At 36.5% G+C, this 72,089-nt stretch overlaps 1 pseudogene; it reads right to left on the bottom strand.

The window, feature by feature from the left end:
• Positions 1-19,961: 19,961 nt before the first annotated feature.
• LOC100447229 (calcium-independent phospholipase A2-gamma-like) lies at positions 19,962-38,367 on the bottom strand (annotated as a pseudogene).
• Positions 38,368-72,089: the final 33,722 nt, after the last annotated feature.

Here is a 72,089-nt window from a genome sequence, read left to right as displayed (position 1 = left end):
TCACGAGCATTCCTATACACCAACAATAGGCAAGCAGAGAGCCAAATCATGAATGAACTTCCATTCACTATTGCTATAAAGAGAATAAAATACCTAGGAATACAGCTAACAAGGAAAGTGAAGGAACTCTTCAAGGAGAACTGTGACCACTGTTCAAGGAAGTCAGAGAGGACAAAACCAAATGGAAAAACATTCCATGCTTATGGACAGGAAGAGTCAATATCATGAAAATGGCCATACTGCCCAAAGTAATTTATAGATTCAATGCTACTCTCATTAAACTAACATTGACATTCTTAACAGAATTAGAAAAAAAACTAGTTTAAAATTCATATGGAACAAAAAAAAGAGTCTGTATAGATGAGACAATCCTAAGCAAAATGAACAAAGCTGGAGGCATCATGCTACCAAACTTCAAACTAGACTACAAGGCTATACTGTAACGAAAACAGCATGGTACTGGTACGAAAATAGACACATAAATCAATGGAACAGAATAGAGATCTCAAAAATTAGACTGCATATCTACAACCATCTGATCTTCGACAAACCTGACAAAAACAATCAATGGGGAAAGGATAGCCTATTTAATAAATTGTGCTGGGAGAACTGGCTAGTCATAGGCAGGAAATTGAAACTGGAGCTCTTCTTTGTACCTTATACAAAAATAACTCAAGATGGATTAAAAACTTAAAACCCCATAAAAACCCTAGAAGAAAATCTAGACGATACCATTCAGGACATAGGCATGGACAAAGATTTCATAACGAAAACGTCAAAAGCCATTGCAACAAAAGCAAAAATTGACAAATGCAATCTCATTAAACTAAAGAGCTTCTGCACAGCAAAAGAAACTATCATCAGAGTGAACAGACAACCTGCAGAATGGGAGAAAATTTTTGCAGTTTTTCCATATGACAAAGGCCTAATATCCAGAGTCTACAAGGTACTTAAACAAATTTACAAGAAAAAAAAAACCCATTAAAAAGTGGACAAAGGACATGAACAGACACTTCTCAAAATAAGACATATATGCAGCCAACAAACATATTTTTGAAACCTCAATTAGAGAAATGCAAATAAAAACCACAATGAGATATCATCTCATGTTCGTCAGAATGGCAATTATTAAAAAATCCAGAAACAGATGCTGGCAAAGCTGTGGAGAAATAGGAACACTTACACTGTTGGTGGGAGTGTAAATTAGTTCAACAATTTGCAAGACAGTGTGGGGATTCCTAAAAGATCTAGCGCCAGAAATACAATTTGACCCAGCAATCCAATTACTGAGTGTATACCAAAAGGAACATAAATAATTCTATTTTAAAGATAACATGAATGTGTATGTTCATTGCAACACTATTCACAATAGCAAAAACATGATATCAACCCAAATGCCCATCAATGACAGACCAGATAAAGAAAATGTGGTACATATACACCATGGGATACTAGGCAGCCATAAAAAGGAACAAGATCATGTCCTTTGCAGGGACATGGATGGAGCTAGAAGCCGTTATTCTCAACAATCAAATGCAGGAACAGAAAATCAAACACTGCATGTTCTCACTTATAAGTGGGATCTGAACGATGAGAGAACATGGACACAGCGAGGGGAGCAACACACGCTGGGGCCTGTTGGGAGGTGGTGAGGGGAGGGAGAGCATCATGAAAAATAGCTAATGCATGCTGGGCTTAATACCTAGGTGATGGGTTGATTGGTGCAGCAAGCCAACATGGCACACATTTACCTGTATAACAAACCTGTACATTCTGCATATGTATTCCAGAACTTAAAATAAAATAAAGTAAAATTATATTTTACAAAATCATTTGAGGAGAATACTCTATTAACCACTATTTTATTTTATTTCTTCATCTTTCATTCTTTATTGGCCTTTAAAAGTAAGATGAATGTTGTAAAGTATCAAGAATTTGTTGGTGGCTACAGGGGTGTTTGTTTGATCACTCCCCCAGCTCCAGGCAGCTCAGTACAGAGAGAAAGAGACTATTTGAGAGAAAGTAAGGGAAGAGAACAAGAGTCTCAGCCTGGTAATCCAGAAAATGCTTTAGGATCTTATTAAAGACCACAAAGAAGGTTTCTCAATGAGACAGAAAGCCACAGCATTACTGGATTTGCAGTACCTCCTAATGTACTTTATGGATGCAATAAAGAAAATCTTAAATTTAAATTACAATACACTGTAACTGATTACATGGAAAATGTTTCCAAGAAGGATGGGTACAAACAAACCAAGATGGTACAATAAGTACCTAACACTTTAAATCTCAGACACACTAATTAACATCCAAAAGTGTCAAGACCATCAGAAAAACATAACTTCACCAAATGAACTAAATGTGGCACCAAGGACCAATGTCTGGAGAGACAGAGATATGTGGCCTTTCAAACAGAAAATTCAAAATAGTTGTCTTGAGGAAACTTAGTGAAATTAAAAATGACAAAGAGAAGTAATTCAGAATCTTATCAGAGAAAATTAACAAAGAGATTGAATTAATAAAAAAGAATCATGCAGAACACTGGAGCTGAAAAATGCAACTGACATATTGAAGAATGCATCAGAGTCACAGAACAGCACAATTGATCAAGCAGAAGAATTAGTGAGCTTGAGGCAGGCTACTTGGAAACACACAAGTGGAGACAAAAGAAAAAAATAATAAAAAGAATAATGCATGAATACAAGATCTGGAAAATAATCTCAAAAGGAAAAATCTAAGAGTTACTGGCCTTAAACAGGATGTAGAGTTAGAGATGGAGCAGAAAAATTTTGAAAGAGTTAATTCTAGAGAGTTTCCCAAACTTAGAGAAAGATACCAATATTCAAGTACAAAAAGATTATAGGACACCAAGGAGATTGAACTCAAAGATGATTACCTCTAGACATTTAATAATCACACTCCCAAAGATAAAGGATCATAAAAGCAGCAAGATAAAAGAAACAAATATACAATGGAGCTCCAATACTTCCATCAGCAGAATTTTCAGTGTAAATCTTACAGGCCAGGAGAGAGTGGCATCACATATTTGAAGTGTTGAGGAAAAAATCCTTTACCATAGATTATTATATCTGGCAAAATTATTCTTCAAACATGAAGGAGAAATAAAGACCTTCCTAGACAAACAAAAACTGAGTGGTTTTATCAACACCTGACCTGTCCTAAAAGACATGCTAAAGTTACAGTTTCAATCAGAAAGAAAAGAACGTTAATGTGCAAGAAGAAATCATCTTAAAGTGCAAAGCTCACTGGTAATAGTAAGCACAAAGAAAAACACATAATATTATAACACTGTATTAGTGGTTTTTCAAATCAAAAAACATGCAACAGATACACAAAAAGTGAAAAGCAAGAAATTAAAACATACCACCAGAGAAAATTACCTTCATCAAAGAGAAGACATGCAGAAAGGAAAGAAGAAAAATAAGACCACAAAACAACCAGAAAACAAATAACTGAAGTAAATCATTATTCATCAATAATAACATTCAACATAAATGGACTAAATTACTCAATCAAAAAAGAAGACCCAATGATCTGTTGCCTAAAAGAAACATATTTAACCTCCAAAGACACACAGACTGAAAATGAAGGGATGGAAAATGATATTCCATGAAAATGAAAACCAGAAAAGAGCAGGAGTAGTTATTCTTATATTAGACAAAACAGATTTCAAGAGAAAACCACAAAAATAAGGTCATTATATAGTGATAAATTGGTCAACTCAGCAAGAGGCTATAACAATTTTAATATTTATACACCCAACAGTGGAGCACTCAGATATATAAAGCAAAGATTTCTACAACTAAAGAGAGAGAGAGAGACTCCAAGACAATAATATCTGGAGACTTCAAGTTCTCACTCTTAGCATTGGAGAGAACATTAATACAAAAATTAACAAGAAAGCATCAGACAGAATCTGCACTATAATGCCAATGGACCTAACGTATGTTTACAGAACATTTCAATCAACAGAGACAGAATATATTATTCTCCTCAGCATGTGGATTATTCTCAAGGATAAACCATATGTTAGGCTACAAAAGCAGTCTTGGAAAAAATTTTTTAAAAAATGAAATGATGTCAAGTATATTCACTGACCACCATGAAATAAAAGAAAAAATCAATAATAAGAGGATTTTTGGAAACTATACAAACACACAAATATAAACAATATATTGCTAATTGACCAGTTGGTCAATGAAAAAATTCAGAAATAAATGGAAAAATTTCTTGAAACAAATGATAATAGAAAGACAATATACCAAAATGTATGTAAGTATGGCTCTTCAGGGTTTTTTGGTGGTTCTATGCAAATTTTAGGATTTTTTTTCTATTTTTATGATGAATGCCATTGGAATTTTCACAGAAATTGTGTTCAGTCTATATTGTTCTGGGTAGTAGGGATATTTTAACAATATTATTTTTCCCACCTATTAACACAGGATATCTTTCCTTTCATTTGTATTTTGTTCAATTTCTTTCATTAATGTTTTATCATTTTCAGTATACAAATCTGTCAACTCTTCAGTGAAATTTATTACTAGATTTTTTTATCTTACCATAAAGGGAATTTTTAAATTTTTTTAGATAAATGATTATCTGTATATACAAATGCTACTAATTTTCATATATTGTTTTTAGGCCTACAACTTTACTAAATGTATTTGTTATTTCTAACAGCTTTTTTTGTTTAATCTTTGGGGTTTCTATAATTAAGATGATGTCATCTACCATCTGACCCAGAAATTCCTGTTTTCAGTATATACCCAATTGAAAAAATATCACCATCTTGTAAACAAACTTGCATCCCCATAGTAATTGGTGCATTATTAACAATAACTGAGATATGGAAACAACCTAGGTGGTCATGAATGCATGAACAAATAAACAAACTTTGAGACTGATTTATCCATCTATCTATCTACACACACACACACACACACACACACACACACACACACACACACACACACACACACACGTATATTCAGATGTAATAAGGGAAATCCTGCCATTTGCCACAACATGGATGGACCTATAGTACATTGTTCTAGGTAAAATAATCCAGATGCAGGAAGAAAAATATTACATAATCTCATTTATACAGTATGTGAAATATTTTTTAAAAGCTCAAATACACAAAAATAGAGAATGAAACAGCGGTTACCATGGACTCTAGGGGAGAGGAAATGGAAAGATGTAGGTCAAATAATACAAAGTGGTAGATATGTATAATGAACAAGTCTAGAAATTTAATGTGCAACATAAGGACTAAAGTTAATACAATTGTATTAGAGATTTTTGTTGAACAAGTAGATATTATCTGTTCTTGTCACAAAAAATTACTATGTGAGATAATACATATGTTCATCTGATTCACTATAGTCACCATTGTACTATCTATGTGTATCTATGTATCATTATGTATCCCATAACATCCTTGTGAACCTTAAATACACACAATAAAATGTATTGTTTAATGGGTAACTATGTGAGATAATGTTAATTTGCTAGATGATAGTAACCGTTTCACTATGTATAAGAAAACAACATGTTTTACGATTTAAATATATAAAATAAAAATATTACTAACTTATTCAGGTCTTTGTATCCTCCTCTACCCGCTTTGTTTTGTGTTTCCATGGAATGTAAGCTATATGAGATCAGGGACCCTGTTAACTAATGGTGAAGTGGAAGAGGTTTGCACACAATAGGAAATCGATAGTTTTTTTTTTTTTAATTCTCATTGACTTCATTTTCAGTAATAAACTTACAAAATATTTTTTGTTTCAACATTTGTTCTACACTGAAAAGGAAACAAATAGACATTGCCTGCAGATTCACAATATTATCTAAAATGTACATCCATATATTTTTCTTTATGGAGTAAAGAACAAAACAAAACTGTTTTGTTATCAAAAAAAATCCAAAGCAAAAATCTATAATAGAAAGGAAAGTGGTTACTATTCTTTTCCTAATGTGTCTTTTTTCTTTTGTCCCATTACTTTTGAAGAAAATGCCATATGCTGTAAAGTTTAATGAAATGGCAAAATGACTTGAATACAAATTGTTCTGCATTACTTAGAAAATACATCATTTAGTGATGCAGCTTTCCTGAAAGATGTTTTGGAAAGTATTTTTGTATATTTACTAGAAATACTAATTTAAATTGGACTATATTTCTCCACAGGGTGCAAATATGATTTTCAGCTAGAACGGTTATCAGAGTATATTGTTTCAGGCTATTTTTCAAGAAGAGAGAATAGAGGACAATTCTCCAATGGGATTGAAAAAGTTGCATAATTATGTCATAAAACATTAACTTAACAGTAGGAAGTAGCACTTATGAACCACTATAAGTTCTGTTCTCTTGGGTTTAATTTTTTACAACTGTAATAAATCTAATAGATACATAATTTCTTTATTGAGACAGAAATTGTATTTGTTTTCAAAACCTAGCAATCTTCTATGAGCACAGACAAGCATTCACACAGGCCACACATGCACAACATGTGTGAAATATCTGGTATATTTTTAAAATTAAAATGCCCTACTAGCACTAGCATTTTCTTCTTAGGAATTGATTTAGGAATTAAATCATTAAATTAATGACTCCTTTGAGTTTTAGAATGTCAGGATGTATTATAAATTGTGAGAAAAATATTAAAGGTGAAAACACTATCATCATAGTCAATCCTACCAGCTTATTGCATAGGTTTATAAAATGACAAATGGTGGTAAATTCTTCTGTATCAATGAGATAATTGTCTGCTTATGTGAGTACCTTCAAAGTGGAATAAATCACAATTGTGTTTTCTCTATATATTTTCATTTTACGTAGCAGCTCTGAATAATAGTTCATACTTCTTTGTTCTCAGAAATCTCAGTATTAAAATCCCTTAAATCTTCAAGGTAAATTTCTCTACATGTCTGAATACCATGGATTTCAAATGTCAACTTATCACCGGAAGAGACACTTATATTCTTAAATGGCTTTATACTTTAGTAAAGTCCTTCTATCTGTGACAGTTATCATATTGTATTTTTAAATATTTAATTTTTTACTTTATTTTTCACAAAGCTTCATGCCTCCTTTAAAAAAATTGACTTCACATCACTAACACTTCCAGTGTCTCAAAGATTGATTATTTTAGGAAATTCATAATTTTATACTTTTAGCCCTTTTCTTTTTTCTAAATTTTCAGATTTCATGCACTTGAAATCCATTATCATGTTTTTCTTTAGTCTTCTCTATTTCATAAAAAAATAAGCTTAGTTTTCTTCTCTGTTCTCATGAGTCTTATTTTCCAAAATTTGAAATATTTTCAGAAACAATTTCATAATATCTTCAGGTTGTCTAAACCTATAACATCCTTTAAAAAATGTTGAAAGCATATACACTATTTTTATTATGGAATATTTTTAGCAGTTTAACTACTGATCTTACTAAATGGATACAAATCTATAGTTATTTAATGATGGAAATATATTCAATCATTGAAAAAGGAGTTTTTCATTGTCCATTCCATATTTTTTTTTCATTTGAATTCAAAGTTTATTGCAAGGTTTTTCACCAACCAACAAACATGTGAATATATTTGACACACACAGGCAGTAACAAGAGAGAGAAAACTAATGATAACGAATAGCTTAGAACGTGGGCAATCTGGATTTCCCTCCAAACATCAACCATTCCATATTTTTAATTAAACTTTATTATGCCAGTTATCTATTCTAGAAATTATTTAAGCAGCCCCAATGATATCAGTAGACCTCTACTGGACTCTATGCTTTATTTGCAGATCTTAAGAAATTTGAACTTGCCTCACATGCATTCTACATTTTATCTAGCTTGTCATCATTAAAGAGGTTACTGGAGGACATGCAGTACAATCATACTCTGGATCAGTGTTGGACTAGTAAAATATTTTTATTATGAACATAAATGCATGATCATGAGTTTTATAAATAAACATAGTTATTTACAGGTATTTGAGAGATGGGATTCACATATTACCAGAAGAGTTGCTTAAACACACATTGGTTAATTATATCCCAGAAAAAAAAATTTCAACAAGATGTATTAATCAACAAAGTCATTGTCTTAGTCCTGGAAATGCTGCCATTATGGGTCTCTAGGGTTAGCTGTCAAGTTTTATTAGGTCATAGAGTTGGCAGCATCACAGTTCTGGGTCCATCTCTAGTCAGCTAATTGGTTATATAAGCAGTATTCGCTGGCTTGCATGTAGTAATGGTTGCCTTTATTAGAATAAATAAAAGACAAAATCACAGTAAAAGTAAGTCCTGTTCAAGATGTGTTCCCCAGAGATTAGCCAGCCGTCTCAAAATGCCTCCCTGATGTCACAAAAAAAGTCTATAAAAGAGCACAGATAATTCCCTTATCTAGTGGTTCAAAACCTAAAAAATGAACAGCACTAACAGAGTTTCATTAATAGGGAAAGGTAGCTTTATTAATATGAAAAGATGGCATAGCAAAGCTGTGAAGCAACCTTAGAGTTCAAATCCCAGCTCTGTTTACTGCTGCTTTGTGAAATTTTTTAACCTCTCTTTCTTCACTTTTTCTCTTCTGTAAAATTGACATGAAAACACTGGCTGTTTCACAGTGTTACTATGAAGATTAGAGTTAATACTTATTGCAAATCTCTTAAAGCACCATTTTCTCAATAGTATAAACTATAACGAATTGTTAAATGAAAATGTTTGCAAGGCTTGTAATTGTACTTTTGGGCAGGATTATCCTGATAACAGAAGCTCCAGAATTAAAAGTCACAATAGTCACATAGAAATCAAAGATGAAAGGAATTTTAAAATTCTTTGGTAGAGCAGCTTGCAAACTAAATTTTTATGGGCAATGATATTCAATTGCTCCTTTTTTAGCAGTCAAATCCTGTTTTCAAATAAAAGATTTTGCAGAACACCAATTTATAAAATAGCTAAGAGCAGAGTTCACCATGCTGTGCAACAGATTGCCGGAATGAATAACTTCTTTTTTTTTATTATACTTTAAGTTTTAGGGTACATGTGCACAACGTGCAGGTTAGTTACATATGTATACATGTGCCATGTTGGTGTGCTGCACCCATTAACTCATCATTTAACATTAGTTATATCTCTTAATGCTATCCCTTCACCCTCCCCCCATCCCACAACAGGCCCTGGTGTGTGATGTTCCCCTTCCTGTGTCCATGTGTTCTCATTGTTCAATTCCCACCTATGAGTGATAACATGCGGTGTTTGGTTTTTTGTCCTTACGATAGTTTGCTGAGAATGATGGTTTCCAGCTTCATCCATGTCCCTACAAAGGACATGAACTCATCATTTTTTATAGCTGCATAGTATACCATGGTGTATATTTGCCACATTTTCTTAATCCATTCTATCATTGTTGGACATTTGGGTTGGTTCCAAGTCTTTGCTATTGTGAATAGTGCCGCAATAAACATACTTGTGCATGTGTCTTTATAGCAGCATGATTTATAATCCTTTGGGTATATACCCACTGATGGGATTGCTGGGTTTCTAGTTCTAGATCCCTGAAGAATCACCACACTGACTTCCACAATGGTTGAACTAGTTTACATTCCCACCAACAATGTAAAAGTGTTCCTATTTCTCCACATCCTCTCCAGCACCTGTTGTTTCCTGACTTTTTAATAATCGCCATTCTAACTGGTGTGAGTTGGTATCTCATTGTGGTTTTGATTTGCATTTCTCTGATGGCCAGTGATGATGAGCATTTTTTCATGTGCCTGTTGGCTCTGGTGAGTGGCTGGAAAGGGGTGTTGGGAGCAAACAGAGTGGCTCCCTGTGTTCTATTTTCCCATTGGAGAAAAAAACGTTTTGTATCTACTAGGAGCGATTCGAGAGAGTGATTGAAAGAGGGGATGAGAAGGCATTCATCAGTGATGGGGTCACTGCTGCAGGGAGTCCAGGGGTGAATGGTCATGCAGGGAGTATTTTTGCCATTACAAAACCTGGACTGTTTGTTAAGTAGGAAGGAGGTGATGATTTTGGGGGGCCCTGAGAAGCAGATAAGTAGTGTGAATGGAGCTGTTTGGGTGACTTGGAAGTTACTATGATCAGTTGGGGCTTGAAGCTGTAGGGTGTAATTACACTGATGGGGTAGCAGGTGCCCCAGGGGCAGGCCTGATAACAGTTTGCGTTGGATGCATAAAGGGGCTTGGAAAGTTAAGATAGTATTCATAGTTACAGGGCCGTGTATGGGCTTTTCATTGCTTGTGTAATAGGTGAGGTTGGAAATGTAAGAACATAAAAGTTGGATTGCATGTCCTGTTAGGGTATTCTTGTTCCTATTAGAGATGGGGAAGTTGGCTAATTATTGCATATTTAGAAGTTGGAAACAGTCTTTTCCTTCATAATGAGGGTGGTAGGTTAAGTTGGTAAAGACCCAGTTTTTTGTGGTAATGAGGGTGGCAACGTAAGCAGAAGTTGATAGAGAGATACAAAGCCAACAGTCATTTGCCAGGGAATGATTGAACTGGCTTAACAGAGAGTGGATTAAGTTGAGAGTCTTGTAGAGGTAAAGAGTAAATAGGAAGGTAAAGAGGGTGCTCTGGAAGATGAGATCATTTTATCCAGTCTGAGTTAAAGGTAGGAGTAAACTGCTGTCAGAAGGAAGGAAGATAGAGAGAAGATTGATGTGATTAGGATTTTCATCCCAGCAGGAGCTACAGTATATAGCCCTATCGCAAAGAGTATGGTTAATATGCTGCTTAATAATATGATGAAATAGTAAGAGGATTCCATTAAAGGGGCAAAGAGAGATGTTAAATATAAAGATTGTGTAGGTTTTCACTTATCTTTTTTAAGGAGGAAAGGGTTTTTCCTCAGGATCAGCAGTGGGAGCCTTTTTAGTCTGGGCTGTTTCCTTTCAAAGTAGGAGATGCAAGTCCTCCAATGGTTCACAGGTGTATCGAGGCTGGTCTGGCTGATCTTGTGACTCCTGAGCTGACAGTCCTGCAGGTTCCTCAGGGGGTGTCCAAAATTTAACTCAGGTGTGGTGAATCCAAGATTCCACTCTTGCCACCTTAACTGCAGTCAGGGTAGACAGGATTATCGAGTATGGTCCTTCCCACAAAGAGTTCATAGATAGGGAGGTAGAAAGGAGAGATTTGACCTACACTAGATCTCCTGGTTGAAACAAATCTGTTTCCTTTTCTCTGTGACATCCTTCAGGTAGGTTTTTAAGGTTTTGTTGATTTTTTGCCAAAGAAGTTATATCTTTGAACAAGTTGGTCGTTTCCTGATCAAGTAGGAGGTCATTTGTGAAAAAAGGTCATCCATACAGCATTTCATATGGACTGAGCCCCATTTTGTGAGGAGAATTTCGGATTCTCAACAAGGCCACAGGCAAAAGAGTAGGCCATGGGAGATGAGGTTCTTGTGTTAGTTTCCTTAAGTGCCTCTTGAGTGTTTCATTTGCCTTCTCAACCTTCCCTGAGGATTGTGGCCTCCAGGCACAGTGAAGGTGATAATTGTATCCCTAGCACCCTGGAAATTCCCTGAGTTATCGTGGCTTTAAAAGCCGGACCATTGTCACTCTGTAAGCTTTGGGGAAGCCCAAATCTAGGAATTATTTTGTGAATTAGGACTTTAATCAATTCCTGAGCCTTCTGTGTCTTGCAGGGGAAAGCTTGCATCCAATTTGTGAAGGTATCAACACAGACCAACAAGTATTGAAATCCTTTTGGCTTAGGCATATGGGTGAAGTCTAACTGCCAGTCCTCTCTGGGATAGTGAACTATTCTTTGTTCCCCCAAAGGGGCCTTATGATAGACTAAGGGATTATTCCTTTGGCACACCTGACAGGCTTTGACTACCTGTCAGATGGTCCAGAAGAGATTTGGCCCTGTAAATAGGGATTTGGCCATTTGATGAGTGTTTTCAATACCCGTATGAAAGGTTTGGTGGAGAGTTTTAAGTATTTTCCACTGGCTGGCTTCAGGTATAAGTACCTTTCCTTCTTCTGTCATTAATCACCCCAAGGGGAGAAAACTATGCCCCCGTGAAAGTCCCCATTCTGTTTCAGTTGGGGAATACTGGGGCTTAATCTCTTGGAGGGGTTTGTTCCATACCAAGGGTCCTACCATAGGTACTTCTAATGGGAGGTTCCACCTGGCAGAAATTTTGGCCTCAGCATCTGCCCGACGGTTTCCTTCTGCTTTTTCTCATTCACCTTTTTGATGGCTTTGGCAGTGTAAGACTGCCACTTCCTTGGGTTTTTGCACTGTGTGCAATAACTCCATAATTTCCTTGTGGTATTTAATGGGGATTTCCCAAGAGGTTAATAACTCCCTTTCTTTCCATATTGCAGCATGATCATGTAGGATTAGATAACCATACTTGCTATCTGTATACACATTTATTCTTTTTCCCTTTCCCAGTTCTAAGGCTAGGGTAAGTGCCACTAGTTCTGCTAACTGGGCACTGGTCCCTGGGGGAAGAGGCTTACTTTCAAGTACAGTTACATCATAACTATGGCATAACCTGCCCTTTGTATCCTATTCTCCACAAATTAACTTCCATCAGTATATAGGTTAAGGTCAGGATTAGCTAAGGGGACTTCTAAGAGATCATCTCAGGCGGCATAAGTCTGGACTATAATTTGTTGGCAGTCATGCTCGATTAGTTCCCCATCCTCTGAGAGAAAAGTGGCAGGGTTGAGGGTCACAGACGTACATATTTGAAGCACTGGTCCCTCAAGGAGTAGCGCCTGGTATCTAAGTAGGCAGTTGTCTGATAGCCATAAACTTCCTTTGGCATCTAGTATGCCATTTGCATCATGAGTAGTCCAGACAGTGAGATCCTTTCCTTGTATTATTGTGATAGCCTCTGACACTAAAGCAGCCACTGCCGCAACTACCCTTAAACAGTGAGGCCAGTCTTTTGCTACTACATCAATTTCCTTACTTAGGTATGCCACTGGTTATGGGGTTGTCCCACGAGTCTGAGTAAGGACCCCAAGAGCTATTCCTGCTCTCTCTGTGATGTATAAAGACAAATTTTGTCCTGTGGTAAGGCTTAAAGCTGGAGTTTGTACTAGGGCATGCTTTAAGGTTTTGAAGGCTATTTCAGCCCCTGATTCCCATTCTACTAGATGAGTATTTGCCCTCTGGGTCTCCTTGATTAGAGTATAGAGTGATGTGGCCATCTCACTGCATCTGGAGATCCATAGTCGTCAAAAGTCAGTGATTCCAAGGAACTCCCACAACTGTTTTAATGCCTTAGGGAGAGGATAAGCCAGTATAGGCTGTATACATTCTTTGCTGAGGGCCTTGGTACCTCTGGCTAAGATTAGGCCTAGATATTTGACCTGCTGTAGGCAAAGCTGGGCCTTCAACCTAGACACCTTGTACCCTTGATTAGCTAGAAAGTTCAAGATATCTAGAGTAGCCTGCTGGCATGAGGCTTCCGAACTTGTAGCCAAAAGTAAATCATCCACATATTGAAGGACAAGAGTGCCTGGACTTGAGAAGTGGCCTAGATCTTGGGCCGGTGCCTGACTAAACAGATGAGGGCTATCCCTAAACCCCTGGGGCAAGACCATCCAAGTAAGTTGGGATGTGTGGTCTGTGGGATCCTCAAAGGGAAAGGAGAAACTGGGAGTCAGAGTGCAGGGGAATACAGAAGGCATCCTTGAAGTCCAGAACAGTGAACCATTCTGCTTCCTCTGGTATTTGAGAGGGCATGATATAGGGGTTTGGTACAATTGGATATAGAGGATTTACTGCCTCATTGATGAGCCTGAGATCTTGCACTAGTTGCTATTGACCATTCGGTTTTTGTACTCCTAGAATTGGGGTGTTGCAGGGACTGCTGCATTTCCTTACTAAGACTTGAGCTTTTAAATGTTTAACAATATCTTGTAATCCTTTATGAGCTTCAGGCCTTAAGGGATACTGCCTTTGATAAGGAAAAGTGGTGGGGTCTTTTAGCCTGATTTGGACTGCGTGGGCATTTTTTGCCCTTCCAAATTGTCCTTCCAATGCCTTCAGGGTTGATTCCCTCCTCAAGTAGAGGACAACAAATGAGTAACTTGTTCCCCATATTCATGGAAATAATAGCTCCAGCTTTGGCTAATATATCCCTCCCTAATAAGGGTGTGAGACTTTTAGGCATAACAAGAAAAGCATGTGAAAAGAGCAAAGTCTCCAGTTACAACTGAGGAGGTGGGAGAAATACTTGGGTACAGGCTGTCCCAGGATTCCTTGGATGGTAACGGACCTTGAGGACAGCTGTCCAGGACAGGAGATTAACACTGAGAAAGCCACGCTGGTGTCCAGAAGGAAGTTAATTTCCTGGCCATCATTGGTTAAACGTACCTGGTGCTCAGTGAGGGTGATAACATGAGCTGGCACTTGTCCTGGGGACCCTCAGTCCTGTTGTTGGATCATCTGGTAGGGGGCTTCTGGACTAGAGAACCTTTGTCCTCTGGGGCGGTGCACCTTCCAGTGATTGCCTTGGCATAGTGGACATGGGCGAGTGGGCAGCTTGTTTCCCGTTAGACAATCCTTTTTAAAGTGTCCTTGCAAACCACACTGATAACAAGCCCTACCGGGTGACTGACCTCCATTTTCTGTCCTCTCTGAACCACCAAGGTTTGTTTCTCTGAGGGCCGTGATAAGGCTACGGTCTTTCTCTGATCTTGCTTTTCCTTTTTGGCCTGTCCCCCTTGGTCTCTATTATACAACACCGAGGTTGGCAGGTTTAATGCCTCCATATTTTGTTCAGGGCCAAGGGCTCACTTTTGGAGCTTTCTCCTGATATCTGTGGCTGATTGGGTAATAAACTTATCTTTTAGGATCAATTGACCCTTGAGGGAGTCAGGTGACAGGGGAGTATATTTCCTTAAGGCCTCCCATAGCCACTCGAAGAAGGCAGAAGGATTTTCTTCCTTTCCCTGAGATATGGTGGACATCATTGAATAATTCATGGACTTTTTCCTAATTCTCCTTAGTCCTTCTATAACACAGGTCAACATATGTTTACGACTCCAGTCTCCGTGATCTGAGCCGAGGTCCCAGTGGGGATCCATACTGGGGATGTCTTGCTGACTGGTAGGGAATTTGTCCCTTTCTTTGGCTGTCATTCTATCCTTTACTTGACTAAGATACCAGATATCTCCAAACTCTCGGGCTGCAGCTAAAGCCACGTTCTTTTCATTAAAGGCCAAGGTTTGATATAACAATAGGATGACATCTCTCCAAGTGAGATAGAAAGTTTGCCCTAGACCCTGTAGGACATCTATGTACCTATCAGGATCATCTGAAAACTTCCCCAAGTCTGCCTTGATCTCCTTTAAATCATAGAGGGAGAAGGGGACATGTACCTGGGTTAGGCCAAATTCCCCTCCCCCTACTGCTTGAAGGGGGCATAACCGATAGCCCAGGGGTTTTTGTGGTCCTTTGGAGATTTCTTTGCTTGTTTCCTTCTGGGCAGGGGAGATTAGAGGAGGCTTATCATTAATAGGAAGAGGAGCTGTAGGAAGGTGAGGATACAGAGGTAAGCTGAGAGGTCCTCCTGTGGGATATAAATTGTGAGCTTTGCATAGTTGTGTATTCTCCTTCAATGAAAGGAAAGCTTGGACATAAGGTATTTCACTCCATTTGCCTTCCCTCTTACAGAAAAAGTCAAGTTGCAGGATAGTATTGTAATTTATACTTCTCTCAGGTGGCCATTTTTCCCCATCAGAGAGAGAATATTGGGGCCAAGCCATAGTGCAGAAAAAAATGAACTGCCTCTTTTTCAGGGTTTGCAGGTCAAATTGGTCCCAATGGCTTAAGATGCATTTCAAGGGTGAGGCTGTTGGTGCCTGAGTGTTTCCCATCTGAAAGACAAAACCACCTGCAGTTTTGGTTTGTTTGCTTCCCCCCACCCAAGAACCCGCAATGGTCCCTGGACCCTGCTGATCAGAATAGATGTGCTTACCGAAGCAGCAGCAGAAACACCTCTTGCCCAAGAACCCGCAATGGTCCCTGGACCCTGCAGACTGGAATAGTTGCGCTCACCAACACAGCAGCAGAAGCACTAGTTTCCATCCTAGACCACAAGGAGGACTGAGGAAGGTCAGATTTAGTGGCCCTTACTGACGCATTCTCGAAAACCTGCAACCTTGCCTGTCCTCCTAGACCACAAAGAGGACTGAGAAAAATCAGACTTAGTGGCCCTTACTGATGCATTCTCAAAAACCTGTTAGAGTCCTAAGCATTCTCCTGTTAGTATTGGGACTTTACCCGTGTCCTATAAAGATGTTATGCCCCAAAAATGAAATGGAGGGCCATACCCTGAGGGAGGGGAGGGATCTCCAGAGTTGGAAGAGTAATGCCTTTTGTCCTCACTTGAATAGGAAGGATATCATTTCTGAGGCTTCCCATATCCTAGCTTCAGGAATAGCTTTTGTTAAGCCTGCTAGTCTGAGGAGGGGTCCTAAAATTCCAGATAGTCCCCCCACCCCAGTGGGGCTTTGGGCAAAAGTTATGTCTTTCTGATTGGTGAGCCCAGTTGCCAAAAGAAGGGAACGGAGTCCTGAGGTTTATACTAGAAATCATTCTTATAGGAGAAACTAGAAAAGTACCAGAGACAGGGAGTGGTTTTTAGAAGTGGGAGTAGCCTTGGAGAAGAGGTGAGAGGAAGTTTGTCTGACAGGCATTAGGACCCAGGAGGCAAGGGTCACGATAGATAGGATAGATGGGCGAGTCTCGCTTCGGTGACATGGCTTTGAGAGCTCCGCTCATGGCCACAGGGTCAACCAACTTGTTGTTCGGATCCCAGAGCTGAATGGCTTTCCTCTCTGTCGACCCTCAGCTCAGCCCAGAAGTACAGGAAAAGCATAAGCTAGTTCCAGGCAAACCAACGCTCCCAACTCTGAAGAGTTGGGGGTTGTTAGAGAGCCCTTTCCCAGAAAGCCTCACACCCATGTCTTTAGTCCGGCGGCCACGCTAGTTGCTTTTAACTGGCTGACAGGTGCCCGGTATTTAGCCCCCGAATTCTAAGGAAAAATAGGACAGAATAGCAAGCAAAAGGGGTCTGATGGAACTCACCGCTTGGCAATAGGCAATAGTCCCATCTGGGACTTCAAAATGTGTCCAGAATTGGTTCCTTCCGGTGAGTTCTTGGTCTTGCTGACTTCAAGAATGAAGCCCCAGACTCTAGCAGTGAGTGTTACAGTTCTTAAAGATGGTGTGTCCGGAGTTTGTTCCTTCAGATGTTCAGATGTGTCCAGAGCTTCTTCCTTCCAGTGGGTTTGTGGTCTTGCTGACTGAAGGAGTAAAGCTGCAGACATTCGCAGTGTGTGCTACAGCTCTTAAAGGTGGCACGTCCAGAGTTGTTTATTCCTCCCAGTGGGTCTGTGGTCTCACTGACTTCAGGAGTGAAGCTGCAGACCTTCGCAGTGAGTGTTACAGCTCTTAAAGGTGGTGAGGACCCAAAGAGTGAGCAGCAGCAAGGTTTATTGTGAAGAGCGAAAGGACAAAGCATCCACAGCATGGAAGGGGACACAAATGGGTTGCCGCTGCTGGCTCGGGTGGCCAGCTTTTATTCCCTTATTTGGCTCCAGCCGTGTCCTGCTGATTGGTCAGTTTTACAGAGTGCTGATTAGTCCATTTTACAGAGTGCTGATTGGTCAATTTTACAGAGTGCTGATTAGTCCATTTTACAGAGTGCTGATTGGTCCATTTTACAGAATGCTGATTGGTCCATTTTAGAGAGTGCTGATTGGTGCGTTTACAATCCTTTAGCTAGACACAGAGTGCTGATTGGTGCATTTTTAGAGTGCTGATTGGTGTGTTTACAATCCTTTAGCTAGACACAGAGTGCTGATTGGTGCGTTTTTACAGAGTGCTGATGGGTGCATTTACAATCCTTTAGCTAGACAGAAAAGCTCTCCAAGACCCCACCCAACTCAGAAGCCCAGCTGGCTTCACCTCTCATAACGACAGACTTCTCTACTTTGTAGAAGCCATCATTCAAATAAATATATCTAAGGAAATGTGAATAGTCAATGTACATAATCCAGTCTCTCTGGGTGGCCTTACAGCATTGTATAATGAGTAAAAGTATCTGTCCCCCACAAATCTGGAAGCTATAAGTTTTTCAATGATCTGATCAAAGATTAAGCCCCAGAGAAAATACTTTTGATTTCCTGGCTCTTATTTTAAAATCACACCATAATGTTGGATGGGAATCCATTATACATCAATAATAATGACACTCAATGCTTAATGTCTTCATATAATGTCATATAATTTCTTCTATATAAAAACGCTACCTAAAAATATTTTGCATGTTAGGAGTTAATAACTAATAACCATTCAGAGTATGCTTCCATTCTAATGGGCCCTTTGTTGCTGAAAATCTACTTTATTAGAGAAATAATGTTCACATAACATAAAATTAACCATTTTAACCATCTTGAAGGGTACAATTCAGTGGCTTTTAGTATATTCACAATGTTTTATTACCATTACCACTGATTCTAGAACATTTTCATCATCCTAAAAAGAAACTCTATACACATTAAGTGGTTACTCCCCATTTTCCCTCACTCAGCCCCTGGAAAGCACTACTCTGTTTTCTTTCCATATAAAATTGCCTATTCTGGGCACTTCACAAAAATAGAGTCATACAATATTGGCCTTTTGTATCTGGCTTCTTTCACTTAGTATAATGTTTTTGAGGTTAATCCCTTATGTAATTTGTTCATTCATTTTCACAGATTTACAATATTCCATTGTATGGCTATGCCACATTTTATTTAGTAGGTTATAGTCGTTTAGTTTGTTTCCATTTTTCAGCTGCAGTAAAAAATGGTGCTATGAACATCTGGACAAAAGTTATTTTAAAAACATATGTTTTCAGTTATCTCAGGTATACAATTAAGAAGTACTCATACTGACTTGTAAGGAAATTTTATGCTTACATTTTAACAAAGAGCCAATGTGTTTTCCGTGGTAGCACCACCATTTTACATTCTCACCAGCAATGTACAGGGGTTCCAATACCTCCACATTCTTATCAACAATTCCTATTTCCTGTTTTTTTTAATTATGACAAATGTGGTTGGTGTGAACTGGCATATGACTTTGATTTGCACTTCCATAATGACTAAAGATGTTGAACCTCTATCCTTTTTTATTTCAATATTTTATTTTTGTTAATGATGGAAATATTTTCTCAGTAAATTTCAGCAATCAACTTTATAACAGGGCAGGATAAGCTAGGGTTAGACATAGAAAAGTTAATGTACTTTATCTTGAAATTTTAAGGAGAAAAGTGTTTGAAACTTTATCTTTTTTAGCCAAACAATATTAAAATAAGAAAATTTTGAATAGAAAACTGTACTTGGTTCTCATATTTCAAGCATAAAAGTATTTTAATAAAAATTCTACTTTCTGCATATATTTAAGTAATTTTAAAATAAAAGGTATTATGTGGATTGTAGAGTGTAGCTAATGAAAACATTAAATAACATAATTTTAAGAAGCAATTAGCTATTCCACATGAAATAAAATCAATGATTACATAAATTCAATATGACTATGATGACAAAAGCAAAAATACAAAGTGTAATAGTTTTCAGTTCCTTGCTTGACACATATATGAATACATTTCCCAAAATCAAACAAAATAACACCAACATCTACTAATACCATGATACCATGATCACAATGAGACTCCTAAAACTTACTTAATTATTAACATCTTAAAAACCTAATTCTGATATGAATTATGTAACCAAGCATATTATCTATGCTGTGCAAACTGGTGGAAGCACAGTCTTCTTCAGGATTCTCTAGAATTCATAATTATTTCAAATGTAACTGATGTTGAACCCCACATTTCCTATTGACTTTGGTGAATCTTCTGAGCAGGACTTCATTTATCAGAACATAAGCATATACTCATTGCAACTTTAAAAAGAATAGAAAGCCTTCATACATGTTTGTTTTCAATTATATCTCATCATCAATTCTGTGCAGAGTTATATTTTCTCGACTTAATATTTTTGCAACTTTTTAAATTTTTTCATTTTTTTCTATGTATTTCAACCCTTCTAACTTCAGCTGATCCAGCTTTTCATTTTGACTTTCATCTAGAGTTGTTTTCACACATTACAGGATTGAATATAAAATAGGTGTCAGGAGGTAACAGAACATCAAGCATTATACAGACTGCTTCTATATCTGTAGCACTGTTGATAACATTAGAAAGTTTGGTTTTCAAGCTTGTGTGTATCACAGTGTTTTTCATGTCACTCTCCGAATGTCCAGTGCCCAGGCATACTGTGCACTCTAATGGGATATCCGGCCAATGACATTTACACTCATGCATTGCTAATGCCAAATAGTTATTCAGAAGCAAGCCTCCGCCTTGATGAAGATCATTTCCCAATGTGTATTCTGCAAAGTAGCCTGGAGCAGCAGATGAGGCTCTAATGGCCTGCCACATTTTATACTGACACCCTCTGAAATGACAGTTGATTCCAGCAAAATGGTCATGGTTTCTATGTTTAGAAGCAACAAATTATAGTTTCTAAAGCACCATAGTTTCTAAAACATCAAATTATTTTGGTGTTATCCCTCTGTTTACTATGGTACTTATGGCAGTTACCTTAAGGCATGTGGGGTTTCTTGCTGTTGCCATCAATAGCGCAAATCCCATTCTATTTTTAAGAATTTTTTCCCACCTTTGACTTCTATAAAATGCATGGCTCCAACTCATTTTAACTTTTCCAACAATGAAATTTTGTGAAAATACATCTGAACCTAATGTTTTATAGTTTCTCGCATTCATCCAAGGACATATGAAAAAATTCCGACATGAAAGCTAATATGGCACCTGTGCTTACACCGCAAATGTAATCAAAGGGCTGATCAACTGGTTTCTGAGTTAGTTCAACCAATTTTCATAGTATCTGCAGAGCAACCACATAACTTGTTCCTCCGTCATCAATTGTGAAAATTGGGATTCCTCTCCCTTTCACTGGATGCACGTAGGCAATTAAAGCCGAAAATTATCTAAGTGCAGCCTAAAGTGTTTCACCTTTAATTTTTCTCAGCCAGAATAAATATGGAATAATTCTTTCTTTAACAGACACTCATTTCCTTCAATATATTCTAGATGATGAAAATTCAGTTCTTCAACCCCAGTAATACAGAACTTCAGGTCAGTTCTTTTTCTTAATACCTGAACTAACACCCAGGTTCTGTTATCAATACTCACCCTTGCAATAATAATTTCTTCTTGAAGAGATAAACGGTTGTTCTTCTCTGCATTTTTGTCTTTGCTGATAGCCTGCTTGGTTTTAGTAGGCTTTTCCTCTTTTTCTAAGTGTCTCTTTAAATCATAATTTAACTTGGGGACAAGTCCACCAATATTCCACCTACAAAAGATTATACAGTTTCACTGGGATGAAAAAGAAAGTTAGTAATACTTTAGTTGAAACTAGAAGAACTTCAAGTATTGCAATAGGATTTGAAGGATTTTCCACAGTATCTAAAGAAGATTCTGAGCCTGACTTATCAGTCAGTATGCCAAGATCTGGAGAACTTAATTTCCCTTCTTCAACCTGCTTACCTTCAAGTTCTGATATGTCCTGGAATTGTTTTTTTTTTTTTCCCCCTGTTTTTTTGAGACACATTTTCCTCACATTTGAAATAAGAGTTAACATAATTTGATGAAAAGTAGAATGGCTTTTTAAGTTTTGTGGCTATAATAGTCATATAATAAAAAAGACTACTTATGTCTTCTTTTTATGTCTAATCTGGCATTTCTCTTTTGGAAAAGGATACTTTTCTATTTATTTGTCAGATTTTTTTTCAGAGATTTTATGCCTTGTTTCACTTTTCTTTTTGGTTTGTTTTAACCAGTCATTATTTGATACTTTTCTTAATATTTGAGAATTTCTCTTGATTTGAGCTAAACGTGAAATAATTTCATTCTGATTGCCAAAAACAGCCTTTGAAATAGTTTAGAAGTACTTTTAATATGGGACATACAAATGCTCATTTTAGTAAGTCCTTTGGGAGTGGGAGTGCTAGGTTTCAAAATTCCAATATGTAAACAATGGTTGCCTGGAGAGTAACAGTGCTTTCTGCCAGTATGTGCTTCATTTTTGTCTATTTACATATTACTTCGTTTGTATGAAAATCTCTTTGTAGATGAATGTGGCTAATCCTGTAGCAATGCTTAGGCAACAACAGGAAATGCAGTTGCTTGCTTGAGTAGGCCTAAAGCCTAGGGCCACTTAATCCTGCCTGGCAGTGGGGAAGTTCTGGAACCCAGGACCTCTATGGTCACCCTGCCACTGAGGGCTGAGGGAGCCTGGGGTTGCTAAAGTCTGTCTGGTGGTGGTGCCAACCAGAGATCAATTCTGATGTGCATGCCTGAACTCTGGGGCTGTGGGATATGGCCTGGCACTGGAGAATGTTCGTGACTCAGTACTATAGATACCAGCCTGGAGTCTGGGTTTACGGTAACTTACTTGGTGCTAGGTTTTACTGTGGTTAACCTAGTGTTACAGGCTAAGACAATGTCTAGTGCTGGCTTCTTTCTCCTTACCCCAAATGGAAGGTATCTCTCTCAACACTGTGCTCCTTAAGGTGGGGGGAGGGGTGATGTGGGTAATGTCAAACTGCCCTTTTTATCCTCCCCCTCAGTGCATCTTTTTATATTTCTGTACTGCATCTGGATACTGTAAAGAGTCACCCTGTTCCGGCCGGGCGCGGTGGCTCACACCTGCAATCCCAGCACTTTGAGAGGCCGAGGCGGGCGGATCACAAGGTCAGGAGATCAAGACCATCCTAGCTAACACGGTGAAACCCCGTCTCTACTAAAAATACGAAAAATTAGCCAGGCGTAGCGGCATGCGCCTGTAGTCCCAGCTGCCGGGGAGGCTGAGGCAGGAGAATGGCGTGAACCCGGGAGGCAGAGCTTGCAGTGAGCCGAGATCGCGCCATTGCACTACAGCCTGGGCGACAAAGCAAGACTCAGTCTCAGGAAAAAAACAAAAGACTCTCCCAGTTTCCTTAGCTCTTGTGAAAAGTTTTCAGTAACGGGTAGTTGTTCAAACTGATGTTTCTGCAGGTGAGAATTTCTGGAGAGTCCTCTATGGTCTTGCTCTGCTCCTCTCCTCTGAAGTTATTAATATAAATCTTCTCTCTTTTAATCATGGTCAGTCTACATACATTTTAATAACTTAATTATTACTCTTTTTAAAAAACAACTTTTGGGTTTGTTGATCCCCTCTATTGCTTTCATATTCTCTATTTCATTCATCCTATTGTAGTCTTTATTATTTTATTCCTTGTGGCTGTTTTTCAATTTGCTTTCTCTTTTTCTAGTTACTTAAGGTGGTGTATAGTAAAGGTATTGATTTGAGATTCTTCTCTTTTATTAACATAGCATTTATGGCTGTATATTTTACTTTAAGTACTGTTTTTACTTCATCTCATACGTTTTGTTTTTTTTTAATTTATCTAAATTACTTTGCTAATTTTCTTGTAATTTTTTAAAATAATCTTTTAAGAGAGGTTTTTTCTTTAATTTGTGAACTTTCCAGATTTCCTTCAGTTACTGATTTTCAATTTCATTCTTTTTTGGGGGTAAGGTAAAGTTCTTTTTAAGATTTCAGTTACGTAAAATCTATTGAGACATGTTTTATCACATATAAAATATTGTCTATCCATGAAAATTTTTTGCACATTTGGGAATAAAACCTACTTTGTAATATGGGCTAGGTTGTTCTCTGTGTATCTTTTAGGTCTGATATGTTTATAGTTTTTTTCAAGTCTTCTATTTCCTTGTTTACATTTTCTATATTTTTTCCATTATTAAACGTAGATTTTGAAATATTCTGCTATTATTTTAGAACAATGTACTTTTCCTCTCAATCTAATGATTATACTTCATATATTTTGACTCTGTTGTTGTGTATATATTTATAATTAAAATACTTTGTGATTAATGGAATTCTTTATCATTATGTAATGTATTTATTGTCTTGTAAGAATTTTTGCTTTAAAGTTTTTTATATTTGCTATTAGCGTAGCCACTTCAGCTCTCATTGGCTTAAGTTTGTATGGAATATATTTTTCCATTCTTTTACATGTAATCAATTTATGGTTTGGGTTCTTAAGTGTGTCTCTTACTGACCTCTGATAGTTGATTAATTCTTTTTATCCTTTATGCAAATATGTGCCTTCTAATTGAAGAGTTTAATTCATTTACTTTTTTAAAAATTACAAAAAAATTATTGATATCCAAGTTTGCTATTATTTATCTGTATATCTTATGTCATTTTTGTTTCTCATTTTCTTCATTACTATTTTTTTGTGTTTTATTCATTTGTGTATGCATGCACCTGTTAGATTTCTTTCTTAACTTTTATTCTGCATATTTTTTGCATAATTTTTCCAGGGGCTTTCTTTGAGGATTACTATGTATATCTTAAACTGCTAACAATGTAGTTTTAATTACTACAAACTTAGCTTTAATAGTATACAAAATCCGTGTTCCTATATAGCTCTGCTTCTCTACTGTTCTTGTCACAACTTACATGGTTACATATTTTGTGGTCATCAAGATAAAGCAATCCCATTATTATTTCCTGTATGAAAGGTTTATGAGTGATAAATTACACTAGACTGCTTAGGCTACTGTAACAGACTAACATAGGCTAGGTACAACAATAGAAATTCATTTTTTTTTCACAACACCAGAGGCTGAAAAATACAATATCAACTTTTGCACAGGAATTTGTTTCTGGTAAGGGCTCTCTGCTTTGCTTGCGGATGACCACTTTACTATCACATGAAGTTTATTTTGTGCACTTGTGGAGATGGGGGAAAGAGAGGGAGAGACAGAGAGAAACTGCTCTCTGGTGTCTCTTCTCACAAACCCATTTATCCTATAAGATCAGGGCTCTGCTTTTATGACCTCATTTAATTTTAATTACCTCTTTAGTTAACCTACCTGCAAATATAGGCACAATGAGAATTTACATATAATTTAATTTAGGGAGGACACAAACATTCAGTCCATAACATTCTCTCAGATTTAGTTTATGTAAAAGTGATTTAAATTCTCTTTAATTTTTGAAGGATAATTTTAACAAATATAAAATTGTTGATTGACAGATTTTTTTCTTTGAACACTTGCCACTGTCTTCTGAGCTCCATGGTTTCTGATGAGAAATTAGCTATTAATTTTACTGAGATTCTCTTGTAAGTGGCAAGCTGCTTCTGTCTTGCTGCTTTAAAAATTATCTTTTTGTCTGTTTTTTGAGAGTTTTATATGTTTCTCAAAGTACATGTCTTTGAGAATATTCTACTTAGGGTTTATTGAGTTTCTTGATATTTAGAATTATGTCTATAACCTAATTTGGGACTATTTTGAGAGCTGTTTTTTCAAATTATATTTATGTCTTTTCTATCTCTGTACTACTTCTGGAACTACATCATGCATACATTCATAAATTTGTTGTATCCTGTGTATTTTAAATTTTTTAAAAAATCTTTGTTTCTCAGCCTAAATAATCCCAATTAATTGTTTTCAAGATCCTTCATCCTTTATTTGGCATGCTTAAAACTGCTGTTGAGGCCGGGCACGGTGGCTCAAGCCTGTAATCCCAGCACTTTGGGAGGCCGAGGTGGGCGGATCACGAGGTCAGGAGATCGAGACCATCCTGGCTAACACAGTGAAACCCCGTCTCTACTAAAAATACAAAAAAAATTAGCCGGTCGTGGTGGCGGGCGCCTGTAGTCCCAGGTGCTGGGAAGACTGATGCAGGAGAATGGCGTGAACCCGGGAGATGGAGCTTACAGTGAGCCAAGATCGCGCCACTGCCCTCCAGTCTGGGTGACAGAGAAAGACTCCGTCTCAAAAAAAAAAAAAAAAAAAAAAAAAACCTGCTGTTGAACTACTCTAGTAATTATTTCATTTCAATTATTGCACTTTTTAACTCAGAATTTTTTATTTGGTTCATTTTGGTTATATCTATCTCCTTACTAATGTTCTCAATTTGGTTAGAGAGTCTCATACCTTCCTTTATTTCTTTGTATATTGTTTCTATTTATTCATTGATCATATTCTAATGGTTGATTTAAATTTTTGTTTAGAAATCCAGTGTCAGGGCTTTTGCAGGTACAGATTTTAGTAGTTTTTATGTTTTGTTTTGTTTTTTTGCTGTGTAAGAGCAATATTTTCTATTTTTTGCCTGGTTTATATTTTTTTCTGGTAAACTGGACATTTGGTACATTATAATATGGCAACTCTGGAAATTAGATTGTTCGAGCTCCAAAGTTTGTTGTTATTGCTTATTGCAATTGTTTTTTTCTTTATTGACTTATCTGAACTAATTTTGTAAAGTACATATTCTTTGTTGTGCGTGACCACAAAAACCTGTTTAACATTAGCTTAGCAATGAGCTAGTGACTCAACAGATATTTCCTTAAATGTCTGAAGAAACGATAACAAAAACCTCCCAGTTGTGCAGATTGACTCTGCATTTGTGTTGGTTTATGCCTTCAACACTTGGCCTGGCAGTTTAAAACTCTACTTTTCCTTCATTTCTTGCCTGTGAGTCTCCCAAAACTAACTTTGCCTTCATTTTTTTGCCTGTGAGTCTCCCAAAGGTAGCCAAAGGCGAAAGTTTAGGGACTTCTCACGTAACTTCTGAATACATGCCAGTCCTGGGCACGCACATGACATCTTAGATTCCCAGAAATATGTGGCAGCTTTTTAAAGCCCTTACTCCCAATATGTCTCAGTAACCAGCCTTTATTCTCAATCATTTTAGTTTGTCTATCATTTACCCCACTACTATCCATTGCCCTATGTGGCAACAAATAATGCACCTACTTTTAAATGTTTTCCACAATATTCCCTGAGGGTAACCACTTCAGCCCTGCTAGAGTACTGAGCTAGGTGAAATAAAGGGAAGCCCTGGCCAGGCATGGTGGCTCATGCCTAAAATCTCAGCACTTTGGAAGGCCAAGGCTGTTGGATCACCTGAGATCAGGAGTTCAAGACCAGCCTGACTAACATGGTGAAACCCTGTCTCTACAAAAAATACAAAATATTAGCCGGCCATGGTGGCACACGCCTGTAATCCCAGCTACTCTGGAGGCTGAGACAGGAGAATTGCTTGAACCCGGGAGGCGGACGTTGCAGTGAACCGAAATCGTGCTATTGCACTCTAGCCTGGGCAACAAGAGCAAAACTCTGTCAAAAAGAAAAAAAGAAAAAAAAAAAAGGGAAGCCCTTTGAGCTGATACTTCAGGGTGTCACCAAATAGGTAAAAAAATTAAAAAAAAATTAAAAAACTATAATTCTTGGAGTATATGATTTATTGTCTCTCTCCATCGCTAGGAATTTATAACCAGATGTGGGCGATATTCTTTAAGGCCACCGTCAACCTGAGAAGTATGGGGTGGGTTTAGGGTCGGTAAAACACTTACAAAATTTCTTAATGAGATTCAGATTTTTAAAAATATTTACTTTGTTGCTGTGAATTTCTGATTAGTTCCCAGAGCTCTTCTAAATGTGATTGTGTCAGTTTATGCCATATAAATATCTGCTTTTGTGGAACAATGGGCTTTGGTAGTTTTATACTCTCCCATTTTTACTGACATCACTGAAAATTTACTTTTAAATAAGTCATGCATTGCCTTAAGAGAGCCTAGAGACCTATGCATAATAATGACAACAGGCAGAGATTGAAGTTTGGAAATAATCAATGTTGTTTGTAACTTTATCTGTGCTTCCTTGTGGCATTGAAAATTTGTTAATTTAATTAGAACCCCAAAGTTTAACTGATTCTACATTCCTTTGTGAAGAAAATTGTTAAAATTGCCGTTATAATAATTAGCTGTAAAAAAGACACCAAGTTTTATTTTCACATATAAAAAATTATCATACTGAAACCTTTATTTCAAGGTGGCCAATTTGGATTAATTAATAGGCATTATTGCAAAAGCTTCAATTTGCAATGAAAATGTAAGAATATTGCATTGTCTCCACATTGAAGTTAACATAGATAATTATAACAAGTGTTGAATAATTTAAAAAGCAGTGTTTTTATATTGAGCACCTCTATTCAAACCAAAGTTTACTTTGTGTGAAAGGGAAAGCTTAAAACATGTTAGCCAAATTTAAAAATCTATGCAATACTATCACAAGTGGTATATTTTAAAGCCAACATCTAAATTAATCCTAATTTTTCAATAGAACTTTATTTTCCCCAAATGTGTAGAAATAGTGACTCCCTGTAAAAATTTAACATTAACAATTAGGTGAGTTTGACCCTTCAACACTCTATTGAACTTAAGATAATACTAGCTATGTGAATTATATCATCTGCAGAACTCATTTACAATAAAATATTTGAATGCACCAAAAAATAGTGCATGCATCTCTTTTTTTGAGTTCACATTCCAGTACTCCTTTGACTGAAAAAAAAATTCTTGCTTACATTTGCACAAGTCATTTTGTATGTCTCCACTAGTTTCTCTGTGGTAAAGTGTGTGCAAAAGAAACCTTGTGATTAGTTTTCAAATTCAGAGTAACATCATTTGTTCTTTAATAGTTATGCTTAACTAATAATTAGATGTTGATTATTTAAAATATATTTGAACACACTCTTGGATCACAGCACTATAAAAATAGAAATTAACACCAAAAAATTACTCAAACCCATACAATGACATGGAAATTAAACAACCTGCTCCTGCATGACTTTTGGGTAAACAATGAAATTAAGGTAGAAAGCAACAAATAATTTGAAAACAATGAGAACAAAGATAAAACATATCATAATCTCCAAGAGACAGCTAAAACAGTGTTGAGTAAAGTTTATAGCACTAAACACGTACATCAAAAGGTTAGAAAGATCTCACATTTACAACCTCGCATTCCACCTAGAGAAACAAGAGCAAACCAATCACAAAGCTAGCAGATGACAAGAAATTACCAAAATGAGAGCTGAACTGAAGAAAACAGAGACACAAAAAAGTATACAAAACATCAGGGAACTGAGGAATTGGTTTATTGAATGCAAGAATAAGATTCATAGACTATGAACTAATAAAGAATAAAAAATAAAGAAGATCCAAAGAAACACAATCACAAATGACAATGGAGACATTATCATTGGCCCCACAGAAACACAAAAAAGTCTCAGAGACTGCTATGAACACCTCTATGTGCACAAATTAAAAAACCCAGAAGAAATGGGTGAATTCCCAGAAAAAAACCATCTCCCAAGAGTGAAGGAGAAAGAAACTAAATCCCTGAGCAGATCAATATTGAGTTCCAAAATTGAATCAATAATAAAAAGCCTGCCAACAAGAAAAAAAGCCAGGACCAGATGGATTCACAGCCAAATTTCATCAGATTTATAATGAAGCACTGGTACCATTGCTACTCAAACTATCCAAAAAATCAACAAGGAGGGATCCCTGACTAACTCATTCTATGAAGCCAGTGTTATCCTGATAACAAAAGCTGGCAGGAAGACAACAAAAAAAGAAAACATCAGGCCAATAACCTTGATGAGCATAGATGCCAGAAGCCAAAATCCTCAAAAAAATACTAGCAAACTGAATCCAGCAGTACACCAAAAAGTTAATCCACCAAGATCAAGTAGGCTTTATCCCTGGGATGCAAGATTGATTTAGAATACGCAAATTAATCAATGTGATTCACCACAAAAATAGAACTATAAACAAAACCACATGATCATCTCAATAAATTCAGAAAAGGCTTTTGATAAAATTCAGTATCACTTCATATTAACCATCAGCAAACTAGGCATGGAGAAATAGACTTAAAAATGATAAGAGCCATCTATGATAAACTTACAGCCAACATCATACTGAATGGGCATAAGCTGCGTGCCTTCCCCAGCAGAACCAGAACAAGAGAAGGATGCCCACCTGCACCTTTTTTGTAAAACATAGTGCTGGAAGTCCTAGCCAGAACAATTAGAAAAGCAAAATAAATAAAATACATCTAAATAGGAAGAGAGGAAGTTAAACTATCTCTGCTTGTAGACAATGTGATTTTATACCTAGAAAACTTCATGGTCTGTGCCCAAAAGCTCCTGTATCTGATAAACAATCTTGACACAGTTCAGGATACAAGATTGAGGAACAAAAATTAGTAGCATTTCTATACACTAACAACATCCAAGCTGAGAGCAAAATCAAGAATGCAATCCAATACACAACTGCCACAAAAATAATAAAATACATAGGAATACAGCTAACAAGGCAGCTGAAAGATCTGTACAATCAGAATTACAAAACATTGCTCAAAGAATTCAGAGATGACACAAAGAACTGGAAAAATATTCCAGGCTCATGTATAGAATGAATCAGTATTGACAAAATGGCCATATTCTCCAAAGCCATTTATAGATTCAATGCTATTCCCATCAAACTATAAATAACATTCTTCACAGATTTTTTTTTAAAAAAACACTATTTTAAAATTCGTATGTGGTGGGGCACAGTGGCTCATGCCTGTAATCTCAGCACTTTGGGATGCTAAGGTAGGCAGATCACTTGGAGCCAGGAGTTCAACACCAGCCTGGCCAACATGGCAAAACCTCATCTCTACTAAAAATACAAAAATATATATAAATAAATGAACAACTGGGTGTGTTATAACCCCAGCTACTTGGGAGGCTGAGGAATGAGAATTACTTGAGCCCGGGAGGTAGAAGTTACAGTGAGCCAACCAAAATGAGCTCGAATATCCAGGGCAATTTTAAACAAAAGGAATGAAACAGGAGGCCTCACATTACCCAACTTCAGACTATACTACAAGGCTTCAGTAACTAAAACAGCATGGTACTGGGACAAAAACAGACACACTGACCAATGGAACAGAATAGAAAGCCAAAATATAGCCACACACCTACACCCACCTGATGTTCAACAAAGTTTACAAAACAAGCAATGTGGTAAGGACTCTCTGTTCAATAAATAGTGCTGGGATAAATGACAGGCATATGCAGAAGATTGAAGTTGAATCCTTTTCTTATATACAAAAATCAACTCAAGAGGGATTAAAGATTAAAATGTAAAAGCTAACCCTATTTAAAACTCTTGAAATAGGCTGGGCGCGGCAGCTCACGCCTGTAATCCCAGCACTTTGGGAGTCCGAGATGGGTGGATCACGAGGTCAGGAGATCGAGACCATCCTGGCTAACACGGTGAAACCCCACCTCTACTAAAAATACAAAAAATTAACTGGGCGTGGTGGTGGGCACCTGTAGTCCCAGCTACTTGGGAGGCTGAGGCAGGAGAATGGCATGAACCCAGGAGACGGAGCTTGCAGTGAGCCAAGATTGCACCACTGCACTCCAGCCTGGGCTACTGAGCGAGACTCCATCTCAAAAATAAAACGATAAATAAAACCCTTGAAATAAACCTAGGAAACATAATTCTAGACATAGGCCCTGCAAAGATTTTATGAAGAAGATGCCAACAACAAAAATTGACAAATGGAAATTAAACAAAAGAACTTCTACACAGCACAAAGAAACTATCAATAAACAAACCACCTACAAAATGGGAGGAAATATTTGCAAACTATACATTTCATAAAGGTCTAATACCCAGGATCTGTAAGGAATGTAGACAAATGAACAAGCAAAAGCTAAAGAACCCCATTAAAAAGTGTTGCAAAGAACATGAACACAGATTTTTCAATGGAAGATATACACACAGCCAACAAGAATATAAAAAGCAGCCAACAAGAATATAAAATCATGCTCAACATTACTAATCATTAGAGAAAAGCAAATAAAAACCACAATCATATACCATCTCACACCAGTCAGAATGGCTATTATTTAAAAAGCAAAAAATAGATTCTGGTGAGGTTGCAGAGAAAGGGGAACACATACGATGTTGGTGGGAGTATGAATTACTTCAGCCATTGTGGAAAGCAGTGTGGCGATTTCTCAAAGAACTTAAAACAGAAATACCATTAAAGCCAGGTGAAGTGGCTCATGCCTGAGATTCCAGCACTTCAGGAGGCTGAGGCAGGCAGATGACTTGAGATCAGGAGTTTGAGACCAGCCTGGACAACATGGTGAAACCATGTCTCTACTAAACATACAAAAAATTAGCTGGGCATGTTGGTGCATACTGGTAATTCCAAGCTACTTGGGAGACCAAGGTGGGAGGACCACTTGAACCCAGGAGGTGGAGGTTGCAGTGAGCCAAGATCACACCGCTACATTTCAGCCTGGGTGACAGAGGCAGACTCTGTCTCAAAAAAGAAAAAAAAGAAAGAAAAGAAATACCATTCAACCTAGCAACCTCATTATTTGGTATACACCCAAAGGAATATAAATCTTTCTATCATAAAAACACTTGCATGTATATGTTCATTGCAGCACTATTTACAATAGCAAATAAATGGAATCAACCTAAATATCTATCAACGGTAGACTGGATAAAGAAAATGTGGTACATAAACATCATGGAATACTACGCAGCCATAAACAAGAACATGATCATATCTTTTGCAGCAACATAGATGAAGCTGGAGGCCATAATCCTAAGTAAACTGTCACAGGAACAGAAAACTAAATACTACATATTCTGGATTATGACTGGAGATAAACATTGAGTACCCATGGACACAAAAAAGGAAACAACACATACCAGGTCCTGCTTGAGGGTGAAGAATAGGAGGAGTGAGAGGGTTGAAAAACTACCTATAATTTGCTATGCTTATTAACTGGATGATGAAATTATCTGTATTCCAAACCCCTGTGACACACAATTTACCTATATAATAAACCTGCCATGTACCCCTGAATCTAAAATAAAAGAGAAAAAAAATATGTTTGGAGGTTTATAAGACGTGCAAAGAAATGAGCTTGCAAACACTTGCCCCATATTAGTTAAAATGAAGAACTTTGAAATTAAATCAATCAGAGTTGGAATCTAAATTCTGCAAGTAACACACTCTGTGAACTTGGGCATTTTTATTTCAATAGCTGTAGGCATACAAGTGGTTTTTGGTTACATGGATAAATTTTATAGTGGCAAAGACTGAGCGGTTAGTATACCAATTATCCAAATAGTATAAATTTTGCCCAAAAGGTGATTTTCTAATTCCTCACACCCCTCCTACCTTCCCCTTTTCTGAGTTTCCTATGTCCATTATACCACTCTGTATGCCTTTACCTACCCATAGCTTACCTCTCACTTATAAATGAGAATGTGTGTTATTCAGTTTTCTGTTCCTTAGTTACTTCCCCTAGGATAATAGATAATAGCCTCCAGTTCCATCCAAGTCACTCCAAAAGGCATGAATTCATTCTTTTTTTAATGGCTGAGTAGTATTTAACAATGTGTGTATGTGTAATATATACAAACACACATAAATATGTATGTAAATATAAATGTATATGTGTGTATATACATAAATGTGGTATATACACACACATATTCCATGATGTGTGTATGAGTATATATACATAACAATAAATGTATATGTAATGTGTGTATATATATACATAAATGTGATATACACACACACATATGCATATATATATATATATACATAAACCACATTTTTTAATCCACTCATTGGTTTATGGGTACTTAGGTTAATTCTATTGCTTTGCAATCATCAATTGTGCTGTGATAAACATAGAAGTGCAGGTTTTTTTTTTTTTTTTGATATAATGACTTATTTTCTTTTGAGTAGATACCCAGTACTAGGATTGTGGATCAAATAATGTGTCCACTTTTAGTTCCTTTGGAAAAATCCGTATTTTTTAATAGAGGTTGTACTAAGTTACATTCCCTACAACAGTGTATAAGCATTCCCTTTACACTGCATCTGAACCAACATTTATGATATATATATTTTTTACTTTTAATAATGACCATTCTGACTAGGGTGAGGTGATATCTCCTGATGGTTTTTATTTGCATTTCTCTGATAATTCTTGATGTTGAGCATTTTTTTCATATGTTTGTTTGCCCCTTTGTATGTCTTCTTTTGAGAAATATCTACCCATATCATTTGCCCACTTTTTAATGTTATTATTCATTTTGTTCTTGCTGATGTGTTACTTGTAGAAATATTAGTTCTTTGTTGGATGTATAGTTTGTGAATATTTTCTTTGATTCTATAGATTGTCTATTTATTCTGTTGATTAGTTCTTTAGATATGCAGAAATACTTTAATTAAGTCCCATTTGTTTACTTTTTGTTGAATTTTTATTTGAGGACTTATTCACAAATTATTTGATAGTGCCAGCATCCAGAAGAGATTTTTCTAGATTTACTTCTAGAATTCTTATGGTTTCTGATCTTATATTTAAGCTTTTAAACCATTTTGAGATAAATTTTTATATGGCAAGAGATACAGATCTAATTTCATTCTTCTGTATATACCTATACAATTTTCCCAGCACCATTTATTGAATAGGGTGTCCTGTCTCAAGTGTATGTTTTGGATGACTTTTACAAGATCAGTTGGTTGTAAGTATTTGGCTTTATTTCTGGGTTATCTATTCTGTTCCATTGATGTATGTGTCTATTTTAATACCAGTACCATACTGTTTTGGGTATTATAGCCTTGTAGTATAATTTGAAGTCATGTAATGTAATGCCTCCAGATTTGTTCTTTTTGCTTAGGGTTGTTTTGGCTCTTTGGGCTCTTTTTTTGGTTCCTTACAAATTTCAGAATAGTTTTTCCTAAGTTTGTGAAAACTGGCATTGGTATTTGTATAGGAATTGCATTTATTGTGTAGGTTGCTATTGCTTTGGGCAGCATGGTCTTTTTTATATTATTGATTCTTCTAATCTATGAGCGGAGTATATTTTTTCATTTGTGTCACTTATTATTTCTTTCATCAGTATTTTGTAGTTATTCTTGTAGATATCTTTTAAGTATATTTGTAAGTATTTTATATATTTTGCTACTGTTTTAAATGGGATTGAGCTCTTTATTTAATTTGCAGTTTGGACATTGTTGTATAGTAGTGCTGGTGATTCCTGTTCATTGACTTTGTAACCTGAAACTTTACTGAATTCATTTATCAAATCTAGGAGTCCCTTTGGGGAATCTTTCGGGTTTTCAAGATATGGGATCATATTATTGGAAAACACAGACAGTTTGAATTCTTTTTCTCTTTTTCAATCTGGTTACCCTTCATTTCGTTTTTTTTTTTTTTTTTTTTTTTTTTTTTTGCCTGATTGCTGTAGCTAGGACTTCCAGTAGTATGTTGAATAGAATTGGTGAAAGTAGACGTTCTTATCATGTTCATTTCTTAGGGGGAATGCTTTCATCTTTTCCCCATTCAGTATGACATTGGCTTTGGGTTTTTCACATATGGCTTTTATTATTTTGAGGTTTGTTTCCTCTGTGCCTAGTTGTTGCGGGTTTTTATCATGAAAACACACTGAATTATGTCGAATGCTTTTTCTGCATCTATTGAGCTGGTAATACAATTTTTGTTTTTAATTCTGATGTATGTGATAAATTACATTTATTAACTTGTGTGTATTGAACCATCATTTTATCCTTGAGAGAAAATCCACTTGGTTGTGGTAAATTATCTTTTTGATATGCTGTTGGATTCTGTCTGCAAGTATTTTGTTGAGGATTTTTGCTTCTATGTTCATCAGAGATATTGGTTTGTACTTTCTTTTCGGTTGTGTTTTTTTTTTCCTGGTTTTGGTATTAGGGTGATATTGGCTTCATAGAATCAGTTAGGGAGAATTATCCCTTTCTTGATCTTTTGGAATAGTTCCAGTAGGATTGGCCCCAGTTCTGCTTTAAATGTCTAATAGAATTTGGTTGATAATCTGTGTGTGGTCCTGGGCTTTTTCTTGTTGGAAACTTTATTACTGAATGAATTTCACTAATTTTTATTTCTATGTTCAGGATTTTTGTTTCTTTCTGATTTAAGCTTAGGTGGCTGTATGTTACCAAGAATTTAATCATTCCTTCTATATTTTCTAGTTTGTGTTCATAAAGATGTTTATAGTTGTTTTGGAAAATCTTTTTACTTCTTTGGTATCAGTTCTAATGTCTACATTGTCATTTCTGTTTGAGCTTACTTGAATCTTCTCTCTTCTTTTATTGGGTGATTTATCTAGTTGTCCATCAATTTGATTCATCATTTCAATGAATCAATTTTTTATTTCATTGATCCTTGTATTATTTATTTGTTTCATTTTTTTAGTTCTGCTCTGATCTTTGTTATTTATTTTATTCTGCTTCCATTGGGTTTATTTTTATTTTTGTTTTTCTAGTTCCTTGAGGGGTAATGTTAGGTTGTCCAGTTGAGATATTTCTGTCATTTTGATTTAGGCATTTTGTGTTATAAATGTTCCTGTTAGTACTGCTTTTGCTCTATCCAGAGATTTTGAAGATGTGTCAGTCTTGTTATTCATTTACAAAATAATAATTTCCATCTTGATTTCTTCATTTACCTAAAGATCACTCAAGAGCTGATTGTTTAGTTTGCATAGTTTTGGTAGTTACTCTTGAAATTAATTTCTGGTTTTATTCCACTGTCATATCATAAGATACTTAATTTTAGTTAAATATTTTTCAATGTATTAAGACTATCTTGTGGCTCATCCTATGGTCTATCTTGGAAAACGTTCCATGTGCTGATGAATAAAAATGTATATTCTGCAGTTTTTGGTAGAATGTTCTGCAAATTTCTGTTAAGTTCATTTATTCTAGTATCCTGTTTAAGTCCAGTTTTCTTTGTTGACTTCCTGCCTCAGTGATTTGTCTAATGCTGTATCACTAGAAAGATTTCAACCTATAATTGTATTACTGTTTTTCTCTTTTTGTAGGTCTAACAGTACTTGTTTAATTAATCTGAGAGCTCCGGTGTTAGGTGAGTATATATTTAGGATTGTTATATTTTCTTGTTGAATTTATTCCTTTATCATAATATAATGGCATTCTTTGTCTTTTTTCACTGTTGTTGGTTTACAGTCTGTTTTATCTGGTATAAAAATAGCCACTTCTGCTTGTTTTGGCCTTCCATTTGTGGAAATTTTTTTTCTTTTTCTTCACCTTAAGGGTCTAAGAATTTTTACAAGTTAAGTGAGTTTCTTGAAGACAGCAGATATTTACTTTGTGACATTTAATCCATTCAGCCAATATTTATCTCTAAGTGGGAGCATTTAGACTACTTACATTCAAAGTTTTTATTGATATGTGATGCACCATTCCAATCATCATGTTGTTATCTAGTTGTTTCATTTTTCTATTGTGTTATTGTTTTATAAGCCATGTAAGTTTTATACTTTCAAGTATTTTTTATGCTGGTGAATATTGACCTATTATTTAATGTTTAGAACTCCTTTGAGCATTACTTATATGGCTGGTCTAGTGGTAAAAAGTTCCCTCAGAATTTGCTTAACTGGAAAATACTTTTTATCTTCTTCATTTATGAAACTTAGTTTTGCGTGCCAAAAAATTCTTGGGTGACAGTTATTCTGTTTGAGGAGACTAAAGATAGTATGCCAATCCCTTCTGGCTTCTAAGATTCTGCTAAGTCTGCTGCTAGTTTGATAGGTTTTCCTTTATAAGTGACTTAATGCTTTTGTCTCATTACCCTTAGAATTATCTTATTACATTGACATTAGATTGCTTGATTAATATAGGCCTTGGTGACATCTTTTGGCCATGAGTCTCCCAGAAATTCCTTGAGTTTTTTGTATTCAGATGTTTAAATTTCTAGCAAGACCAGGGAAGTTTTTAACAATTGTTTCCTCAAACAGGGTTTTCAAACTGTTTTCTTTCTTTTTTTCTTCCTCAGGAACACCTGTGATTCTTAGGGTTGGATATTTTACATAATCCCATCTTTGTCCAATACTTTATTTCATAATTCTTTATTCTTTATCTTATTTGATTGTATTACTTTGAAAGCCTTGTCCTCAAGCTCCATAATTGTTTTCTTCTGCTTTGTCTATTCTGTTTTTAAAACCTTACTCTGCATGTTTTAATTCCCTATATGAATCTTTTATTTCTAGAAGTTTTGTCTGTTTGTTTTTTAAAATCTGTCTTTTTAGGACATTTTTTACTCATATCCTGAATTATTTTTTAAATTTCTTTGTGTTGGTGTTCAACTTTCTTTGGAATCTCATTGAATAACTTTCTAATTAACCTTTTGAATTCTTTATCTGGTATTTCAAAGATTTCATTTTTCGTTTGGATCTGTTGCTGGACAGTTAGTGTAATCTTTTTGTGGTGTTGTAAAGCTGTTTTTTTATGGTCGGCATTAGTTTTCTGGTTCCTTCTCATCCGGGTAGAGCATTTCTTATTATTTTTGAATTTATTTATTTTTTACCTCCTTGAAGATCTGACTTTAATGTATATAGTTTATAGTCATCTAGCTTTGACTCTGGGCGCTTTCAGTGGCAAAAACTCTGTATGAGTTCTTGGTTATAATTTTTGTGTGATGGCTTTGTCAAATGTTGCTAGTAGTAGTGATATATCCGGTGTGTAAGAAGGTTCACTATCTCCTGTAGGGCCAGGATGTCAGAGGTCTCATGAAGCTTATCTCGTTTCCTAGTGATGTGAATATTTTCCAGTATTGTTTTTCTCACTAGGTTGGTCAGTTCAGCCTTCAGGTCAGTAGGAAATATCCATGGGTAAGAAATGACTGTGGCTGAAACAGTTGTGTACATGCAATACTACAGTGGTGGATGAAATTCTTAGACTTGACAGATGTAGCTGAGGGAACTCCCAGTGAAATGCACTGAGGTCTTCACAGGGGGAATAAAGGGAACCATCTCAACCTTCACTACCAGGCCTGCAGGAAAATGATTCTTCTCCCCATCATACACCTGTCCTGCTCTTTTTGAATATTCAGATCGGACAGGCATCTCTGTTTATCTGCAGGAATACTGTCATTTTGTGTGTAAAGAATGGAGATTTAATACCCATGTAAGTCTGAGCCCAGAGGGAACACCTATCATGGGGATGCACTCATTCCAAAGTTCTCCAGAAATGCAGCTTATAAGTGTACCCATGCTGATCTACAAAAATAGTCCCAGATGTGTCCACAATGGGTGGGTAACAGGGAGAAATTATCTTATCCAAGTCCCTTCACAAGCATCAGAGCTGCTTGACTGCTGGGTTAGAACTGCAGTCTTCCACTGAGCCCAGCACTGTGCCCATGCATTTGCTGAAGGAAAATTCAAACAAGTGGGAAGTTCTGGGACAGAGAAAAGCCTACACTCTGGTTCCTTTTATCCCACTATATGCCTTCTTAGTATGTTTCACTCTCCCTTCCCCTAGGAGTGGCAAACTCTGAAGGCTAGACCACTGTGAATTCTGCTGTTCCTGTGGGTCTAGTCACCATGAGGGGCTGCCAGTCTACCCTAGTGCTGAGGAATATCTGTAAGGAATCTGGTGATGTGAAGACAAAAGAGTTGAAGGTCTCTGAGAAGAATACAATCCTCACGATGTGTGTGCACCCAGTATGGTGCTTACTACTATGGTTGGTGTCCGGGAAAAACTGCACAAGCTTGTAGGCCAGTGTAATTAACTTGAGAAGTCCCCAAATCTCAGCTCACTTCAATGCAAAGAAGCTCTCCTTGAGTTCAAATACCGGCAGTATTCTACAGGGACTAGAGAAGCCAGAAGCTCTCCTACTTATCCTTTTCATGGAATACTAAGAATCTTAGTGTTTGATCTCTGCCATCTTTTTTTTTTTTCCTTTTTATGTGTGTGTCATAGATTCTTCCAGTGAACTCTGATAGGCTCCAGCATTCTCCCCTTAACACTCCATTTGCTATGATTATTCACTTGTAATTTGGGTTCTTCCTTCTGAGAAGAATTGGTCACCAACATCTCTAGTTAGCCCTTTGGAGAAGCTCTCTGATGCCTCAAGTTTTGAAGTTGTCTGCGAAATGTTCGGTGGCTTGGGCTCCACTCTTAGCTCTAGAAGGGACAATTTCAGATGTAGCTGGCCCAGACTGACCAGCCCTGTGGTCTCCCCACAGCTGGTACAAGTACCAGTTCTGACAGTGGTGGCAAGGGATTGATATAGGCTCTAAGATTTTCTTGGTTGTAAATGGCCTTAGTGTGGTGGCTTTCTCAATTGACATCTGTAATAGCAATATATTCGGCATATGAACAGCCTCAGTACCTCCTAAGTAACCATTGTGGTGTGGGCAGTGGTGTTACCTGAGTTTGCACAAGTTTTTTTGTTTGTTTGATTGTTCGTTTTTCCTGAGTGCTGTGTTATTGCGCCAGCATATATTGTAATAGGCTGTGCCATCTGACCTCTGGGAAGAAAGTGGTGCTTGCAGGAGAGAGCCAGCTATGGTGATGGCTGTGGGATTTATCTTTGTCTTATATTACCCAGGGGAAGTGGTCATGTCCCAGGCGATGGGCGGGGCTATGGAACTCTCAAAGTCCCTTCCTGTGTTCTGCTACTAAGGCAGGTGGAGGGGCAGAGCAGGATGGGGGGACCCAGCAAGTCTACATTCTGGCTCCCTATATGCGGATGCAAGTGGCAGCTCCAATGGGGGTCAGATGGCAGCTCCCTGGTCACTGGGCTAATGTTGCAGGGACACTTTTGTGCAACAGAGGCAGCTCCTTTCCTCCCAGTCTTTCCTGTGCTATTCTCATGATAGTGAATATGTCTCACAAAAACTGAAAGGTACATCAGGGGTTTCCGTTGTTGCCTTTTTCTCATTTTTCTCTTGCTGCTGCCATGTAAGAAGTGCCTTTCACCTCCCACCATGATTCTGAGGCCTCCCCAGCCATGTGGAACTGCAAGTCCAATTAGACCTCTTTTTCTTCCCAGTCTCAGGTATATCTTTATCAGCAGCATGAAAATGGACTAATACAGTAAATTGATACCAGTAGAGTAGGGCATTGCTGAAAAGATACCCGTAAATGTGGAAGAGACTTTGTAACTGGGTAACAGGCAGAGGTTGAAACAGTTTGGAGGGCTCAGAAGAAGACAGGAAAATGTGGGAAAGTTTGGAACCTCCTAGAGACTTGTTGAATGGCTTGAACAAAAATGCTGATAGTGATATGAACAATACTGTCTAGGCTGAGGTGTTCTCAGATGGAGACGAGGAATTTGTTGAGGCCTGGAGCAAAGGTGACACTTGTTATGTTCTAGCAAAGAGACTGGTGGCATTTTGCCTCTGCCCTAGAGATTTGTGGAACTTTGAACTTGAAAGAGATGATTTAGGGTATCTGGTGAAAGAAATTTCTAAGCAGCAGGGGATTCAAAAGGTGCCTTGGGTGCTATTAAAAGCATTCCATTTTAAAAGGGAAACAGCATAAAAGTTCAGAAAATTTGCAGCCTGACGATGCAGTAGAAAAACAAAAACAAAAACAAAAACAAAACCATGTTTTGAGGAGAAATTCAAGCTGGCTGCAGAAATTTGTATAAGTAGCAAGGAGCCTAATGGTAATCCCCAAGACCATGGGGAAAGTGTTTCCAGGCCATGTCAGAGACCTTCATGGAAACCCCTCCCATCACAGGCCCAGAGGCCCAGGAGGGAAAAGTGGTTTCGTGGGCTGGGCCCAAGGTCTCCGTACTGTGTGCAGCCTAGGGACTTGGTGCCCAGTGTCCCAGACACTCCAGATGTGGCTGAAAGCGGCCAATATAGAGCTCTAGCTATGGCTTCAGAGGGTAGAAGTCCCAAGCCTTGGCAGCTTCCATGTGGTGTTGAGCCTATGGGTACACAGAAATAAAGAATTGAGGTTTCAGAACCTGTGCCTAGATTTCAGAAGATGTATGGAAATGCCTGGATTCCCAGGCAAAATAAATGAGGCCATAAGAAGAGCCCAATATGTAGTTAATGTTTAATACAAATTTTGATAATGATGATGATGATGATATTAAACATTCATAAAATTTTCAAACAAATAAGTTTTGTAATATATGGTATAGGGAAAAACTGTTATATTTCTGCTGCAAAAAATAAGGCAAATATTCAGAGATAAAATGTAATGGCTTATAAGATTTGGAGACTGACAGAATAATTCAAAATGAAACTACACTACATGTTTCACAGTAAATGGTTTCAACAATTTTTTCTTCTCTTATACAGAAGAAAGAGGTCATGTACATAATTTTACACTCCCGTAGGGCTTACTCCAACATATACTCAATTCCATCTCTAGTCTCCAAACTCTACCTTTTTTTTACTTCAGTCAAAATGTTAAATTGTGAGTGTGAATGGCATAATTTTATAATAATCTTGAGCTGACCCTATTTTGTTTGAGTGAAGCAGTGTGGTCTGCCTCTTGGAATGGTAAGCTGAATGTTGTGGGCCAACACTCTTATTGAGAACTAAAATGGATAAAAAATAATTTAAAAATCCATGTGAAATAACTAGTGCTTGACATTTCAGTGAGTTACTGTTCAACCATGATACATGTTTTAGTGAGTTATTGTTGATGATACAGATGAAAGAGGAGGAAAGCCCACAGATATGAACTTAGAATTTGGGGTAACATTTTCCCAGAGGCATTTGCAGATTCTGAAAGTTAAGCTTAATGGTTAAGTTGAGCATTGGTTTCAATAAACCCACTGACATGCCAGGTCATCAATGTTAAAAACCAGGGCTTTCCAAGGAGGAATCACCTTAGTCAAACCATCCTCATTTGACTGAAGACTCTGTAGGAGTATAACTTAAGGCAAAAGAGAAGTAGAACTAGACCAGACTTCATAGAGATTAAACTCTATCTTTGAATGACAACAACCCTGATGGGGTTATTGGTAAGGGATTACTACTTTCTGTAGCAAGTCTCCTGTCAAAATATACTTCTAAATCTAATGTGTAATATTCCTAGGGAGAGAGATAATATCATTCAACATCTTCAAATAACTCTATAATTTTTGAAACATAATTTATGATACACAATGAAAATTACCAGGCATATAAGTAGTTACAGCATGTCACCAAAAGCTAAAGAATATTACAGACATTAGAAAAAAACCCATAAGTTATTTAAATAATAGAGGATTTTTTCACTTGGAATTTTTAAAATTATGAATAATGGAACAAACAATTAGAAGACAAGATTGCTTTTTTGACATAAAACTGAAAACTGTAAATATAAACTAAATAAAATTTTATAATTTAAAAACAAAATACATTAAATAAATGATGCAATAAGTAGATTTAGTAGCATATTAGACTCTCAGAAGGAGTGAATTAATAAAATAAGAAATAGATCCAAAAAAATTAGCTAGACTTATATAGGGAAAACCAAAAAGCAGAAAATAGAGAAAAGATCTACTTTTTGTGCCTTGATTGAAGTCCTAGAAGGAAAGAAAGGGAAGCATGAGGCAGAAACATTCTGTCACAGACAAAAGAAGCCTGTAATTGTTTGGGTCTGTCTCTCCACCCAAATCTCATATCAAATTGTAATTCCCAATTTTGAATGTGAGGACTGGTGAGAGGTGATTGACTCATGGGGGAAGATTTCCCCTTTATTGCTGTTCTCATGATAGTCAGTGAGTTATTTCAAGATCTGGTTGTTTAAAAGTGTGTAGCACCTTCCACCTTGTTCTCTTCCTCCTGCTCCAGCCATGAAAGATGTGCCTGCGTCCCTTTTGCTTTCCACCATGATTGTGAGTTTCCTGATGGCTCCATAGTCATGCCTCCTGTTCCTGTACAGCCTGCAGAACAATGAGCCAATTAAATCCCTTCTTTATAAATTACCCAGTCTCAGGTATTTCTTTATAGCAATGTGAGAACAGACTAATACAGAAAACTGGAATCTAAGAGTGGGGTATTGCTATAAAGATATCTGAAAATGTGGAAGCAACTTTGGAACTTAGTAATGAGCAGAGGTTGGAAGAGTTTTGAAGGCTCAGAAAAAAACAGGAAGATGAAGGAACATTTGGAACTTCCTAGAGACCTGTTAAATTGTTGTGTCCAAAATGGTGGTAGTGATATGTGCAATGACGTCTAGGCTGAGGAGATCTCAGATGGAGATAAGGAAGTTACTGGGGACTGGAGCAAAGGTCATTTTTGTTATATATTAGCAAAGTTTTGTTTTGTTTTGTTTTGTTTTGTTTTCTGTTTAAATAGTTGTTAACTTGGTGCCCTTGCAAGGAGGATGATCAGTGGAGACTTTGATTCCACCATCTTGCTTCACCTCTCCTTCTGATAAATATTGATGCAAGAATCCTCAGTGAAATACTAGCAAACTGAATTCAACAATCCATTATAAAGAACATTTATCATGACCAAGTGGGATTTATCCTCGGAATGCAAAAATGGTTCAACATATGAAAATAAATTAATGTGATATATCAAATCAATGGAATGAAGAATGAAAACTATATAATTTTTTCAATTGATGCTAACAAAAGCCTTTGATAAAATTTAATACCCCTTCATGATTAAAACCCTCAAAAAACTTGGTATAGAAAGAACATACTTAAGATAATAAAAGTCATATATGAGAGACCCACAACTAGTATCATACCAAATAGGAAAAAACTGAGTATTTCCTATAAGATCTGGAAAACAACAAGGATGTCCCAGTGTTATTCAAAATAGTACTGGAAGCCCTAACTAGAACAGTAACACAAGAGAAGGAAACAAAGAGCATCCAAATTGGAATGGAAGAAGTCAAATTATCCTTGTTTGCAGATGTTATTATTTTATATTAGAAAAATCATAAAGACTGCATTAAAAAACCTATTAGAACTGATAAATGAATTCAGTAAAGTTGCAGATTACACAGTCAACATAAAAAACTTAGCAGCATTTCTATATATCAACAGTGAAAAATCTAAAAAACAAATCAAAAAAATTAATCCCATTTACAGTAGCCATACATAAAATTAAATACCTAGGAATTAACCAAAACAGTGAATGATCTCTATAATGAAATTGATAAAAGCATGATAAAAGAAATTTAAGAGGACACAAAAATGGAAAATTATTCCATCTTCATAAATTGGAAGAAACAATATTGTTAAAATGACAACACTACCCAAAGCAATCTACAAATTCAGTTCAATCCCTATCAAAATACCAATTATATTATTCACAACAATTAAAAAGAATCCAAAATCTAGATAAAACCATAGAAGACTTAGAATAGCTAAAGCTACTCTCGGCAAAATGAACAAAACTGGAGGAATCACATTACCTGATTTCAAATTATACTACAGAGCTATAATAATCAAAACATCATGGTACTGCCATAAAAACAGACACATAGACCAATGGAACAGAATAGAGAACACAGAAACAAATCCACACACCAACCATGAACTCGTTTTCAGCAAACATGTCAAGAACATACACTGGGGAGAGGACTGTCTCTTCAATAAATGGTGCTGGGAAACCTGGATATTCATATGCAGATGCAAGAAACTAGCTCTCTATTTCTTGTCATATACAAAAATCACATCAAAATGTATTAAAGACTTATCTAAGTCTTTTTTTTTTTCACATAGTGCCTGTAACCATCGTTTATTCAATAAAAGACTGTAATGCATACTGCTCTGATACGTGTGGCACACTGTCTTACCAATTGTCTATTACTTATGTACAAAGCACTGTGGTGAGTGCTATAGAGACCCCTCAAAATTTTGGATGCTCTCTTTTCTCAAAAGCTTTATAACCCAATTGTTTTTTTATTTTATTTTATTTTATTTTATTTTTTCTTTTTATTATTATTATTATTATTATTATACTTTAGGCTCTATGGTACATGTGCGCAACATGCAGGTAAGTTACATATGTATACATGTGCCATGCTAGTGCGCTGCACCCACCAACTCGTCATCTAGCATTAGGTATATCTCCCAATGCTATCCCTCCCCCCTCCCCCCACCCCACAACAGTCCCCGAAGTGTGATGTTCCCCTTCCTGTGTCCATGTGTTCTCATTGTTCAATTCCCACCTATGAGTGAGAATATGCGGTGTTTGGTTTTTTGTTCTTGGGATAGTTTACTGAGAATGATGATTTCCAATTTCATCCATGTCCCTACAAAGGACATGAACTCATCATTTTTTGTGGCTGCATAGTATTCCATGGTGTATATGTGCTACATTTTCTTAATCCAGTCTATCACTGTTGGACATTTGGGTTGGTTCCAAGTCTTTGCTATTGTGAATAATGCTGCAATAAACATACGTGTGCATGTGTCTTTATAGCAGCATGACTTATAGTCCTTTGGGTATATACCCAGTAATGGGATGGCTGGGTCGAATGGAATTTCTAGTTCTAGATCCCTGAGGAATCACCACACTGACTTCCACAAGGGTTGAACTAGTTTACAGTCCCACCAACAGTGTAAAAGTGTTCCTATTTCTCCACATCCTCTCCAGCACCTGTTGTTTCCTGACTTTTTAATGATTGCCATTCTAACTGGTGTGAGATGGTATCTCATTGTGGTTTTGATTTGCATTTCTCTGATGGCCAGTGATGGTGAGCATTTTTTCTTGTGTCTGTTGCCTGCATAAATGTCTTCTTTTGAGAAGTGTCTGTTCATGTCCTTCGCCCACTTTTTGATGGGGTTGTTTGTTTTTTTCTTGTAAATTTGTTGGAGTTCATTGTAGATTCTGGATATTAGCCCTTTGTCAGATGAGTAGGTTGGGAAAATTTTCTCCCATTTTGTAGGTTGCCTGTTCACTCTGATGGTAGTTTCCTTGCTGTGCAGACGCTCTTTAGTTTAATTAGATCCCATTTGTCAATTTTGGCTTTTGTTGCCATTGCTTTTGGTGTTTTCGACATGAAGTCCTTGCCCATGCCTATGTCCTGAATAATGGGAGACTTTAACACCCCACTGTCAACATTAGACAGATCAACGAGACAGAAAGTCAACAAGGATACCCAGGAATTGAACTCAGCTCTGCACCAAGCAGACCTAATAGACATCGACAGAACTCTCCACCCCAAATCAACAGAATATACATTTTTTTCAGCACCACACCACACCTATTCCAAAATTGACCATATACTTGGAAGTAAAGCTCTCCTCAATAAATGTAAAAGAACAGAAATTATAACAAACTATCTCTCAGATCACAGTGCAATCAAGCTAGAACTCAGGATTAAGAATCTCACTCAAAACCACTCAACTATGTGGAAACTGAACAACCTGCTCCTGAATGACTACTGGGTACATAACGAAATGAAGGCAGAAATAAAGATGTTCTTTGAAACCAACGGGAACCAAGACACAACATACCAGAATCTCTGGGATGCATTCAAAGCAGTGTGTAGAGGGAAATTTATAGCACTAAATGCCATGCCCACAAGAGAAAGCAGGAAAGATACAAAATTGACACCCTAACATCACAATTAAAAGAACTAGAAAAGCAAGAGCAAACACATTCAAAAGCTAGCAGAAGGCAAGAAATAACTAAAATCAGAGCAGAAGTGAAGGAAATAGAGACACAAAAAACCCTTCAAAAAATCAATGAATCCAGGAGCTGGTTTTTTGAAAGGATCAACAAAATTGATAGACCGCTAGCAAGATTAATAAAGAAAAAAAGAGAGAAGAATCAAATAGATGCAATAAAAAATGATAAAGGGGATATCACCACCGATCCCACAGAAATACAAACTACCATCAGAGAATATTACAAACACCTCTACGCAAATAAACTAGAAAATCTAGAAGAAATGGATAAATTCCTCAACACATACACCCTCCCAAGACTAAACCAGGAAGAAGTTGAATCTCTGAATAGACCAATAACAGGAGCTGAAATTGTGGCAATAATCAATAGCTTACCAACCAAAAAAAGCCCAGGACCAGATGGGTTCACAGCCGAATTCTACCAGAGGTACAAGGAGGAGCTGGTACCATTCCTTCTGAAACTATTCCAATCAATAGAAAAAGAGGGAATCCTCCCTAACTCATTTTATGAGGCCAGCATCATCCTGATACCAAAGCCTGGCAGAGACACAACAAAAAAAGAGAATTTTAGACCAATATCCTTGATGAACATTGATGCAAAAATCCTCAATAAAATACTGGCAAACAGAATCCAGCAGCACATCAAAAAGCTTATCCACCATGATCAAGTGGGCTTCATCCCTGGGATGCAAGGCTGGTTCAATATACGCAAATCAATAAATGTAATCCAGCATATAAACAGAACCAAAGACAAAAACCACATGATTATCTCAATAGATGCAGAAAAGGCCTTTGACAAAATTCAACAACCCTTCATGCTAAAAACTCTCAATAAATTAGGTATTGATGGGACGTATCTCAAAATAATAAGAGCTATTTATGACAAACCCACAGCCAATATCATACTGAATGGGCAAAAACTGGAAGCATTCCCTTTGAAAACTGGCACAAGACAGGGATGCCCTCTCTCACCACTTCTATTCAACATAGTGTTGGAAGTTCTGGCCAGGGCAATTAGGCAAGAGAAGGAAATCAAGGGTATTCAATTAGGAAAAGAGGAAGTCAAATTGTCCCTGTTTGCAGATGACATGATAGTATATCTAGAAAACCCCATTGTCTCAGCCCAAAATCTCCTTAAGCTGATAAGCAACTTCAGCAAAGTCTCAGGATACAAAATCAATGTACAAAAATCACAAGCCTTCTTATACATCAATAACAGAGAAACAGAGAGCCAAATCATGAGTGAACTCCCATTCACAATTGCTTCAAAGAGAATAAAATACCTAGGAATCCAACTTACAAGGGATGTGAAGGACCTCTTCAAGGAGAACTACAAACCACTGCTCAAGGAAATAAAAGAGGATACAAACAAATGGAAGAACATTCCATGCTCATGGATAGGAAGAATCAATATCATGAAAATGGCCATCCTTCCCAAGGTAATTTACAGATTCAATGCCATCCCCATCAAGTTACCAATGACTTTCTTCACAGAATTGGAAAAAAACTACTTTAAAGTTCATATGGAACCAAAAAAGAGCCCGCATCGCCAAGTCAATCCTAAGCCAAAAGAACAAAGCTGGAGGCATCACACTACCTGACTTCAAACTATACTACAAGGCTACAGTAACCAAAACAGCATGGTACTGGTACCAAAACAGAGATATTGATCAATGGAACAGAACAGAGCCGTCAGAAATAATGCCACATATCTACAACTATCTGATCTTTGACAAACCTAACAAAAACAAGAAATGGGGAAAGGATTCCCTATTTAATAAATGGTGCTGGGAAAACTGGCTAGCCATATGCAGAAAGCTGAAACTGGATCCCTTCCTTACACCTTATACAAAAATCAATTCAATATGGATTAAAGACTTAAATGTTAGACCTAAGTCTTAAAACTATGAAATTTCTACAAGAAAAAAACTTTGGGAAAATTCTCCAGGACATTGGCCTGGGTAAATATTTCTTGAATCATACACCACAAGCACTGGCAACCAAAGCAAAAGTAGACAAATAGGATTATATCAAGTTACAAAGCTTCTGTAAAGCAAAGGAAAAAATCAACAAAACGGAGAGACAACCCACCAAATGGGATAAAATATTTGCAATCTACCCGTCTTACAAGAGATTAATAACAATAATATATAAGGAACTCCAAAAATTCTATAGGAAAAAATGTAACAATTCAATCAAAACATGGGCAAAAAATTTGAATAGATATTGCTAAAAAATCATACAAATGGTAACAGGTATATGAAAAGTTGTTAAACATCATTGATTCAGAGAAATGCAAATCAAAACTACAATGGGATATCATCTCACCCCAATTAAAAAGGCTTATATCTAAAAGACAGGCAACAACAAATGCTGTCAAGGATATGGAGAAAAGATAACCCTCATACACTGTTGGTGGGAATGTGCATTTTAGTACAACCACTATTGAGAACAGTTTGGAGGTTCATCAGAAAACTAAAAGAAGAGGCACACTATTGTCCAGCAATCCCATTGCTGCATATATACTTAAAAGAAAGGAAATCAGGGTATCAAAGAGATATCCGTGCCCCCATGTTTGTTGCAACACTTTCACAATAGCTAAGATTTGGAAGCATCTTAAGTGTCTATCAAGAGATAAATAGAGGAAAAAAATGTGGTACATATACATAATGGAGCACTATTCGGCCATAAAAAGAATGAGATTCAGCCTTTTGCAAAAACGTGGATGGAACTGGAAATCATTATGTTAAGTGAAATAAGGCAGTCACAGAATGACAAACATCAGATGTTCTTACTTATTTGCAGGTTTTAAACATTAAAACAGTTGAATTCATGGACATAGGGAATAGAAGGATGGTTACCAGGGGCTGGAAGGGTAGTGTGTGACTGACGGCAAAGTGGGGAAGGTTAATGGGTAAAAAAAAAAAAAAAAAAAAAAAAAGAATAAATAAGACTTCCCATTTTATAGCACAACAGGATGACTACAGCCAATAATAACTTAATTTTACATTTGAAAATAATAAAAAGTGTAGCTAGGGTGTTTGCAACATAAAGAATAAATGCTTAATGGGATGGATACCCTATATTTCATGATATGGTTATTTTATATTACATGTCTATATTAAAACATCTCATGTACCCCATAAATATATACACCTACTGTGTACTCACAAAAAATTAAAAATGAAAAATGTTATGCCAATAATAAGCTATTAACATTTTTTATTATTAATCTGGAACTATAGACTAGCCTCCTTCTATTAAATCCCTACATGAATTACACATTAGGATGCTTAAGAAATTGCATCTATCCAAAAATATATATCCAGATCATGAATAATGTAATTTCAATATACATTTTGTTATAGTAGATATACTCAGATAACTCCAATGTGACAACCTTATAGTTTATTTAGAATTATATACTTGATAAATAATCAAACCATATTTTATAAATATGTTATGAATTTCTTACACTTTAATTGTCCTATAATATACTCCACATCTGTCGGGATATTTGCCTGTTGTGTTTGCTGCTATATATATGTACAGAAAATACAGCAGTGCTTGGCATGTAGTAGATTCTCAGTAAACAAACATTACATTAACTCATTCCGACTGGCTCCTTTCTGATGTGTACAAGTAACCAATTTCAAATAAAAATGTATTATCATTCTGAGAATTCTAAAAAATTTCCAGCAAAATAAAAGGATACATATATACAAAAAGTACATACATACAAAACAACTACAAATAAAACTTAGATATCTGTTTAGCCAACGTCATCATTTGTTTTTGAAACATACTGAAAACCTCTAGGTATGATGCCTCTGTGTTTTTGGAGAAATATAAAACATTACAGAGAAAACAAGTAGGTAATTGTGATGTTAATCCAGAAAACAGAGTTACTACTGAGCAACTCAGTACAATTTCTGCACAATTACAATTTATCTCTAGAACAATCTTACATTGAAAGTTTTATTCTTTTGAATTCGAGCTGACATTCACCATAGAGGAAGGCTTCTTAGGCCATATCCCTTAGACATTTACTATTTATTTCCCATCCTTCTACTAATGTGATCTTCATTTTGCAATAACTGTTGGGTCCTTCAAAGAAAGACACGGGAAATGTGATATATATATATATATTTCTGAGTATGTATATATTTGTACATTGTTTATGAAGATTTGTTTTAAAACATCTACAAATCTATAGGTATGAATATTATTCATAGACAACTTTATCACTTCACAAAGCAAATGCAATATGATATTATGGTATTGCTTAGTTATCCTCATTATTTTGTTTTATGACGTGGAGTAATAATGACTAACAGTTACTTATGATAATGACTCATTAAAAGAAGTTCTTTATCTCAGATATAGCACAAGTGAGGAGGAAACCATGATTCTGGGGAAAAAAAGGTAACTGAAAATAAAAATCACATGAATTTAAAACTCATAATTAATCTATGTGGTTAACTGTTTTGAATATTTTAATAAATGAGATTGTTTCTTTGGCGTAATGTAAAAATAGTTATGGAGACAAATCTTCTATTAAATAGGCTGTTCATATATTAGACTCTTCTGGCTACTCAATTTTTCTTGGGATTAGAGTCTTAACTCCAAAATGTTTTGTTGAGGACCGTTTCCAATATGTTTTTACACTTTGATACATTAGTAATATTATTTAGGCAGCACATTTTGATCTTCTTTGATGATTGGAATTCTTATAGTTTGTGCTATAGTTTGGATTTGGTTTGCTTGACCCCTCCAAATCTCATGTTGGAATTTGATCCCCAGTGTTGAAAGTGAGGGTCTAACAGAAGCTATTTTAGTCATGGAGGCAGATGTCTTATGAGTGGCTTAATGTCATTCTTTCAGTAATGAGAGAGTGTTCACTCTGTTAGTTCCCACAAGAGCTGGTTGTTAAAAAGAGCCTGGCACCAGCCCCTACACCTTCTATAGTTTGTTCTCTCTTGTCATGTGATCTCTGCATATGCCTTCTCCCCTTTGGCTTCTGCTATGAGTGAAAGAAGCCTGAGTCCCTCACCAAAAGCAGATTTTGGTACTATTATTTTTGTCCGGTCTGCAGAACAGTGAGCCAAATGAAATTCTTCTGTATAAATTTTTTTTTTTTTTTTTTTCTTTTATTGTAATTATTATTATTATTATTATACTTTAGGTTTTATGGTACATGTGCCCAATGTGCAGTAAGTTACATATGTATACATGTGCCATGCTGGTGCACTGCACCCACCAACTCGTCATCTAGCATTAGGTATATCTCCCAATGTTATCCCTCCCCCCTCCCCCCAACCCACAACAGTCCCTGAAGTGTGATGTTCCCCTTCCTGTGTCCATGTGTTCTCATTGTTCAATTCCCACCTATGAGTGAGAATATGCGGTGTTTGGTTTTTTGTTCTTGCGATAGTTTACTGAGAATGATGATTTCCAATTTCATCCATGTCCCTACAAAGGACATGAACTCATCATTTCTTATGGCTGCATAGTATTCCATGGTGTAGATGTGCCACATTTTCTTAATCCAGTCTATCATTGTTGGACATTTGGGTTGGTTCCAAGTCTTTGCTATTGTGAATAAAGCCGCAATAAACATACGTGTGCATGTGTCTTTATAGCAGCATGATTTATAGTCCTTTGGGTATATACCCAGTAATGGGATGGCTGGGTCGAATGGAATTTCTAGTTCTAGATCCCTGAGGAATCGCCACACTGACTTCCACAATGGTTGAACTAGTTTACAGTCCCACCAACAGTGTAAAAGTGTTCCTATTTCTCCACATCCTCTCCAGCACCTGTTGTTTCCTGACTTTTTAATGATCGCCATTCTAACTGGTGTGAGATGGTATCTCATTGTGGTTTTGATTTGCATTTCTCTGATGGCCAGTGATGGTGAGCATTTTTTCATGTGTCTTTTGGCTGCATAAATGTCTTCTTTTGAGAAGTGTCTGTTCATGTCCTTCGCCCACTTTTTGATGGGGTTGTTTGTTTTCTTCTTGTAAATCTGTTGGAGTTCATTGTAGATTCTGGATATTAGCCCTTTGTCAGATGAGTAGGTTGCGAAAATTTTCTCCCATTTTGTAGGTTGCCTGTTCACTCTGATGGTAGTTTCCTTTGCTGTGCAGAAGCTCTTTAGTTTAATTAGATCCCATTTGTCAATTTTGGCTTTTGTTGCCATTGCTTTTGGTGTTTTAGACATGAAGTCCTTGCCCATGCCTATGTCCTGAATGGTATTGCCTAGGTTTTCTTCTAGGGTTTTTATGGTTTTAGGTCTAACATTTAAGTCTTTAATCCATCTTGAATTGATTTTTGTATAAGGTGTAAGGAAGGGATCCAGTTTCAGCTTTCTACATATGGCTAGCCAGTTTTCCCAGCACCATTTATTAAATAGGGAATCCTTTCCCCATTTCTTGTTTTTCTCAGGTTTGTCAAAGATCAGATGGTTGTAGATATGTGGCATTATTTCTGACGGCTCTGTTCTGTTCCATTGATCTATATCTCTGTTTTGGTACCAGTACCATGCTGTTTTGGTTACTGTAGCCTTGTAGTATAGTTTGAAGTCAGGTAGCGTGATGCCTCCAGCTTTGTTCTTTTGGCTTAGGATTGACTTGGCGATGCGGGCTCTTTTTTGGTTCCATATGAACTTTAAAGTAGTTTTTTCCAATTCTGTGAAGAAAGTCATTGGTAGCTTGATGGGGATGGCATTGAATCTGTAAATTACCTTGGGAAGGATGGCCATTTTCATGATATTGATTCTTCCTACCCATGAGCATGGAATGTTCTTCCATTTGTTTGTATCCTCTTTTATTTCCTTGAGCAGTGGTTTGTAGTTCTCCTTGAAGAGGTCTTTCACATCCCTTGTAAGTTGGATTCCTAGGTATTTTATTCTCTTTGAAGCAATTGTGAATGGGAGTTCACTCATGATTTGGCTCTCTGTTTGTCTGTTATTGATGTATAAGAATGCTTGTGATTTTTGCACATTGATTTTGTATCCTGAGACTTTGCTGAAGTTGCTTATCAGCTTAAGGAGATTTTGGGCTGAGACAATGGGGTTTTCTAGATATACTATCATGTCATCTGCAAACAGGGACAATTTGACTTCCTCTTTTCCTAATTGAATACCCTTGATTTCCTTCTCCTGCCTAATTGCCCTGGCCAGAACTTCCAACACTATGTTGAATAGAAGTGGCGAGAGAGGGCATCCCTGTCTTGTGCCAGTTTTCAAAGGGAATGCTTTCAGTTTTTGCCCATTCAGTATGATATTGGCTGTGGGTTTGTCATAAATAGCTCTTATTATTTTGAGATACGTCCCATCAATTCCTAATTTATTGAGAGTTTTTAGCATGAAGGGTTGTTGAATTTTGTCAAAGGCCTTTTCTGCATCTATTGAGATAATCATGTGGTTTTTGTCTTTGGTTCTGTTTATATGCTGGATTACATTTATTGATTTGCGTATATTGAACCAGCCTTGCATCCCAGGGATGAAGCCCACTTGATCATGGTGGATAAGCTTTTTGATGTGCTGCTGGATTCTGTTTGCCAGTATTTTATTGAGGATTTTTGCATCAATGTTCATCAAGGATATTGGTCTAAAATTCTCTTTTTTTGTTGTGTCTCTGCCAGGCTTTGGTATCAGGATGATGCTGGCCTCATAAAATGAGTTAGGGAGGATTCCCTCTTTTTCTATTGATTGGAATAGTTTCAGAAGGAATGGTACCAGCTCCTCCTTGTACCTCTGGTAGAATTCGGCTGTGAACCCATCTGGTCCTGGACTTTTTTTGGTTGGTAAGCTATTGATTATTGCCACAATTTCAGCTCCTGTTATTGGTCTATTCAGAGATTGAACTTCTTCTTGGTTTAGTCTTGGGAGGGTGTATGTGTTGAGGAATTTATCCATTTCTTCTAGATTTTCTAGTTTATTTGCATAGAGGTGTTTGTAATATTCTCTGATGGTAGTTTGTATTTCTGTGGGATCGGTGGTGATATCCCCTTTATCATTTTTTATTGCATCTATTTGATTCTTCTCTCTTTTTTTCTTTATTAATCTTGCTAGCGGTCTATCAATTTTGTTGATCCTTTCAAAAAACCAGCTCCTGGATTCATTGATTTTTTGAAGGGTTTTTTGTGTCTCTATTTCATTACCCAGACTTGTGTATTCTTTTTACAACGAGACAAATGGACTAATTTTCTCTGTCTGCACATTCTAAATGCCAGTACTTCTTTGCAGGTCTATAGGTGATGATATAAGAGGCTAGACTCAAGGTATTGCGATCCTCAGACCTACTATTTTTTGCATGTGTATTTTGAGTTAAAACCAATAACAACCCTGCATCCAGCTTACTGTTTTATTAGGAGGTTTAATTTTGATAGGTATGCAAAATCTTGATATAAAATTTGATTCAAATGTAAGTTATGTATTCATTCAGTACCAATTATTGAATACTTAAGTGTGTCCGATCTGATGTTAGTATTTTTGAATTAAATGTCAACAATTGTTCATAGATTATTTAATATTTTCCCTTTAGGCAGAAATAAAATATAGTCAGAACAACATAATTGTAATAGGGAATTTACGTTTATTTGGCTATAGCTAACTAGGGTTTTCCTGTCCTTCAAATGTTAGTTATGTTGCTTCTTCATCTTTAGATCCTCAGCAGTCTTTAAAGTCTCCCCTAATGAGTATATCATCACAATCTGTGACTTCCTAAGACTTCACCTCAGCATTTTTTAGATTCTTGCAAATGACAAATAATGAATATATATGCATAAGTGCACATATGGCTATAGACTACTTGTACGGTAGAGAAAATCCAATTACTATCTAATGTGAGATAATGTATTCAGGTATACCCTGTGTACCTACAGTAATATATATTAACTAGATCCTTCAATCTCCCCTTTTTTTGAGACAGAGTCTCACTCTGTCACCCAGGCAGGAGTGCTGTGGCATGGTCTCAGCTAACTGCAGCCTCGATTTCAAAAGCTCAGGTGATCCTATCACCTCAGTGCCCTTGGTAACTGGGACTACAGGTGTGGGCCACCTTGTCCAGCTAAATTTTTGTATTTTATTTTATTTTTGTAGAGATAGGGTTTCCCTATGTTGCCCAGGCTGGTGTCAAACTCCTGGGCTCAAGAGATCCACCCACCTCAGCCTCCCAAAGTGCTGGGATTACAGATGAGAGCAATCATGCCTGGAGATTCTTCAATCTTTCATCTATAAGTTGAAATTCTTAAGTAAAACATACAATTACTATACCTGCTGAGATCAGCTACTTGTCCTTTGCCTATAACAAGGAAAAGGCCATGAAATTTTTAATTAATGAACAATGTAGCCTGAATCTATTTGCCCCAATCAATTTCATAATGTATGTCTACTTATTTGGTGTAGAGTAAAGCATTGACAGATTAATTTCGTGTTCATTTGGAAATAGAAGGGTTTGGGTATCTTGTACAGATGTATAGCCTTGCAGGAGATGGCAAAAATAATGAGAGACTCTTTACATCTGTGTGTCTACTCCTGTTTGTGATGAGACTTTGCAGCTCCTCTCATCAGGAGATAGAGTCTGGGTCTTGAATCTATCGGATTCAAGATATATTTAGTCATATAACTAACATATGTTAGCAGAACATTAGCAAAAATGACACAGGTGAAGACGTGAAAACTGCTGGGGCAAATGGAGCTTGCATTCTCTTGCTGATCTGGAGACCCCTACAACTATGTCCTTGTGAAAGAGCCTAAGCTAGCCTGCTGAATTATGAACAACACAAATTCCAGTTTCCTCTATCACTCCTGCTGACAAGCAGCCAAATGTAGACATATGAATGAGAATATCAACCTTCATCTAACCACATATACATAAGGGAACACAGCTGGCATACAGAGAAAAAATACTCCAGTGGAACCAAATGAAAACTCACTACCTACAGAATAATGAGTAAATTAATGCATTGTTCCTTTAAACTATTGAACGGTGGGTTGGTTGTTTGAACCAAATTGAAAATAATTAAAATGCAGATCTGATTTTGTAGATCTGGATTGGGGCCCACGATTCTGTATTTTTAATTAGCTCCAGTAGATAATGATAACATGGGTCCACTGAACACAGTTTGATTAACAAAGACTGTGATAGAAAATATAAAACAGTTAATAAAAACACAAGCTTCTCTAGCCAATGGTGTTTGTGATTCTACTGAATAAAGTAACCTATTTTATTTTATTATTTTAATTTTTTTTTTTTTGAGATACGGGTCTCACCCTGTCACCCAGGCTTTAGTGCAGTGGAGCAATCTCGGCTCACTGCAACATATGCCTCCCAGTCCATTTTAAATTTTTTAAAAATTATGTTATTTTATCTCCTAATGTAACAGATAACAACTCTCACCCCAAACACACACATGCACATTCATCCAAATTTTCCACTTTATTGCCAGAATGCAGTGCATATATGAGGAACTTGCAGACTAGAAGGATAGAAAACCTAATAGTATCATGCAAATGAAATAAGTAATATATAACTCACAGGATACATATTTCAGTAAGTACATTTTCTTTGTAATAAATTTTATTTAAAATCATGTTCAAATAGCATGGCAATTAGAGTTTCTCCTCTTATTAAGCTTACATAGTAGTGATTGGTTTAGGAGTATAAGAAGTCTTTATCATTCATTTATTAATCTTCAATAAATGCATTGCTGTATTTACAAAGTCCTAAATAAATTTCCCTTGCAAGTATAATCATGGAAAGAAATGAGGACTGAGTAGATCTCAGTTACTGAAGTCAGGATTGACCAACTGGTAGTTACAAATTAAAAGGAGCCTAAAGGGTATTCTTTTCTGTTTTGCTATCTGATACACAATGGGAATAGAGTTTGGTATTTAATAGCTGAAAACTTTAGTCTTTTGAAAAGACTAAATGAAATTGAAGATAAATGAAGTTGAGATTAAAAAGAATCTGACACAAGTTAATAATGACACAAATTCAGCCTTTTATGGATGCATACATCATAGAAAACATTGAATTTAAAAATGCTTAAGATCACTTCCAACTATGAGTGTCCATTAATATTCTGAACAGGAAGCTGCCTAACTACAACCATGTGTGATGTTTAGTAATTTTTGCTAGTAATGATCACTGGGGAGAATCTTTCAAATTTAACAAATAAGAAGATAGTTATTGATTAAGTTGAAGAATATTTACTCATTTTTAATTTACTTGACAAAATTTTGTTTGTTGATTTTTTTTTTTACTGAAAATGATTTTCAGATGGTTGAAAAGTACATCGTAATTTACTTATCTAAAGTTAGACACACAGGCTTTTCACCTCCAACATGGCCCACATCTACATACACAGAGAGAGAGAGATACAATAATGGAAAAATTTTAGTGACTACAATATTTTTAACAGCTTTTATTGGGATATAATTTACATATTATGCAGTATTTCAAAAATTTTTCATCATTTCAAAAAATTATTATATAATCATTACATTATAACTCTCTGTTTCACTCTGCTTCCAGTCCCCAGTGACCTCTACTTTCTGTCTCTATGAATTTGTCTATTCTAGATATTGCATGTAAGTAAAGTAATAAAATATTTGTCTTTTTGTGTCTGGCTTATTTTACTCAATATAACATTTTCAACATTCATCCATGAACCTTGACTTGAACTAGAACTTCTTTCCTTTTAGTGGCTAAGTAACATCCAATCTTATGTATAGACCACATTTTGTTTACCCATTAATCTGTTGATGGACACTTTTGTTGTTTCCAAATTTTGGCTGTTATGAATAATGCTGCAATATACACTGGTGCACAAGTATCTTTTCAAGACCCAGCTTTAAGTACTTTGGGGCATATACCCAGAAGTGTAATTGCAGAATCGTATTATAATTCTATATGTAGCTTTTTGAGAAACAGTCAAACTGTTTTCCATAGCAACTGTGCCGTTTTCAATTCTCACCAGCAATATTTAAGAATTCCAATTTCTTCACATCACCAACACTTGTTTTTTTCTTGTGGTGAAGAAAATTGTAACACGGAATCTACACTCTTGAAAAGTTTTTAAGTGTAGAGTGTAAGTATTGTTAGCTATATTTGCATTGTTGAACAGCACATCTATAGAAATTTTTATCTTACTTAGCTGAAATTCTATACATATTAAACAGAAACTTTTCATTTTCCCTTCTGCTCAGCCCCTGGCAACTATCTTTCTACTTTCTCCTTCTCTGAGTTTGAATGTTTTAGATAACTCATATAAGCATAACCATGTAGGATTTATTATTTTGTGACTCTCTTATTTAACTTGGCATAATGGCCTTAAGTGTCATCCATATTGTCTCATATGACAGGATTCCTTTCTTTTAAGGCTGAATGATATGGCATTGCATATAAATATTAGATTTTCTTTATCCATATATCTGTTGATCAATATTTAGATTGTTTCAATCTCTGGCTATTGTGAATAATGTTGCAATGAATATGAGAGTAGAAATATATTTTAGAGATCTGGTTTTTAATCATTTTTGATACATGTAAAGAAGTGGGATGGCTGGATTGTGTGGTGACTCCATTTCTAACTTTGAGAAAACATCATGTTTTTCATAGTCACTGAACCCTTTTACATTGCCATCAACAGAGTGCAGGTGTTTCAGTTTCTCCACATCTTCACCAACACTTGTTATTTTCTGTGTCTATAATAATACCCATCTTAACAGGTATCAGGTGATACTTCATTGTGATTTTGATTTTTGTTTCCCTGATGACTAACGATGTTGAACATCTTTTCATGTACCTGTTGGACATTAGTATGTCTTATTTGAAGAACTACCTATTCAAATCCTTTCCCATTTTTAAATTGGATTCTTTTGTTGTTGAATTGTAGGAGTTCTTAACAATCTAGATACTAATCCCTTGTCAAATATGTGATTTGCAAATATTTTCTTCTGTTTTGTAGCTTGCCTTTCACTCTGTTGACAGTTTCCTTTGCTTTGAAAAAGATTTTAGGTTGATGTATTTCCACTTGCCTTTTTTGCTTTTTTGCTTGTGATTTTTGCTTCATATCCCAAAAATCATTTTCAAATTTAATGTCGTGAAGCTTTTTCTCTATATTTTTCTTAGGAATTTGATAGTTTTATGTATCACATTTGCTTTTTACTTAACTTTGAGTTAATTTCCGTATGTGGTAGAAGGTAAACATCCAACTCAATTATTTTGCAAGTAAATATCCAGTTTCCCAACATCATTTACTAAAGAGATTCTCTTTTTCCCATTCAGTAGTCTCAGCACGTTTGTCAAAGAAAGTTTGAGTATATATAGGAAGACTTGTTTTGGGGCTCTCTAGTCCACTACATTGGTCTGTTCTACAAATACCACACTCTTTGGATTACTATAGCATCGTAACATATTTTGAAATAAGAAAGTGTGAGTTCTACAACTTTGTTCTATTAATATTTCAGTTATTTTGGCTATTCAGAGTCTGTTGAGATTTAATGTGATTTTTAGGATAAATTTGCCTATTTTTATAAAAAAGTCCATTGAGATTTTGATAGGGACTTCATTGAATCTGTATGTCATTTTGAGTCATATGGAAATCTTAATAATATTAAGTCTTATCCATGAACATAGGCTACCTTTTTATTTATATGCATCGATCAGAAACTTCTTTTAGCACTGTTTTGTAATTTTCAGTGTAAAATTTTGCCTCCTTGGTTAAAATTATACCTGAATATTTTATTATTTTTGTGCTCTTATAAATGTGATTGTTTTCTGAATGTTTTAATGTTCTTCCTAAATCTAGTTTTTTGAGTATTTTTATCATGCAGGGATGCTGAATTTTTTTGAATTATTTTTTTTTCTAAATCTGTTAAAATGATTATATATTTTTGTCCTTAATTCTGTATATGTGATGTATCATGTGTATTGATTTGCATATGTGGAACCACCCTTGCATATTTGTGATAAATTGCACTTTTTCCTAGTCTATTATCTTTTTGATGTGCTGTTAAATTCAATTTTCTAGTATTTTGTTGAAGATTTTTGCATGTATCGTCATCAGTGATATTGGCCTGTAGTTTTCCTTTTCTGTTATTTCCTTTTCTGGTTTGGATATGATGGTGATAATATTGGCCTCATAGAATAAGTTAGAAAGAATTTCCTGCTCATCAATTTTTTTGAATTACTTTTGGGAGGATTGGCATTGTTCATCTTTGTATGACTGGTAGGATTCAGCTGTAAATCCATCTTGTCCTGGTATTATATTTTTTCAGGAGATTTTTATATTACTGATTCAATCTCATTACACATCATTGGTTTATTCAGGAGTTTTATTTGTTGCTGGTTCAATCTCAGAAGATTTTATGTTTCACAGAATTTATCCATTTCCTCTAGGTTTTCTAGTATGTAAGCATATAGTGTAGTTGTTCATAATAGTCTGTGATGACATTTTTGTATTTCTGTGGTATCAGTGGTAATATCTACTTTTAACTTTTATTTTAGTATCAGGCTTGTTATTATTTCCGTTTGTATTTATTTGGATCTTCTACCTTCTTTTCTTGGTTAGTTCAGATAATATTTTATCAACTTAATCCTTCTGAAGAACCAACTTTTCCTTTTGTTGATGCTTTGTATTGTTTTCTTGGTCTCTATTTCATTTAGTTCTATTCTGATGCTTGTAATGCGATTAATTTTTGTTTGCTAATCTTTTTTTTTTTTTTTTTTTGAGATGAAGTTTTGCTGTTTTTGCCCAGGATGGAGTGCAATGGCATGATCTCAGCTCACTGCAACTTCCACTTCCTGGGTTCAAGCAATTCTCTTGCCTCAGCCTCCGACTACCTGGGATTACAGGCATGCGCCACCATGCCTGGTTAATTTTGTATTTTTAGTAGAGATGGGGTTTCTCTATGTTGGTCAAGCTCGTCTTGAACTCCCAAGCTCAGGTGATCCACCCGCCATAGCCTCCCAACTGTTGGGATTACAGGCATGAGCCACCACACCCGACCATGTTAGTCTTATACCTGTATCCTAAATACACTGAATTTATTATTATGTCTAGTATCCTTCATGTAGGTTATTTAGAATTTGTCATATATTGAATCATGTTATCTGTCAAAAGAAATAGTTTTACTACTTCCATTCAAATTTGGATGCTTTTTATTTCTTTTTATTCTCTAATTGCCCTGGCTAGATCTTCCAATACACTGTTGAATGCCAGTGGTCAACACAGGTGTGCTTGCCTTATTCTTGATTATAAAAGTAAAACGTTAAGTCTTTCACCTCTAAGTATGATGTTAGCTGTAGTATATACATAAATTACCTTTATAATGTTGAGAAAGTTGCCTTTTATGTCTAATTTTCTGAGAGATTTTATAAGAAAAGGGAGTTTAAATTTTAAAATGGATTATCTGTGCCAATTGAAGTAATAATGTATTGTTTTACTGCAGTAATGTGGTTATTGCATTGATTTTTCCTGCACTGAACCACCCTTGCTTTCATGAGATAAATCTCACTTGGCAACTGTGTACAATTCTTTAATATACTGTTGGGCTAAATTTGCTAGTATTTTGGTTAAGAGGTTTTTTTTTTTCACAGTAATCTAGGGTATATTTATTGGCAGAGATAGGAGGAAACCTGCTTAAATTCATATGTGTAATATCATCACACTTATGGGAAATACTTTTTTTATTATACTTTAAGTTCTAGGGTACATGTGCACAACATGCAGGTTTGTTACACAAGTATACATGTGCCATGTTGGTTTGCTGCACACATCAACTGGTCATTTACATTAGATATTTCTCCTAATGCTATCCCTCCCCCAGGCCCCCACCCCCCAACAGGCCCTGGTGTGTGATGTTCCCCTGTGTCCAAGTGGTTCTCATTCTTCTGTTCCCACCTATGAGTGAGAACATGCGGTGTTTGGTTATCTGTCCTTGTTATAGTTTGCTCAGAATGATGGTTTCCAGCTTCATCCATGTCCCTACAAAGGACATGAACTCATCCTTTGTTATGGCTGCATAGTATTCCATGGTGCATGTGTGCTACATTTTGTTTATCCAGTCTATCATTGATGGGCATTTGGGTTGGTTCCAAGTCTTTGCTATTGTGAACAGTGCTGCAATAAACATACATGTGCATGTGTCTTTATAGTAGCATGCTTTATAGTCCTTTGGGTATATACCCAGTAATGGGATCGCTGGGTCAAGTGGTATTTCTAGTTGTAGACCCTTGAGGAATCGCCACACTGTCTTCCACAATGGTTGAACTAATTGACACTCCCACAAACAATGTAAAAGTGTTCCTATTTCTCCACATCCTCTCCAGCACCTGTTGTTTCCTGGCTTTTTAATGATCGCCATTCTAACTGGTGTGAGATGGTATCTCATTGTGGATTTGATTTGCATTTCTCTGATGACCAGTGATGATGAGCATTTTTTCATGTGTCTGTTGGCTGCATAAATGTCTTCTTTTGAGAAGTGTCTGTTCATATCCTTTGCCCACATTTTGATGGGGTTTTTAGATTTTTTCTTGTAAATTTGTTTAAGTTCTTTGTAGATTCTGGATATTAGCCCTTTGTCAGATGGGTAGATTGCAAAAATTTTCTCCCATTCTGTAGGTTGCCTGTTCACTCTGATGATAGTGTGTTTTGCTGTGCAGAAGCTCTTTAGTTTAATTAGATCCCATTTGTCAATTTTGGCTTTTGTTGCCATTGCTTTTGGTGTTTTAGACATGAAGTCCTTGCCCATGCCTATGTCCTGAATGGTAATGCCTAGGTTTTCTTCTAGGGTGTTTATGGTGTTAGGTCTAAAATTTAAGTCTTTAATCCATCTTGAATTAATTTTTGTATAAGGTGTAAGGAAGGTATCCAGTTTCAGCTTTCTACATATGGCTAGCCCGTTTTCCCAGCACCATTTATTAAATAGGGAATCCTTTCCCCATTTCTTGTTTTTGTCAGGTTTGTCAAAGATCAGATGGTTGTAGATGTGTGGTATTATTTCTGAGGCCTCTGTTCTGTTACATTGGTCTATATCTCTGTTTTGGTACCAGTACCATGCTGTTTTGGTTACTGTAGCCTTTTAGTATAGATTGAAGTCAGGTAGCGTGATGCCTCCAGCTTTGTTCTTTTTGCTTAGGATTGTCTTGGCAATGCAGGCTGTTTTTTGGTTCCATGTGAACTTTATAATGTTTTTTTTCCAATTCTGTGAGAAACTCATTGATAGCTTAATGGGGATGGCATTGAATCTACAAATTACCTTGGGCTGTATGGCCATTTTCATGATATTGATTCTTCCTATCCATGAGCATGGAATGTTCTTCCATTTGCTTGTGTCCTCCTTTATTTCATTGAGCAGTGCTTTGCAGTTCTACTTGAAGATGTCCTTCACATCCCGTGTAAGTTGGATTCCTAGGTATTTTATTCTCTTTGTAGCAATTGTGAATGGGAGTTTACTCGTGATTTGGCTCTCTGTTTGTCTATTATTGGTATATAGGAATGCTTGTGATTTTTGCACATTGATTTTGTATCCTGAGACTGCTGAAATTGCTTACCAGCTTAAGGAGATTTTGGGCTGAGATGATGGGGTTTTCTAAATATACAATCATGTCATCTGCAAACAGGGACAATTTCACTTCCTCTTTTGCTAATTGAATACCCTTTTTTTCTTTCTCTTGCCTGATTGCCGTGGCCAGAACTTCCAACACTATGCTGAATAGGAGTGGTGAGAGAGGGCATACCACTCTTGTGCCGGTTTTCAAAGGGAATGCTTACAGTTTTTGCACATTCAGTATGATATTGGCTGTGGGTTTATCATAAATAGCTCTTATTATTTTGAGATACATTTCATCAATACCTAGTTTATTGATAATTTTTAGCAGGAAGGGCTGTTGAATTTTGTCAAAGGCCTTTTCTGCATCCATTGAGACAATCATGTGGTTTTTGTCATGTGGTTCTGTTTATGTGATGGATTATGTTTATTGATTTGCATATGTTGAACCAGCCTTGCATCCGAGAAATGAAGCCAGCCTGATCATGGTGGATACGCTTTTTGATGTGTTGCTGGATTCGGTTTGCCAGTATTTTATTGAGGATTTTTGCATTGATGTTCATCAGGGATGTTGGTCTAAAATTCTCTTTTTTTGTTGTGCCTCTGCCAGGCTTTGGTATCAGGATGATGCTGGCCTCATAAAATGAATTAGAGAAGATTCCCTCTTTTTCTATTGATTGAAATAGTTTCAGAAGGAATGCTACCAGCTCCTCTTTGTACCTCTGGTAGAATTTGGCTGTGAATCTGTCTGGTCCTGGACTTTTTTTCGTTGGTAGGCTATTAATTATTGCCTCAATTTCAGAGCCTGTTATTGGTCTATTCTGATATTCAACTTCTTCCTGGTTTAGTCTTGGGAGGGTGTATGTGTCCCAGAATTTATCCATTTCTTCTAGATTTTCTAGTTTATTTGCATAGAGGTGTTTATAGTATTCTCTGATGGTAGTTTGTATTTTTGTGGAATTGGTGGTGATATCCCCTTTATCATTTTTTATTAGATCTATTTGATTCTTCTTTCTTTTCTTCTCTATTAGTCTTGCTAGTGGTCTACCCATTTTGTTGATCTTTTTAAAAAGTCAGCACCTGGATTCATTGATTTTCAGAAGGGTTTCTTGTGTCTCTGTCTCCAGTTCTGCTCTGATCTTATTTCTTGTCTTCTGCTAGCTTTTGAATTTGTTTACTCTTGCTTCTCTAGTTCTTTTAATTGTGATGTTAGGGTGTTGATTTTAGATCTTTCCTGCTTTCTCTTGTGGGCATTTAGTGCTATAAATTTCCCTCTACACACTGCTTTAAATGTGTCTCAGAGATTTTGGTATGTTGTGTCTTTGTTCTCATTGGTTTCAAAGAACATCTTTATTTCTGCCTCCATTTCGTTATTTACCCAGTAGTTATTCAGGAGCAGATTGTTCAGTTTCCATGTAGTTGTGTGGTTTTGAGTGAGTTTCCTAATCCTGAGTTCTAATTTGATTGTACTGTGGTCTGAGAGACTGTTTGTTGTGATTTGTGTTCTTTTACATTTTCTGAGGAGTGCTTCACTTCCAACTATGTGGTCAATTTTAAAATAAGTGCAATATGGTGCTGAGAAGAATGTATATTCTGTTGATTTGGGGTGGAGGGTTCTGTAGATGTCTATTAGGTCCACTTTGTGCAGAGCTGAGTTCAAGTCCTGGATATCCTTGTTAACCTTCTGTCTCGTTGATCTGTGTAATATTGACAGTGTGCTGTTAAAGTCTCCCATTATTATTGTGTGGGAGTCTAAGTCTCTTTGTAGGTCTCCAAGGACTTGCTTTATGAATCTGGGTGCTCCTGTATTGGGTGCATATATATTTAGGATAGTTAGCTCTTCTTGTTGAATTGATCCCTTTACCATTATGTAATGGCCTTCTTTGTCTCTTTTGATCTTTGTTGGTTTAAAGTCTGTTTTATCGGAGACTAGGATTGCAACCCCTGCTTTTTTTTGCTTTCCATTTGCTTGGTAGATCTTTCTCTATCCCTTTTTTTTTGAGCCTATGTGTGTCTTTGCATGTGAGATGGGTCTCCTGAATACAGCACACTGATGGGTCTTGACTCTTTAACCCATTAGCCAGTCTGTGTCTTTTAATTGGGGCATTTAACCCATTTACATTTAAGGGTAATATTGTTATGTGTGAATTTGATCCTGTCATTATGGTATTAGCTGCTTATTTTGCCCATTAATTGATGCGGTTTCTTCATATCATCAATAGTCTTTACAATTTGGCATGTTTTTGCAATGGCTGGTACCGGTTGTTCCTTTCCATGTTTAGTGCTTCTTTCAGGTGCTCTTGTAAGGCAGGCCTGGTGGTGACAAAAATCTCTCAGCATTTGCTTGTTTGTAGAGGATTTTATTTCTCCTTCACTTATGAAGCTTAGTTTGGCTGGATATGAAATTCTGGGTTGAAAATTCTTTTCTTTAAGAATGTTGAATATTGGCTCCAAGTCTCCTCTGGCTTGTAGGGTTTCTGCCGAGAGATCCACTGTTAGTTTTATAGGCTTCCCTTTTTGAGTAACCCAATCTTTCTCTCTGGCTGCCCTTAACATTTTTTCATTCATTTCAACCTTGGTGAATCTGACAATTATGTGTCTTGGGGTTGCCCTCCTCAATGAGTATCTTTATGGTGTTCTCTATATTTCCTGAATTTGAATGTTGGCCTGCCTTGCTAGATTGGGGAAGTTCTCCTGGATAATATCCTGAAGAGTGTTTTCAACTTGGTTCCACTCTCCCTATCACTTTCAGGTACCAATCAAATGTAGATTTGGTCTTTTCACATAGTCCCATATTTCTTGGAGACTTTGTTAGTTTCTTTTTATTCTTTTTTCTCTAAACTTCTCTTCTCACTTTATTTCATTCATTTGATCTTCAATCACTGATACCCTTTCTTCCCCTTGATTGAATCAGCTATTGAAGCTTGTGCATGCATCACGTAGTTCTCATGTCATGGTTTTCAGGCCATCAAGTCATTTAAGGTCTTGTCTACATTGTTTATTCTAGATAGCCGTTCATCTAATCTTTTTTCAAGGTTTTTAGCTTCCTTGCAATGGGTTTGAGCATCCTCCTTTAGCTTGCAGAAGTTTGTTATTATCAACCCTCTGAAGCCTACTTGTGTCAACTCGTCAAATTCATTCTCCGTCCAGCTTTGTTCCGTTGCTGTAGGGGAGCTGCAATCCTTTGGAGGAGAAGATATGCTCTGGTTTTTAAAATTTTCAGCTTTTCTATTCTGGTTTCTCCCCATCTTTGTGGTTTTATCTACCTTTGGTCTTTGATGTTGGTGACCTACAGATGGGGTTTTGGTGTGGATGTCCTTTATGTTGATGTTGATGCTATTCCTTTCTGTTTGTTAGTTTTCCTTCTAACAGTCAGGTCCCTCAGCTGCAGGTCCGTTGGAGTTTTCTGGAGGTCCACTGCAGACCCTGTTTGCCTGGGTATCACCTGCGGCGGCTGCAGAATAGCAAATATTGCTGCCTGATCCTTCCTCTGGAAGCTTCGTCCCAGGGTGCACCTGCCTGTATGAGGTGTTTGCTGGCCCCTACTGGGAGGTGTCTCCCAGTTAGGCTACTCAGGGGTTAGGGACCCACTTGAGGAGGCAGTCTGTCTGTTCTCAGAGCTCAAATGCTGTGCTGGGAGAACCACTACTCCTCTCTTCAGAGCTGTCAGATGGACGCTTAAGTCTGAAGAAGTTTCTGCTGACTTTTGTTCAGCTATGCTCTGCTGCCAGAGTTGGAGTCTATAGAGGCAGCAGGCCTTGCCCTACTCAACCCTCAGCAATGGCAGACGCCCCTCCCCACCGCCAGGCTGCTGCCTCACAGGTCTATCTCAAACTGCTGTACTAGCAGTAAGCAAGACTCTGTGGGCATGAGACCAGCCAAGGCAGGCATGGGATAGAATCTTCTGGTCTGATGGTTGCTAAGACCATTGGAAAAGCACAGTATTTGGGTGGAAGTGTCCCGTTTTTCCAGGTACAATCTGTCATGGCTTCACTTGGCTAGGAAAGTGAAATCTCCTGACTCCTTGCACTTCCTGGGTTAGGCAATGCCCTGCCCTGCTTTACCTCGCCCTCCATGGGCTGCACCCACTGTCCAACAAGTCCCAATGAGATGAACGAGGTACCTCAGCTGGAAATGCAGAAATCACCCATCTTCTGCATCTGTCACACTGGGAGCTGCAGACTGGAACTGTTAATATTTGGCCATCTTGGAACGTAGCCCAAGAGTTTTACATCTATATATATATAAGGATTATTGGTCTGTAATTTTATTTTCTTGTCAATATTTATGTATTAATATCAGGATAATGCTGGTCTCACAGAATTAGAAAGTAATAGCTTCTGTTCTGTTCACTGAAGGAGTCTGCAAAAATTGTGATTAGTTCTTTAAATGTTTGGTTTAACCCATGAGTCAAGACTTCTGGTACTGGACTTAGTTGTGGGTAGATTTTTGGTGAGTTATTTAAACTCTTTACTTATAATAGTTCTATTAAAAGTTTAATTCCTCTGGAATCAGTTTAGATAACTTATGTGCTTCTAGAAATTTGTCTATTTCATCTATTAATGAGTTATCTAATTTGTTGGCATTCAATTGTTCTTATCATTTTCATATTTTGATTCATTAAGACTTTAGGGGTTATAAACCCATCTTTAATTGAATTTGGGAAGTTTTCAGGGATTATTTCTTCAAATATTCTTTCTGTGCCTTTCTCTTCCTCTCTAGAACTCCCATTATGTGGATATTTCTTCACTTACTAGTGTCTTGCAAGCTCTGTTTATTGCTATTCCTTCACTTAACTTACTCAATTTTATGTTATCAATTTTTATTACTTTTCTTCATTCTTTTTAATTTGTTTCTCAAATTTAACAATTTCAGTAATCTTTTCTTCAGTTTTGCTGATTTTTTTCCTTCTACCTTCTCAAATCTTCTGCTGAACCCCTCTATTTAATTTTATATTCATTTTTCTATTTTTCTTCTTAGAATATGTGTTTGATTTTTTAAAAATTATATCTTTTTATCAATATATAATTCTAGTTCATACATAAATTTTATGATTTCCTTTAGTTTTTTGTCCCCATTTTTTTCTAGGGGCAGAGCAGATGTGGTTTTGAGCATATTTAAGACACTTGTTTTAGAATATTTTTCTAGAAAGTCTGATTTCTGGGTTTCCTCAAGGTTGTCATTTCGTCAATTTATTTTGTTCCTTTGAATGGATATTGCTTTTCTATTTCTTTATATGTATTGTAATTTTTGATCAAAAACTAAACATTTGAATATTATAATTTGATAACTCTGAAGGTCATATTCTCCTTTTCTCCAAGACTTGTTTTGTTATACTTCTTAATGTTGTTATTGTTGCTACTGCTGCTGTGGATTGTGGTAGTCCAATTAGGTATTTTCCCAAAATCTTTACAAAGACTGCATCCTTTGTCATGTGTGGTCAGTGATGTGTCTATTTCACTGGCTCATTTTTAGCTGATGCTTTGACAGATATTTATTTAAATGTCTAGTTAAAAACAAAACAAACAGGGGCTGGGTGCAGCGGCTCATGACTGTAATCCCAGCACTTTGGAAAGCTGAGGTGGGTGGATCACTTGATGTCAGGGGTTCAAGACCAACCTGGTTAACATAGCGAAACCCCATCCCTACTAAAAATACAAAAATTGGTCAGGCATGGTAGTGCGCACCTGTAATCCCAGCTACTGGAGATGCTGAGGCAGGAGAATCACTGGAACCTGGGAGGCGGAGGTTGCAGTGAGCTGAGACCATGCCATTGTACTCCAGTCTGGATGACAAAGTGAGACTCCATCTCAAAACAAACAAACAAAGTGAAAACAAAAACCTCTCCCAATGTTTGCAAACTCACTCTGGCTGGGACACTCCTTTAACACTTAGTCTAGCACTGAGTGTAGACTTGCCTTGCACTGAGTGTCGTGAGTCTTGCACTGAGTGTAGAAACCTGCATGAGATGAAAACTCAGAGTCTACTCTTGGTTTTCTGAACATGCATAATGTCCTGGGCATGTATGTGGCTTTCAAAATTCTCTTATATGTACAAGTTATTTTGATTTTCCTAATTTTCCCAATAATCCTTCCCAGATTTTACTCTGGGCCTTATGTGTGTCTTTTAAATGTTTTAACCATTTATCTTTATTCCGGGCATCTTTGGTTTGTTAGTTCACTTGGCAGTGCTTTTCAGCAATGCCCACCACTTTCCCAGCCTTTCTTACAAACTAGGTGAAACAGAAAGAGTATCGTGCAGTCTTTCAGGAGGCCCTGAGAGGTGTTTTAATAGACATACATGATAATTTGCAAATAAAGTCTGCTCTTCTCCCTTGGAAATGGGGACTAGGGTATCACACTAGAATGCAGGTTGGTGTTCCTTTAAAACTTCCACTGCTTTTTAAGACTGCCAGTACAGCAGGCTAGGGGGTGTGGCAAGGGCAGTTAAAAATGCCACATAACTTTTCTACTATTTCCAAGTTCCCTCTTTCTTATTCAGTATTTCACTTTGTGGCTATAAATTTTTGACTATTTTCCAGAGTTCTTACAATGTTGCTTCTGACAATTCCTGCTAGCTTTTTAATGATTCTGTAGGATTGAATGAGATTTGGGAGTGCCTATTCTTCCATTCTGTTGAGGTCCTTTCTCTGCATAATTTTAATTTGGGCCTCAAGTACCTATGTTTAAATAAACCATGCCACACTAAAGCAAAAAAAGCTTCTACCATAGTAGAGGAAAAATATTCCACTCTCTCTGTGAGGCATGTGCATCTCAAAATGCACTTTTGTGGGTATAATAAAGACATTATTTTACATTATTTTAATTAAATAATTTTTTCAAATGAGAAATTTGAAAGTGATAAATTATTTGTCTCTATCAATTATAATTTCTGATAATTTGACTCATAATGATTGTTGGGAAATTCATAAACTGCAAGCAAATACCTCACTATGGAGGGTTTAGGTAAAATAACGCACTTTATCTAAATTGAAAATTAGGCTTTAATTTTTAATTAGGCTCTAATTTTTAACTGTGGCTCACGCCTGTAATCCCAGCACTTTGGGAGGCCAAGGCAGGTGGATCACTTGAG

This window comes from Pongo abelii, chromosome X, assembly GCF_028885655.2.
Source record: "Pongo abelii isolate AG06213 chromosome X, NHGRI_mPonAbe1-v2.0_pri, whole genome shotgun sequence".
In the NCBI taxonomy this organism is placed as follows: Eukaryota; Metazoa; Chordata; class Mammalia; order Primates; family Hominidae; genus Pongo; species Pongo abelii.
The sequence above is the reverse complement of the archived record's forward strand: the minus strand, read 5'-3'. Positions and strand labels throughout refer to the sequence as shown.